General features: G+C 40.6%; 1 protein-coding gene across 1 annotated transcript; it reads left to right on the plus strand.

The window, feature by feature from the left end:
- The first annotated feature begins 22,023 nt into the window (after window positions 1-22,023).
- grm2a (glutamate receptor, metabotropic 2a) lies at window positions 22,024-53,815 on the plus strand. The gene is made up of 5 exons (XM_060919549.1): window positions 22,024-22,177; window positions 34,291-35,128; window positions 40,476-41,539; window positions 51,829-52,009; window positions 53,446-53,815. The coding sequence occupies exons 1-5, from the start codon at window positions 22,124-22,126 to the stop codon at window positions 53,511-53,513; spliced, it is 2,205 nt and encodes a 734-aa protein (XP_060775532.1). The 5' UTR covers window positions 22,024-22,123; the 3' UTR covers window positions 53,514-53,815.
- Window positions 53,816-72,089: the final 18,274 nt, after the last annotated feature.

Consider the following 72,089-nt stretch of genomic DNA (forward strand, 5'->3'; position numbering starts at 1 on the left):
GGGGTTGGAGCCATTCTCTTTCAGAGGGCCAATGATAACAAAGTCCATCCCTGCTTCTTCTTCTCTCACTGGTTGTCCCCTGCTGAATGGAACTATGACATCGGCGACAGAGAGCTGTTGGCCGTCAAGCTGACCTTGGAGGAATGGAGGCACTGGCTCGGGGGGTTGGATCTCCCCTTCCCTGTCTGGACCAACCACAAGAATTTAGAATACCTCAAGTCTGTCAAACATCTCAACTCACGCCAAACCCGATGGTCTCTCTTCTCCCGATTCCAGTTCACGCTCTCCTACCACCCAGGCTCCAAGAACGGCAAGCCTGACGCCCTGTCCAGGATATTCTCTTCCTGCCAGGAGGAGACTAGAATGCCTGAAACCATCCTCCATCCATGCTGCCTGGTGGGGGCCACCCTACTTGAGGTAGAGATGCTAGTGCAGAAGACCCTGGAGCAGGACCCCGGAGCTGGTAATCCTAGCAATATACCATGTAACCATCTGTTTGTTCCCTGTTCTGTGCGAACCCATGTGCTGCAGTGGGATCATGGCTCCAAGTTGGCTTGTCACCCGGGAGCTGCTTGAACCCTGGCACTCATTCAACAGCGCTTCTGGTGGCCATCGATCAAGGGAGACCTCCAGGAGTTTGTGGCAGCCTGCAACACGTGCCCAGAACAAGACAGCCAATCGACCCCCTGCCAGCTTGCTAAGACCCCTCCCGACCCCTCATAAACCCTGGTCACACATCGCCCTGGACTTCGTCACAGGACTCCCCAACTCAGGTGGCAACACATGCATTCTCACAGTCATTGACCGCTTCTCTAAGTCTGTCCACTTCATCCCTCTGCCCAAGCTTCCCACAGCTAAAGAAACTGCCGAACTACTCATCCTCCACATTTTCTGCATACACGGACTACTCTCTGACATCGTCTCCAATCAGGGTCCTCAATTCACTGTGCAGTTCTGGAAGGCCTTCTGCAAACTTATTGGGGCCTCCTGTAGTCTCTCGTCAGGTTTCCACCCTCAAACCAATGGCCAGGTGGAACGGGCAAATCAAGACTTGGAAGTGGCACTCAGGTGCATGGCGTCCAGGGATGCCAGTTCTTGGAGTAAGTACAGTACCTACCTTGGGTTGAATATGCTCACAACACTCTGCCTTCATCTGCCACAGGTCTCTTGCCCTTCCAGTGCTCCCTAGGCTACCAACCACCACTCTTCCCCAACCAAGAGGAGGAGGTCGCCGTACCTTCAGCCCAGACCTTCATATGCTGCTGCAGGAGGATGTGGGCATTGGCTCAGAGAAGACTCCTATGCACCGCCCTAGTATCCAAGAGGCAGGCCGACAAACGCCGCTCTAAGGTGCCCACCTACCAGGTGGGGCAGTGAGTCATGCTCTCCACGCGCCATCTGCCTCTCAGAACTGTCTCCTGCAAGCTAGCTCCTAGATACTTAGGACCATTCCTCATCAGTAAGGTAATCAATCCATGTTCCATCAGATTGGCATTACCACTCACCATGCGACGCATTCACCCCACATTTCACGTATCACAGTTAAAACCTCTGGTCTCCAGTTCTTTGTTTCTCTTATTTCGTTTCTGGTTCTGATTGGTTCCAAAGTTTATCAAGAAGTAGAACGGGTAATCAAACTTGATCAGGATAAGTGCTGATTGATTACGAAGTTTTGCTATTGTTACACTCATTCTTACAACACGATAACATCATGGCTTCGCCACTCATTCTTGTGTACCTTTGATAACACGAGATCAACTGTTCATATCGTGAGATCACAATTCGCCATTCTGGTGATTGTAATGCTTATGCGTATGCGCATGTGCAGTGCACTATTGTTACACTCATTCTTACATTCTTACAACACAATGACATGGTGGCTACTGCCTCTCTTCGACTCTATGAGGCAGTAGCCACAAAAAAGCCAAAGTTACCAATGTCAAACTAATACAGACATTGAAAGGCATTGAAGATAGGCAAAAGATATAGAACATAAAAAAGGCTTGAATAACCTTTTTATACAAGAGAAAAAGACTGCTGCACAGTTGTATGGTGGGGGGCTTATTTTTATGCACTTAAGTCTCACAGTACTGGAATGGATGGACATGTTGGAAAAAAGCATTCCATGAGGTGTGACACTTTAGAAACATTTCCAGTGGGAATTACTTTAGCTCTGTCACTGTGGGCATGAAGCACAAGGCTGTAGGTGGAGATTGTGACAGGTACAAATATCAGACTGGCTGACCGAACAAAATATTTGGTAAGTCTTGTATTTAATTAGGATTATTATACATTTTATTGATGTGAGGGCATGTCACCACAAAATGAGTGCAAAAATGCTTAATGTATTACCATCTTAACAGAAAATCAAGTTAGGAGAAAATCAGCTGGAAACATTGTGATGTGTAAATTGAAATGAATACATAGCAAACATTTATTTGGCTTACAAAGTCATATTTATAGGTTGTTTTACAGTTTAATTGTTTGGTGATGGATACATTATAGATTAATGAATGTATTTATGGCAAAATTAGAAAAAAAGCAATATGTAGGTCATTTTTTGACATACTATCATTTCAAATAGTTATATCTCAAAGTGAACTTTTGCGACACTGGACTAATTTTATTGGAAGACGGCCCATATGATGTCATATGCATAATTATTACATTACAGGCATTTAACAGACACTCTTATCCAGAGCAATGTACAGCATATCCTGGGGAGCAGGAGCCTTGCTCAAGGGCACTTCAGCCATTTCTGCTGGTCCAAGGAATCAAACCCATGATCTTTTGGTCCCAAAGCTGTTTCTCTAACCATTAGCCCATGGCTTCCCCCATGTAGCAATTGATTATGTATCAACTGATCTACAATTTACAACTAGGTTAGGCTTTTTTTTTTTAAACTTTATTTTGCAGTTTTTCTTTAACAAACAACAACTTACAAAAATAAACAATAAACTCACACAGAAAAAATAAAAATAAAGTATCCCCACCCCCACCCTCAACCCCAAGACTCTTAAACAGAAATGAAATTAAATAAACAGAAAAATACAGGGACAAATACGATGTATCATTGAAAGGAAAAATTTTCTACAAATTCTACAAAGGGACTCCAGGTCAGGATGAAGTTTTTGCGGGCCTTACATATCTTGTATCTCAGTTTCTCTAATTGTAGAAAAGATAGTACATCCCTTAACCACTGCAGAAATGATGGGGCTGAATTTGATTTCCAATTACAAAGTATGAGTCTACGTGCAAGCAGGGAAGCAAATGCTAACACATTTGTTTGTAAGTTTGAGACTTTGCAGCCTGGAGGTGGTACACCAAAGATGGCCGTGCGGTAATCAGGAGGTATAGTCTGACCACAGATTTTAGAAAAAATATCAAATATCTGTCTCCAATAGTTGTTAAGGGAGGTGCATGACCAGAACATATGTCCTGCTGTGGCTGGTACATAATTACATCTCGGACAACCCAAATCTGTAATGGGAAAGAGTTTAGACAATTTATCTCTTGAATAGTGCAGACGATGGAGTACTTTAAATTGAGTAAAACAATGTCGTATACACAATGACGAGGTATGTATACATTTTAGACAATGTTGCCACGTATCTTCAGAAAGCTCAACCCCCAAATCTTTTTCCCATGCCATTTTAGTTTTATCCCATGATATTGGTTTCAAGCCTCTTATCATATTGTAAATTACAGATACACGTTTCTTCTCATAGGGATGCAGTGCTAAAATTTCATCTAAAAGGTTCTTAGGTGGTGTGGAAGGAAATGAGGGGAACTTTTCTCTGGTAAAGCTACGTATCTGAAGAAACCTAAAAAAATGCGATCTGGGTATATTATGGTCCTTTTCAAGTGTTTCAAATGAAATAAACATGTTATCAGGGTACAAATCACCGAAGAATATCAACCCATTTCTATGCCAATATTGAAATGCATTGTCGAACCTAGATGGAAGAAAGAAATGGTTATTTGCTACTGGAAAGTAACTGCTATACTGCTCCAAATCAAAATGTCTTCTAAACTGTAACCATATCCTTAGTGAAGCTTTGACAACTGGGTTTGTGAACTGTATATTACTGTTGTGTGGTAGCAATGTTGTGAGTGTTGGTAGAGGATTAGATAATAGTTCCATGTGGACCCAGTCTGGACCCTGCTTATTCTCATAAGTGTAAATCCAATGGGTAAGTTTTACTATGTTTGCTGCCCAATAGTACCAGAGAAAATTGGGTAATCCTAACCCACCAGCATCTTTAGGAACCTCCAGGTATTTTTTTCCCATTCTAGGATTAGATTTGTTCCATATAAATGAAGAGATTAGTCTATCTAACTGTTTAAATGTTTTCAGAGGGGTAAATACGGGGATCATCTGAAACAAATACAGAAATCTAGGTAGAACTATCATTTTAACTATATTAATACGATCTGCCAGCGAAGTCGGTAATGTTGACCATTTCCCAAGATCCTGTTTTGTTTGTTCTAATAATGGCCTGAAATTTTGTTTCTCCAAATTTTCCATCTTGTGGGTGATTTTAATTCCTAGATATGTAAACATATTGTGTTCTATTTTAAATGGAAATTTGGAATATTCTCCTTTTGTACCATTGACTGGAAAGAGCAGGCTCTTTTTATAATTCAATTTATAACCTGAGAGGTGACTAAAGTTTTCTAGCATCAGCAATAGCTTTGGTATCGACGCTGTCGGGTTGGATATATACAAAAGCAGATCATCTGCATATAGCGCCACCTTATGGACTTTACCGCCACGAGAGATACCTGTAATATCTTCCTCTGCTCTAAGGGCTATAGCAAGGGGTTCGACGGCCAGATCAAACAAATATGGGGAGAGGCTGCAACCCTGCCTGCAAGATCTGTAAAGAGGGAAATAGTCAGAGATGTTGTTATTGGTCCGTACAGCTGTAGTAGGTGCATCATATATTATTTTAATCCATGTCAAGAATGATGATCCGAAGCCAAATTTTTCTAAGACAGCAAACAGGTACCGCCATTCAACACGGTCAAAAGCTTTTTCGGCATCCAAAGAGATCACCACTTCTGTGATCCCCCCAGATGCCACATGTGGGGTATACAGGACATTGAACAATCTACGCATGTTATAAAATGATTGTCTACCTGGAATGAAACCTGTTTGATCTGGATCAATGACTGTTGAAATTACACTATCTATACGGGTGGCTAATATTTTTGTGAGAATTTTATAGTCGCAGTTTAAAAGGCTTATTGGGCGGTATGAGCCACATAATAAGGGGTCTTTGTCCTTTTTGTGCAGCACTGAAATTATGGCCCGAGTCATGGTTTGTGGCAATCTCCGTTGTTCAAAAATGCACCGGTACAACTGGCTAAGTATTGGTACAAGCTTATCAGCAAATTCTTTGTATATCTCGATTGAAAACCCATCAGGCCCCCCAGCCTTACCACTCTGCATTGATTTTATTGCTTGCATTATTTCATCCGTTGTGATCTCTCTATCTATCTGTAAACTGTCCTCTGGGGTGATCACTGCAATGGTCAGTCCCTCTAAAAATTTAGTGATATCTGTCGGGTCGTCTGGTGGTTCTGGCCTGTAGAGAGTCATATAGAATTGTTTAAAATCATCATTTATTGCAATCGGGTTAGTGGTTTTCTCTCCCAGTTTTGTTAGGATCTCAGGAATTGTGTTAACAGCTGCGGACTGTCTAACTTGGTGGGCTAAAAGCTTTCCAGCTTTCTCCCCGTGTTCATAAAATTTTTGTTTTGATTTAAAAAATAACCGTTCAATTTGCTGAATACAGAGGTTATCGAATTCAGTTTTTAACAGTAACTTTTCTCTGTAGAGCTCAGGCGTTGGGGAGTCAGCGTATTTACGATCCGTCTCTGCTATATCGTGAGACAGGTCGCTTAAGCGTTGTTTGCGCTTCTTTCTCTCATATGCTGTATAAGAGATTATCTGGCCCCTAATATAGGCCTTGAAAGCCTCCCATACAGTAGTTAATGGTATTTCTGGTGTAAGATTGAATTCCAAAAAACTATCAATTTGTTGAGAGATGAATTTCTTAAAAGAGTCCTTAGATAACAACAGAGGATCAAACCGCCACGTACGGCATGGTCTGGTACACTCTGGAAAACATATGTCCAGTTGCACTGGGCCATGGTCAGAAATAACAATACTATTATACTGGCTATCCTTGACCATAGGTAAAGTTCTACTATCTACAAGGAAAAAGTCGATCCTGGAAAAAGAGTGGTGAACTGGGGAGAAGAAGGAATATTGTCTAGTAGTTGGGTTGTCTCTCCTCCAGGGGTCAAAAAGTGCATGTGTGTCTATAAATGACTGGATATCCGCTCCAGAGTTTGAAATCTTGCTATTAGGTCTGGGGTTTGATTTGTCTAGTTTTGGGTGTAAAACACAGTTAAAATCACCCCCCAGTATCAACTGGTTATTACTGAGGTCTGGTAGTGCTGCTATGAAATTAGTAAAAAAAAAGTGGGTCGTCCCAATTGGGTCCATATACATTGGCTAATGTTACTTGGGTGCTATACAGTTTGCCGGTCACTATAACATATCTACCCCTGGGATCACACACAGTCTGTGATGGGATGAATGGGATGCCTTTTCTAATCAAAATAGCTGTACCATGCACTCTATCCTCATTTTTTGAACAAAATAATTGCCCTATCCAAGCTTTCTTTAGCTTTGTGTATTCACTTGCTCGTAAATGAGTCTCCTGTAAAAACATGACATCACTTCCTAATGTTTTTAAATGTGCAAAGACCCTACTTCGCTTGACTGGGTTATGGAGTCCCTTTATATTCCAACTCAAAAAGTGAATATGGCCTGACTTTTGAATATCAGATATTGTGCTTCTAGACTAAATAAATAAGATAAAAAGGCGCGAAAAAGTCCCTGTCTAACTACAAAACTAAAACTGAGTCTTAAATCCCTATGCTGATCTACTGAACCTGTCGAGATCGCACACCCCTCTTCTAGTATTGTGCTGCAGTTAACCTTCTAACCTATCCTCCTAACAGGCCCCAACCGGGGCAAACCATGGTATATATAAATTGTATAAAACTTAGGATGAAAATTATTTACACATAGCCAACAACAGAAAACAAACCAAAGTGCTTTTATATGACCCACCTCTCCCCTTTAAATTGTTTTTCATGTACCTTTCACACTTGGACCCAACAGTTCGTTATTAACATCTAGTCTCCATTGTCCATTTGGTTAAATCAACCTACAGTGTCCTTGGGCTTCAAGTTCTCTTTAATATATTCCACCGCTGTCGCTGGATCCTCAAACCGCCTCTCCCGACCAGCTGAGTCGGTAATGCGGAGCACCGCTGGGAACCGGACACCGAACTTGACATTCTGGCAGCTCCGGAGTAAACGCTTAGCCTCGGCGAAGGCTGCTCTCTTCCTCGCCACCATCACCGTGTAGTCTGGAAAAATGCTCACTTTCTTGTCGTGTAGGGTCAGCGGCGCCAAACGAGCCGCTGTACGGAAAACCTCATCCCGTTCCCGTAGGTAGTGAAATCTGATCACAATGACTCTGGGAGGGCCCCCTTCGTTAGCACGTCGGGCGCCGCGATATGCTGCATCCAGGGTTGGGATGAAGTTTAAACTCAACAGCTCCTGCAATAGTTCAGTGATACTCGCAGTTGGCCGCCGCCCCTCGCTCGATTCAAAACCTTCTTTTATTCCGATTAAACGCGCACTGAATCGGCACTGTCCCCCGTCGATTTCTTCCATTTTTTGGCGGAGTGAGGTGACTTCCGCTTTTAACATGGCTACCTCGTTTTCAGTGGTAGCCGTCCTGTCCGAGTATGTATTCAGGCCGGACTCCAACTCGTTGAGACGGACCTCCTGCTTCGCCGTATCCTCCCGGAGCGCGTCTATTTTAGTGTTCAAGTCAGCTATGCTTGAGTCTATTCGTGCCAAAATCTTGTTTTCGCTGCTTGCAATAGCAGCCATGACGGCAGATAGGTCTATAGTTTCCTCGTCTGAAGATTCCTCATATACGGACGAGGTTTCAGCGGTGTCCGAGGCTTTAGCGAAGGCCTCCTTCTTGCAGCGTTTTCCCTTAGGCATTTTGTCGTCTAGTTGTATGTTGCGAAAAAATGAAGCTATTTATATGATGCACTGCTATTACTCAATTATCAGGGATAAACATGGTCTGTCTAAAGTTGTTTTATAAAACTATTATTTTTAAAAAAGGTTCGCCCCGGTCGGGAGCCCCGTACAAACACGTCCTCACATATCACTGCTTGCTAGCGCCCCCCCTTTTTTTTTTCATTTGTAAAGGACAAAATAATTCGGTCATGTGTATTCAGTTAGTATTTGGGGGTAAGTCTCATATTTATATTGAAATGGCGAGACATGAATTGTGAACATTCACAAAACTACAGTAGCTCAACTCCATCTATGCACCTACATTATATGGTCAAACATATGTGGACTCCTGACCATTATAACCATGTGAAGGTTATTTCCAAAGTGTTGAAACGAAGCTGGAAACACACAATTGTGTAGAATTTTTTTTTTACACTTATAACTTTAAGATTTCACCCCATTGGAAGTGTTACTGTTCCAGCATGACACTGCTCCTGTGCACAAAGTGCAGTCCATGAAGGCATAGTTTGCCAAGGCTGCAGTGGAAGAACTTGAGTGACCTGCACAGAGCCCTGCATTCAACTCCAGTGAACACCTTTGGGATGAAATAAAATGCTGAGTGCACATCAGGCCTCCTTACCCAACATCACTGCCTGATGTCACTTATGCTCTTGCTGCCTATTGGGCAAAACTCCACAGCTGCAAAAGAGTGAAGGTTATTATAACAGCAAGAATTGGGACAAACTCTGGAATGGGGATGTTCAACAAGCACACATGAGTGTGATGGTCAGGTGTCCACAAACTTTTGGCCATATAGTGTATTATTTGAATTTCCTTCTATTAGTCTGTTCTGCTATTTATTTATTTATTTACAGTTACAAAGTTGTTAATTATTTCATTGCTTGAAGTGAAGACTGAGGTTTTTTTTTTTTTAATTGCACATTTACGTTTGTGACCGATGTGTTTCTGCATTGTGTTTTAGACAGGCATGCTGTGACACCGGGACCTCTTTGGAGATGATCTCCATTTATTATGAGCCTGACATAATGAACAAAAAGGACAAAGCACCATGTAAATAGTGCTGCCCGCTCCAGGTCCTCTCCAACAGGAGAATTGTACAAAGGGTGGCATACGTAATAAAACATTTTACAATAGTTAAACTATATATTCAACAAAACATACCTGACATAATGAACAAAAAAGGCAAAGCACCTCCATGTAAATAGTGCTGCCTGCTCCAGCTCCTATACAAATAATAAAATAAAAATGTTGGTGGACCGGAAGTTAATTTTAAGCTAGCAACATTTAACACTTAAAGCAAGACGGCCTTTTGATTTCATAAAATCGGTGAAATTTAGTTCCCTCCGAAATTTGGTCATTGTGATGTATGTTTATTTCTGTAATATCTCACAAAATATCAGGCCATTCTGTGGCTGGGAAGTTATTTAATTTGAGGGGATTCCCGAGCAAATAATGTGCATGAAATCGCTCGCTTCGTGCAGTCAAGCAGACAGAGGAAGTCCGTGTGCGCATGCGCAGGTTTACCTTGACCGTGTACTGACAGTTACATTATTTTCTCGCTAAACGAACAGCTGATCACACCGAGGTGTGCGCTGACTGCTGATATTTATTAGTTTTGTCCTGCGTTTCCTTTCCTTCGCAGCATAACGTCTGTTCTTCTTGCTTTCCATTACTGTAGTCGGTCTTTCACGTTTCATTTGTGTCCTCCATTTTTCTCTCCTGTTTCAAATTTGTATCCCACAATGCCTTGCATGAATGGGGAAAGCCCACCATGCGATGCATGGTGTAATATCTTGAATTGGATCATGGTGAAGCAGGAAAAAATAGTGGATAATTTAGGGTCACATGGCCCTAAATTCATTAATTGTTCTATTTAAAAAAAAAACTATTAGAATTGGAAGTCTGTGATTCAAGTTCAGTAGCTTTTGGTCCACTAAATAAAAATAACTGGGTGTCAGGGAAAATTCTTTTTATGACCTACACTTGAAAAATCTGAAAGGCAGTATAGCTTTAAAAATAATAGTTTTAAATACAATTCTGCAGACATATACATAACCTTAGGTAGGGACAGACATAATGATAATGCTGGGACCAAAATATATAAAATAAAGGAGAAACATGATGGGTTATGATTGTTAACTGACTGAACAATGACACTCACCTCTCCAACAGGAGAATTATACAAAGGTCAGAGGTGAGGACACAGAGGGCATTTATACAAAAAAAAAAAACACAAAAGAAGAAATTAAAGAGGAAGGGCTTTGAACTACACACACACACACACACACACACACACACACACACACACACACACACACACACACACACAGACTCTACACATGAGATCTGGAGGTATTTTCTTATCAGGTAGTGACTGTAACTAATATTTTGTGTTATTATAAACACAGAGGTTGACCCGGTTGCACGTTTCATACGTTCATACTGTGTGGAAGGTTACATTGTCTGGACATCTACTGAGAAAGACCACTAGGCACTAGGAAGCCATGTCTTATTAACTCTGAACACTAAAGTAACACAGCCTGCTCTGAAAGGCACCATGGTGTTATTCCCACAGTGACTGGATGGCATTCAGACTCTCCTGTAATTAGCTATGCTTGAGTTATGAGTCTCCTCTTGTTGACCACGAGTTTCAGTATTCCTCACTTGTGCGTGTGTGTGTGTGTGAGTGTGTGTGCAAGGCAGGGTTTATAATGTTAGCAAAGGCTCCATTCTGTTGCTCCATCTGCAGCGGTGTAGGGGATCTGTGCCAAATCCTGATAGAAGTTCTTCTTCTGAACAAAAGCTTGAGCACTATCATTCCACTAAGATGTATGGCTGATAGTTTTCTTGTCACCCTAGTCATTTTCATTGATCTGCTAATAGTCAGGATGGCAGGACTATAATCCGGTAAATGTTTCACTGTGGGCGGCACGGTGGTGTAGTGGTTAGCACTGTCGCCTCACAGCAAGAAGGTCCGGGTTCAAGCCCTGTGGCTGACAAGGGCCTTTCTGTGCAGAGTTTACATGTTCTCCCCGTGGGTTTCCTCCGGGTGCTCCGGTTTCCCCCACAGTCCAAAGACATGCAGGTTAGGTTAACTGGTGACTCTAAATTGAGTGTGAATGGTTATCTGTGTCAGCCCTGTGATGACCTGGCGACTTGTCCAGGGTGTACCCCGCCTTTCGCCCGTAGTCAGCTGGGATAGGCTCCAGCTTGCCTGTGACCCTGTAGAACAGGATAAAGCGGCTAGAGATGATGAGATGAGATGTTTCACTGTCACTCTGGGGACATCAGTTTTAGTGCGACCAACATTTTTTGCTCATTAATTTAAAAAAAAAAATTGAGAGGTCAAGAACTCTTATTTAGTAATATATCCATCACCAAAACATACTGTGTAGTTGATATTTGATCTTAAACAAGATGTTTTCTGCATGCTCTTATTAGGGTCAAATTCTCCATGGAATATAATGTGAGATTTATCATTCTTTTGATTTGCCAACTACTGACAGGCTCAGACACTCCTTTTTCTGTAATTGTGATTCCTTCTGTTTTCCACTCCTTTTTCGACAGACTGTTCAGCGTACCCTCTGAGATGTAACAGATGTTATCTGTTTGTCTTAAAAGCATGTGTCCTAAAAAGAACCTTTTATCTACAGCCTTTTTAAAAACCATTTGAAATCACTAAAGCTCGCCAAGCAGAATAATGCATGAGGAAAACACTTCATGCTTTAACTTATACAAATTACACAAATAAACAATGTAGTTATTAAAGTTTATTCAAAGTGCATATCCATTTTACACCTCATTTTATATGCTATCAAAAAAGCATTTAATTGTGCTGAGGTGACTGAAAGCTTTGGTAAACATTTTAAACTTGAATAGCTAAGATTGGCATCATTTATTACTATTTTTATTGTCAGTGCCACAATGTCATAGAAGCTGATGTGTATCTTTCAGAAGAGAGAAAGAGTCTATAGCTACATTTCTTCTGGACTGGATTTTGAGCCAGTTGGTTGCTACGCTGGTGTAAGGTCAATGTAGGTGTAAAAAAAAAAAAGTGGGGAAGGGGGTAATATTCCAAAAAATAAATAAAAACAAAAAACTCAGAATTTCCAAGATTAAAGTTGAACATTTATAAGAAAAACCTTGAACATTCTCTGAGATCATAAAGTCATAAATTTGCAACAAAAACAACAACAACAAAACCCTCTCATTCTTCTTGGCTTCCTGGCTGCAGTGCATTTTGGGAAATATGAAAGTCTCTAAGTTCTCATCTCATTATCTCTAGCCGCTTTATCCTTCTACAGGGTCGCAGGCAAGCTGGAGCCTATCCCAGCTGACTACGGGCGAAAGGCGGGGTACACCCTGGACAAGTCGCCAGGTCATCACAGGGCTGACACATAGACACAGACAACCATTCACACTCACATTCACACCTACGGTCAATTTAGAGTCACCAGTTAACCTAACCTGCATGTCTTTGGACTGTGGGGGAAACCGGAGCACCCGGAGGAAACCCACGCGGACACGGGGAGAACATGCAAACTCCACACAGAGAGGCCCTCGCCGGCCCCGGGGCTCGAACCCAGGACCTTCTTGCTGTGAGGCGACAGCGCTAACCACTACACCACCGTGCCGCCCAGTCTCTAAGTTTTTTATTATTTTACATTGTATGATCAAGGAGGACAGACTGCATTTCCTCTACCTCTCGGCTCAGTCATGGCATCTGTGGTGTGATGACATTGAGCCAACCTTGCAAAGTGAAGTGATCTGGTTCCAGACACTATTTTTCCAAAGTTATTTTTTTCTTGTAAATTTGAGACTTTTTGATTTTTTTCCGTCAGAATATTACCCCTCCCTCAGAGCAATATTCTTTAAAACCTACATTGGGCCAAATATGCCATTATAGGTTCATGATTTGCAGTTGGGGCGGCGTAGTGGTTAGTGCTGTCGCCTCACAGCAAGAAGGTCCGGGTTCGAGCCCCGTGGCCGGCGAAGGCCTTTCTGTGCGGAGTTTGCATGTTGTCCGTGTGGGTTTCCTCCGGGTGCTCCGGTTTCCCCCACGGTCCAAAGACATGCAGGTTAGGTTAACTGGTGACTCTAAATTGACTGTAGGTGTGAATGTGAGTGTGAATGGTTGTCTGTGTCTATGTGTCAGCCCTGTGATGACCTGGCGACTTTTCCAGGGTGTACCCCGCCTTTTGCCCGTAGTCAGCTGGGATAGGCTCCAGCTTGCCTGCGACCCTGTGGAACAGGATAAAGCAGCTACAGATAATGAGATGAAATATATATTATCTGTAGCCACTTATGCTGTACAGGGTCACAGGCAAGCTGGAGCGCGGTCGCCTCACAGCAAGAAGGTCTGGGTTCGAGCCCCATGGCTGGCGAGGGCCTTTCTGTGCAGAGTTTGCATGTTCTCCCCGTGTCCATGTGGGTTTCCTCCGGGTGCTCCGGTTTCCCCCACAGTCCAAAGATATGCAGGTTAGGTTAACTGGTGGCTCTAAATTGACCGTAGGTGTGAGTGTGAATGGTTGTCTGTGTCTATGTGTCAGCCCTGTGATGACCTGGCGACTTGTCCAGGGTGTACCCCGCCTTTCACCCGTAGTCAGCTGGGATAGGCTCCAGCTTGCCTGTGACCTTGTAGAACAGGATAAAGCAGCTAGAGATGATGAGATGAGATGAGATTTTTTTTCTTGGTTTTGGTTCCTTCGCCCCCAGGATGGCTGTGGTATCAAGACTCATCTGAGTTGTTTATTATCCCCTGCCTAAATGAAGTTTGGCGGGGGATATAGAAATGGGTTCCGTCCATCCATCCATCGGTCTGTCCCTCTGGTCACGTTTTTGTTTCCGGGTCATATCTTTAATACTACTGAAGATATCTTCATGAAACTTTGTTTACATATCAAGCAACATGTGAAATGGTGCCTTTTGGTATTTTGGATCTTTGAAAAAAAATTTTGTGAGAAATTTTAATTTTTATCTCACCTGGACCAAAGGTCCGGTGGGCTTATGCCATTGGCTTCTGAGGCCAATGTAAAGAGATAGGGTTGGTTTCCTGCAGCAGAACTTGAAAAATGTGACAAATAATATCTTGAAACTTGGTATATAGTTGGTATATAAGGCGGGGGATATAGATGACTTTGTCTTCTTGTTTTTTTAAAGACTAGACTTGTGAGCAAAGAAATTGCTTGTACAATTTTGAGTGAAACTAAATCGTATTGGTAATTGCTCTTAAGTGGGATTTTGGTAATGTGTTTGCTATGTATTTAGACATACAGGCTTTGAATCCTTACAGTGCATTTGTATTCCATCCATTCATCCATCCGTCCATTATCCGTAACTGCTTATCCTGTGCAGGGTCGTGGGCAAGCTGGAGCCTACCCCAGCTGACGATGGGTGAGAGGCGGGGTACACCCTGGACAAGTCACCAAATCATCACATAGCATTTGTATTCCTTTACCTTAAAACATTACATTGGTTCAAATTAATTTGTCTTTCTAATAGTTAGCAAATCATGCTGGTAGTATGTAATTGGGATTAATTTAATTTGCTTGAAAATAGTTGGGATTAGTTGAACTTTTCATGTAAATTGTTACCGCATTTTTTAATTAGAGTCAATGAATTATTTTGTATGCTTGTGTTCCAGCACGCAAAATAATATCAGATATAAAAATACAGTATATATGGGGGGAAAAAGAGAGAAAGAGGGAGGTAGGAAGGTTGAGCTGTCAGGCAGTTAAACTTTTCCCACCCCAGAGAGTGAAATCCTGGATCACTCATCAGAATTGAAACTTGCAGTGAAAGAGGGCTTTCTAATGAATCAGTGTAATTCCCATGCTCTCTTCCATACAGCCATCATCTTCATTACTTGTGGTGCTGTAATTAACGTCATTAGCAGGGCTTTTGCCACAATAATTATATTATATACAGTCAGGGGCGCCGCCAGAAATTTTGGGCCCCATGAAAGATTAGAATTTTGGGCCCCCCAACTTTGCCCACCCTCGTCACAATTGCACTATTGTCATTATTTGACTTTTGATAGCCCATGGACCTTGAGTTTGTGACTTTGTTATTACATTTTATGTATTAACCTACCAGGGACTAGATGAAAACTGGTCAGTGACTAATTCTGGTGCATTTACAATCACAAATGAAAATTCAAGATTTTGCCACATGCCTTCTTGTGCTAGGACAATTGGTAGTGAAATGTGTGATGTGACTGCTAATAAATCATAGAAAAAGTTTTCTACCCAGCATCAAAATACCTATGGAAATCCCATGGATTGTTGTGTGTTAGGTAGAAAGCTGTGTGTACTGTTCTGCAAAAAGGGAATATGTTCAAAGCAAAGTGTGTCTAGACAGAAATTTGAGCGTAAGCAGAGTTAGACTATTGGTTGCCCCTCCATGGACCGTTATTAGCAACACTTTAATCTAGCAAACTGTATATGGCGCTCGCTCATTAAAAACTTAAATCCTAAAGCATTTATGGGTTGTATTGCTGCTTACCTCCTTCTCCAAAGGGGGGTTCAGTGGTTTGGTAGGGCGGAGGTCCCCCTGAGGCTGAATCTGTGCATATTTAGGGCACCCCATTAGTTATGAAACTGGTTATTAGCACCAGCATAACGTAATATTTCATCTTGTTTATCACACAAGTCAGTTCAGTTATTAAAATGGAAAAAATGTCACTGTACAAACTGTAAAAGTGCTCTCTTGATAGGCTAATCCAACCACGTTCATACTGTTCATTTACCATTCGCTAATATTTTGAACACACATGTGAGCGATAGCTACCTTTCTTTGGGAAAAACTGAGTGACCAGTTGCCTGCCTCTCCGGTCCCTCTCAGCTTTCAGCTGCCTTTCTTTATGTTTTTGACAGCCACTCTTCATATTTAGCGATCATAGACTGTACGCACTCCACTGCTGGCTGGCTGGCTGCTGCACCGCGACACAGCAGCAAGTAGCGTTGCACTGATCAGCACACAGATTTAACGCACGGCGCTTCTACCAGAACTGGACCGTACCATTTCACAAAAGGGGGAGGGTTAAATGACAATATGTTGAAGAACTCAAGAAATAGACAACCTTGTTCAATTAGCTCATTTTACCAGATGGAATATTGCATTGTTCAGGGGCATCAGAAGCATTTTTAATGTGGGGGGGACACACTGGCGGGGGGTCCTCCTCCAGAAAAATTTTAATTAATTAGATGCCATTTCCTGCATTCTGGTGTATTTTAACAGGTTGTTAAACACCTAATTTTACCTACAAAAGTCACTTAATTCAATGACTATTTTAGAGACTCAACAATAAGTCCTCATTCAACTAGTCCATATATTCATCAGCCTGTTTTTAAACCCACCGCTACGCCTAAGATAATGAGATGAATGTGACACAGTTTATCACCAACAATGACTTTATGGGTGCATTTTACTTTTTATTTTGTGTTTCCTTTTTAGTTTTAGATGTAACACAACATGCCACTGGGCCAAGCAATAGTGACACTCAACTGTATGTTTAAAAATAAGAATATTCATAATTTCACACAATGACCAGGCATGACATGGCATCATGCAAACTTCATAACACAAAATCACACAACGGTGACACATAAAAAATAACTTCACACAATGAACAGGTGCAATTTTGTTAACCACCAACAGTGACTTTAGTGGGTGCATTTTACTTTTTTCCGATTTAGCAATACTCATAACAAAAATGACGTGGCATCATGCAGTCTTCATAACACAAAATTACACTGGGTCAAGCAATGACACATAAAAGAGAACTTCACACAATGAACAAGTGCAGTTTTGTCAACCTACATGCAATGGTGGTACTACAGTAGCATTTACAGATTAGTATAACAAATAGATTTATGGATATAACTCCTTATATTGGTGCCACCACAATTTCTACCACTTCATAACTTTTATCCCCCTTTCCTTCACAATCCACCTGGAATAACATCCATCTCTCTCCATCGCTTTCCTCTCTACTATTCCTTCCCCATACACTGATTTCCCATCTTACTTTCCAGAAAACTGGCAAAGACCAGACAAAACAAGGAATCAATAAATATCATCAGAGCAGACTTGACCTCATTCTTGGCATTACAGTAAGGCAGGCCTACTGGGTTTGAATTAAATGATAGCTAACGTTAAGCTAGCTGATACATCTCCTAACATTGACTAGCCAGCTAACTGCACTAACATTTCCATTGGGACAAAAAACCCTGTCCTGTGGGGAAATTTTGACTGACTTTCCGCTTCTTTGTAAAGAATGTCCTTATGTCCATCATGTCTGGGGAGGAGCAAATACTGCAAACAATTCATCATCAACCAAGAATACCCCATTAGGCTAAGCTTATTTCACTGTTTAGTTGAATATTAATTTAACGTGGCCTAGGGTTAATTTTGAGGGCAGATAACAAAAGAATAAGGTTTTAGCAAAAGCTAGACATTGTGAGGTTGCAATGTGACTGACGTCACCTCCTCCACTTTCCAGCAGCTGCACCAACATTTCTCTGCTCACGCTGAGATTCACTTCACTCGCCCGAGCGCGGTGAGTTGTTGTAGGTAACGCCCGGAAAACCCGGAGTGGATTTTCAGTGGTCTGTGCATTCTCTTATCGATCAAGTGGAATGGATTCTTTCACGAAGCAATAGAAACGGCGCTGGGTGAACTAATATTTTATGTTAAATGTGGGGGGGTCCAAACGAAGAATTATGAAATGTGAGGGGGACATGTCCCCTTCACATTCAATAGTGGCGACGTCCATGGCATTGTTGTTATTTCAAAAGTCTTATTAAAATAATTAAAAGCATATTATCAGCCCCTTAAAGGGCCCCATGGCAGTGCTGGGCCCCTAGAATTGTTCTAACCTTTCCCCCCCTGGCGGCGCCCATGTATACAGTGCTCAGCGTAAATGAGTACACCGCCTTTGAAAAGTAACATTTTAAACAATATCTCAATGAACACAAAGAATTTCCAAAATGTTGAAAAGACAAAGTTTAATATAACATCTGTTTAACTTATAACATGAAAGTAAGGTTAATAATATAACTTAGATTACACATTTTTTCAGTTTTACTCAAATTAGGGTGGTGCAAAAATGAGTACACCCCACAACAAAAACTACTACATCTAGTACTTTGTATGGCCTCCATGATTTTTAATGACAGCAACAAGTCTTCTAGGCATGGAATGAACAAGTTGGCGACATTTTGCAACATCAGTCTTTTTCCATTCTTCAACAATGACCTCTTTTAGTGACTGGATGCTGGATGGAGAGTGATGCTCAACTTGTCTCTTCAGAATTCCCTGAAGAAAATAATTTCTTTACACCACAAAGGTGAAGGCTACAAGAAGCTCAGCAAAGCTTTACTTATCAGTCAGAATACTGTAGTAAAAGTGGTACAAAAATTTAAGAAAGATGGAACTGCAACCATCTCACAGAGACGTCCAGGTCGTCCACGGAAGTTAACACCTCGACAGGAGCGTCTTCTGATGAGAAGGGTTGAAGAAAATCGGCATGCAAGTTCACTGCAGTTATCTAAAGAAGTAGAAAGCCAAACTGGGGTGACTATTTCCCGTGACACGATACGGCGTATACTGCAGAGGAATGGCATGCATGGATGCCGTCCACGAAAGAAGCCTCTCCTAAAGCCCAGGCACAAAAAAGCCCACCTAGAGTTTGCCAGGGCCCGTGCTGACAAAGATGAAGACTACTGGGACTCTATACTCTGGAGTGATGAGACCAAGATAAATGTTTTTGGAACTGATGGCTTCAAAACTGTATGGTGTCGCAAAGGTGAGGAATACAAAGAAAAATGCATGGTGCCTACAGTGAAACATGGTGGTGGCAGCGTCCTTATGTGGGGCTGCATGAGTGCTGCTGGTGTCGGGGAGCTGCATTTTATTGATGGCATCATGAATTCACAGATGTATTGCTCTATACTGAAAGAGAAGATGCTACCATCACTCCATGCCCTTGGTTGTCATGCACTTTTCCAACATGACAGTGATCCTAAACGCACATCTAAGGTCACTGTTGGATTTCTGAAGAAGAACAGGGTGAAAGTGATTCAGTGGCCAAGTATGTCTCCTGATCTGAATCCAGTCGAACACCTATGGGGAATTCTGAAGAGAAGTTGAGCATCACTCTCCATCCAGCATCCAGTCACTAAAAGAGGTCATTGTTGAAGAATGGAAAAAGATTGATGTTGCAAAATGTCGCCAACTTGTTCATTCCATGCCTAGAAGACTTGGTGCTGTCATTAAAAATCATGGAGGCCATACAAAGTACTAGATGTAGTAGTTTTTGTTGTGGAGTGTACTCATTTTTGCACCACCCTAATTTGAGTAAAACTGAAAAATGTGTAATCTAAGTTATATTATTAACCTTACTTTCACGTTATAAGTTAAACAGATGTTATATTAAACTTTGTCTTGTCAACAATTTGGAAATTGTGTTCATTGAGATATTGTTTAAAATGTTACTTTTCAAAGGGGGTGTACTCATTTACGCTGAGCACTGTACATACAAGCCAAAATTATGTGGACACCTAACAACCATATGTTGGTCTTCCCTAAACTATTGCAACAAAGTTGGAAGCACATGATTGTCACATGAATGTCTTTGTATGTTGTACGTTTTTTTCACTGGAACTTGCAGGCCCGACTTTTTCCAGCATGATAATGCCCCTGTGCACAAAGTGAGAGCCATGAAAACATGATTTGCCAAGGTTGGTGTGGAAAAAATTGAGTCTCCTGCAACCCCATTGAACACCTTTGTGTTGGATGAATTGGAATGATGGCTGCATGCATACCAGGCCTTCTTGCCCAATACCAGTGCCTGACTTCACTAATACTCTTGTGGCTGAATGGTCAAATCCCCACAGCCAAAATCTCCATGCTCCAAAATATATTGGAAAGCCCTCCCAGAAGAGTGAAATCTGTTTTAGCAGCAAAACAACTCAATATGTTGCCCATGGTTTTGGAATGGGATGTTCAGTACTGAGGTGTCCACATACCGTAGTGTATTTTGCCATGATACCTATTATCATAAATTTTGAATGTGTCATCAACAGCACTATTATTTCCATCCACCTTTTTATAGTTTAATTAAACAATATTGCACTTGCAATCATGTGGCTATACTGAATATCAACACAGCTTTGATTCTCTCTATTTGTTATATCACTGCAGAGACCACTCTGACAACTTCAGCCATCAAAGTTTCTAGGGAAGAATTATAGTAGTGGTTTCCTGTTGCCTTCTACTGGAATATTATAGAGGTTTTCTCCTGTCAACCATTCACACACACATTCACCTATGGGCAATTTAGAGTAGCCAGTTAACCTAACCGCATGTCTTTGGACTATGGGAGAAACTCATGCAGACATGGGGAGAACATGCAAACTCCACACAGAAAGGCCCCCGTTGGCCACTGGGCTCGAACCCAGAACCTTCTTGCTGTGAGACAACAGTGCTAACCACTGCACCTGTGATTAGCATGTTGATATTCAGTATAACCACGATTGCAAGTGTGATATTATTTTATACAACAGTTCTATAAACAGGAAATTAATATCATGTAAGTGACATTTTGGACACAATATGGCCAAATATTCTGTTTATTTTTGCCTGGCTAGTGGAAATTGATTCTGAAGAAGCCACACTCACTTAATAGCCTGTTGGCTAGCAAGCTCACATTGATTTGTACATTCCCATTAAAGGTGCTTCTGGTGAAAGTGGTGTCCTTCTTCCTTTTCATTTTCATTTTTTGAGCTTTCATATTTTAAGTTAAAAGATATATATTCCTGATAATTATCATTTGCCATGCCCACTGATGATGTCCGCTGACTCTACTGTAGTAACGGTTTCGAGTTTAGGTGGTGAAAACAGACAAGTGGAGTGAGACACAAAGAGAAACTTCCCTGTGTGGTGATAAGAAATATAGGCACTTTTGGAACACTGCTCAACCAGTCAAATTAATGGACTGGAGCTAACCGTTTTCTAATGTGTTTTATGTATTCCTCTCTGTGTGTGTGTGTGTGTGTGTGTGTTTCTGGTCTATTCAGACTTAGTGTGTGCAAGGATACATCCATGTCTTCACATGTGTGTCTGCTGTACAGTATGTCAAATCCTGTGGTAGAAATACTGAACTATTGCAAAAGGCAAGACAGTGACTATTCCACAGAGAGAAGAAGATGGGTTTTTCATGCTGAGAAAATCTTCAAAACCCCAGTCAGCATAATGCAGTCAGGCTGAAGCTACCTTCCTCTCTCTCATTCTTTCCTCCCCTGCAAGATTCCTCCAGTCTGACTCTTTTTTCATTTTCTTATATTTTCCCCATCTTTCACTTTTGCTTCCATTTTCTTTTCAGGTCTCTGTCTTTGTCTTTTGTGGCCTTTTCTCTCTTTGTGTAGTAGCTTTTTTGTTTTTCATTACCATCTCAGTTTTACAGTTTCCTCACAGCTTTACTGGTCTATTCACGTTTCTTACCATTGCTGTCTTTCTTCAGTATCTACAGTGTGAATAAATTCCTAGATTTTACTCTCAGTAACTTAATAGATAGGTTGATATGATGAAATTTGTTAAATTTGTTATTATATATTATGTGGGTGGCATGCTGGTGTAATGGTTAGTACTGTTGCCTCACAGCAAGAAGGTTCTGGGTTCAAACCTTGTGACTGACTGGGGCCTTTCTTTGTGGAGTTTGTGTGTTGTGCTTGTGTGAGTTTCCTCCCACAGTCCAAAAAAGACATGTGGGTTAGGTCAACTAGCTTCGCTAAATAGCCCTCAAGCATAACTATGTCATCACTTGTTTACCGCAATGCATTATGGGGAATAGCTGGGGTTAGTAGTTGAGCAATATGACGGATGTCAGATTAATTTTACATGAGAGCAATGTGAGAGGAGTGATTTTGCTGTGCTGTGTCATGGAAGACAATGAAATTGGTGATTTAAAGAGGTGGATAACATGTCGAGGGTTTACAGCAGGAAAATCGGAATCCAAATCAAGCTTGGTGAGAAGGTAAGAGTCTAGACCGAGTCTACCACGCTGTACAACAACAACATCAAATCTCAGAATGTCTTATTTCATAAAGCAATCTTAGACTTCAGTCTAAATTTGTTTCTTTTAATCTTCAGTTATTCCTTACAGTTTTCTAAGAAGCTTTGTTCTAATGAAATCTTAGCCTTGTACTTAATCTTGATCCGGCACAATGAAAGTTACAGACGCAGTAAGGGAAACTATTATGAAAAATCAACTGTTGATTTAAGTCTAAGATTGCTTCGTGATCCCGGGCCCAGATGAACAGTATCAAAACATTTATAAAAAATGAAGGATTAGTTAAATAAAACTTGATAATCAGGAAACATTACAAAAAACCCCTTTGGAAACCTGCGGATCTGCCATGTCATGTTCAGTATAAATGCATTTTCTTCAATAAATGCCACTAGTGAGGCACACTGAACATTATACATAACGGAAAGAGAACCCTTGGTGGTTTGGGAGTTTTATCGGTCCAACAGGCTCGTTTGGCTGCCGAGTGCTTCGGCACGTTGAGAGGCAAAGGCTGAAGAATGGTTCTTTGTTTTACAGGCTTTGGATTATCACTAGTTTCAGATGATGAACAGTGTTGATTGTTATAATCATCTATAACTGAAGGCCATTCTGCAGACCATGGGAATAATTGCTGGGTCACAGTTTAAGTACAGTACGTCTTTTTCCCCACCAGAGAAATGTAAGCTACAAACACTTGGCCATTTTGATTCAGTTCGAAGGTTTTCATTCTTCTCGACTGACAGCTGATAAAAGCTCAAATTAGGTGTTCTGTTTGTTGTGGAGATACAGTCAGGCACACAGCAATTCACTTTAGGCATGGTTAAAACGGGTTAGACACAACAAGGCAGTGTTTAACAAAGAAGAACGTAAACAATACAATGGAGCTGACCCTGGGTATCGCCCATAATGCATTGCAGTAAACAAGCGATGACGTAGTTATGGGTTAGATCTGTTGCCCATAGGTGTGAGTGTGAATGGTTGTTCGTCTCTGTGATAGACTGGTGACCTGCCCAGGGTCCTCGTGCCTGACATCAGTTGGGATTGGCTCCAGCTTCCCTGTGACCCTGACAGATAAGTGGCAGAGATAATGGATAGATGCATACTGTATGTTGTGTATGTTTATATGTTCAAACAGGATTTAAATAGCGGATGGTTTGTAAAGAGTGAATGAGAAACTTTTTTTTTTTAGGCCACACCAATTTAATTAGTTGGTTCTCTGATTTTTTCAGGAAAAATATGAAGTGAGCGAGCGAAATTACAATAAAATTAAAAAATACTCTGATGGTAAAATTAGCGGTGGAAATAGAGGGCAGTCATACGCGTGTGTCTCACGCTCACTACATAACAGTCGGCAGCCCTGCTCAAGAGGGATGCTGCCCAGAAAAAATGAACAAGGGAATAAACTCAGTAGGTCTACAGTAAATTTGTGTCATGTATTGTCCTTGTCAGCAGGGCTAGCTCTGGCTGCATGTCTTTTATCAGGCAAACCAGTAAACAGATAGGCTAAATAAACAATTGAATTACAGTCAATTGAACATCTACAATGCACAGAAAAAAAGATTTGACCAGGAGTAGGCTACTTTTGATGGCTAAATACTTCGAATGATTTTTTGTTTGCCCCTCACATCAATCAATGAAATATATAAATCAAACCCACGTCCACAGAGTTGTTGTCCAAGTTGGCATATCGCAGGGTAACAAGCTCACAGCATCTTGAGTACAACTGTGCAAAGTTTTCCCCCTCTTAAATTTCGACACAGCTGTCAAAGATTTTATGCTTCTGTTCGCTGAATATCCTAACAATCACAAACACAGGCTTTGCAGGATTCCCCTCCACAGGCATGTTTCTTCCACAAGTCTTTATCTAAAGTGAAAGGGGCGATTTGACTGGTTTTCGACGTCACGTGACCTCAACCTTCAGTCTTCAGTATTTTGAACCATCAGCCACGATGTTTTTCTGTTGGTGGGAGTTTGATTTCGATTTTTTTTTTTCATTTTGCATTTTCTTCAAGCGGCGATTCCGAGAACCAACTAATCGAATTGGGGTGGCCTTACCTTTGAATAAATGAAATATTAGGAAGTTCTCATCTCATCTCATTATCTCTAGCCGCTTTATCCTGTTCTACAGGGTCGCAGGCAAGCTGGAGCCTATCTCAGCTGACTACAGGCGAAAGGCGGGGTACACCCTGGACAAGTCGCCAGGTCATCACAGGGCTGACACATAGACAACCATTTACATTCACACCTACGGTCAATTTAGAGTCACCAGCTAACCTAACCTGCATGTCTTTGGACTGTGGGGGAAACCAGAGCACCCAGAGGAAACCCACGCGGACACGGGGAGAACATGCAAACTCCGCACAGAAAGGCCCTCGCCAGCCACGGGGCTCGAACCCGGACCTTCTTGCTGTGAGGCGACAGCACTAACCACTACACCACCATGCCACCCCTATATTAGGAAGTTATTAATTTAAAAAATGCATGTATAGCTGGGTGGTTGGTTGGACAAAATGATGAACAGGTTGTTGATAAAATGGAGAAATGGATGTAAAAAAAAGCTGAACTGATTCATTTATATAGTTGGATTAACTGATTTATAAATTATTTAACACATTTGATCTTAATTACAGAAGTGAAATTAATATTTTATATCAAAGACATTGAAATGAGAAGAGCAGGTGTTACTCATCACTCCCAATATCTGTGTAATCATATAACTGTCACTAATCATATTAGCTACAGTCTGCCTGCCAAGATTTGTCTTTATGTATCCATGCATAACCTTTTGTTGTAATTTCATTTGTTTAAATTTTTATTCATCACTGAAAGTAATTTCAAATGAGAATGCTTGGAATGACTCAAGTGTTTACAGTAATTTTGTCAGTATTGTATATCTCTAACTAAAATGTCAGTGCAGTGGAGGCACAGTATGAGACAGAGTGCCACTCCTCGGCAGTTGAGTAAAAGAAAATTAGACAAGAAGGCACTACAACCTCCAATAACATGCTGTTTTACCTAGTTACTGTTTACCAGTTCTCTGTAGGAAAGGATTTTATTGTTCTTAATAGAAAAGTATGCTGCTCCATATGTGTGCAAAATAAGATACATGCCATTTTCATGTATTCTAATACCAGATTCATCTCCCTTGGTTCAAGAGTCATCGTCTTTTCTGGAAAAGACCACTCAACTTTAATCCTGTAAATCCACATAACCGTACTGCTGTACTAATTTCCTTATGTCAGTGAATTTCAGAGTGTACAAAAGGACATGAGTTCCATATTTAAAGTGTTTAAATCGGTTAGTGCCAAGCAGCTCTGTGGGGAAGCAGCCAGGACCATATCAGGATTAATCACTTGTTTGAAATGCTCCTAGGGCGGCACGGTGGTGTAGTGGTTAGCGCTGCCACCTCACAGCAAGAAGGTCCGGGTTCGAGCCCTGTGGCCGGCGAGGGCCTTTCTGTGCGGAGTTTGCATGTTCTCCCCGTGTCCGCGTGGGTTTCCTCCGGGTGCTCCGGTTTCCCCCACAGTCCAAAGGCATGCAGGTTAGGTTAGGTTAACTGGCGACTCTAAATTGACCGTAGGTGTGAATGTGAGTATGAATGGTTGTCTGTGTCTACAGGGAGTGCAGAATTATTAGGCAAGTTGTATTTTTGAGGATTAGTTTTATTATTGAAAAACAACTATGTTCTTGATGAACCCAAAAGACTCATAAATATCAAAGCTGAGTATTTTTGGAAGTTGGAGTAGGGCTTTCTTAGTTTTAGATATCTTAGGAGGATATCTGTGTGTGCAGGTGACTATAACTGTGCATAATTATTAGGCAACTTAACAAAAAACAAACATATACCCATTTCACTCATTTATTTTCACCAGGGAAACCAATATAACAACTCAACATTCACTAATATACATTGCTGGCATTCAAAAAAAAAACCCAAAAACAAATCAGTGACTAATATAGCCGCCTTTCTTTACAAGGACACTCAAAAGCCTGCCATCCATGGATTCGGTCAGTGTTTTGATCTGTTTGCGATCAACATTGCGTGCAGCAGCAACCACAGCCTCCCAGACACTGTTCAGAGATGTGTACTGTTTCCCCTCCTTGTAGATCTCACATTTGATGAGGGACCACAGGTTTTCTATGGGGTTCAGATCAGGTGAACAAGGAGGCCACGTCATTAATCTTTCTTCCTTTAGACCCTTTCTGGCCAGCCATGCTGTGGAGTACTTGGATGCGTGTGATGGAGCATTGTCCTGCATGAAAATCATGTTTTTCTTGAAGGATGCTGACTTCTTCCTGTACCACTGCTTGAAGAAGGTGTCTTCCAAAAACTGACAATAGGACTGGGAGTTGAGCTTGACGCCATCCTCAACCCGAAAAGGTCCCACAAGCTCATCTTTGATGATACCAGCCCATACCAGTACCCCACCTCCACCTTGCTGGCGTCTGAGTCGGACTGGAGCTCTCTGCCCTTTGCTGATCCAGCCACGAGCCCATCCATCTGGCCCATCAAGACTCACTCTCATTTCATCTGTCCATAAGACCTTAGAAAAATCAGTCTTGTGATACTTCTTGGCCCAGTCTTGACGTTTCATCTTGTGTGTCTTGTTCAGTGGTGGTCGTTTTTCAGCCTTTGTTACCTTGGCCGTGTCCCTGAGTATTGCACACCTTGTGCTTTTTGACACTCCAGTGATGTTGCAGCTCTGAAATATGGCAAAACTGGTGGCGAGTGGCATCTTGGCAGCTTCACGCTTGACTTTCCTCAGTTCACGGGCAGTTAGTTTGCGCCTTTTTTTTTCAACGCGCTTCTTGCGACCCTGTTGACTATTTTGAATGAAGCGCTTGATTGTTCGATGGTCACGCTTCAAAAGCTGGGCAATTTTAAGAGTGCTCCATCCCTTTGCAATATATGTCACTATTTTTGACTTTTCTGAGTCCGTCAAATCCCTCTTCTGACCCATTTTGCCAAAGGAAAGGAGGTTGCCTAATAATTTTGCACACCTGATATAGGGTGTTGATGTCATTAGACCACACCCCTTTTCATTACAGAGATGCACATCACCTGGTATGCTTAATTGGTAGGAGGCTTTCAAGCCTATGCAGCTTGGAGTAGGCCAACATGCATAGAGAGGGTAATGTGGTCAACATACTCATTTGCCTAATAATTCTGCACTCCCTGTATGTGTCAGCCCTGTGATGACCTGGTGACTTGTCCAGGGTAGGGTGACCAGATTTCCCTAGTCTGAAACCGGGACACTTTTGCGAGCAACCATGCTCGTGCACGCACACCTTTTTTTTAACGTAAACGTGACACTCAGAGAGGTGCTCTTATTATTTTGTTGAAGCTCACATTTATCAACATCTCACATGAAATAAAACAAACAGGCATGTTGCTATCTAGTAGCATAGTGGTATACAGATCAGTTAAATTATGGTCAGACAACAGATTTTGTAATGGCTGAGAATAGGCCAGGCTATGTCCATAGGCCAAATTTAAACTGATTTATTTCACCTCTTTGTGAGAACACCAAGAAGAATGCATATGCACATGTAGGCTATATCTCTAAAATTGTATGCACTATAGCATGAACTTAAAAAGTAGATATGTGACCTCAACATAGCCTAGGTCAGAATCAACCTTACTAACCATTCCCCACAACTGAATGAATAAAGCAAGAAGATGTGTACAAAAGTGAACACTTTAATGGAAGGTGCTGTTTAATGGAAGGAAGCTGTTCAACACAGCAATATGGCCAAACTGTCAGAATGGTATGTTAAACAGAAACAAAAAAGAGACAAGTGATTTGAGAATATATACCTACGGAAGCCGAGAGAGGCCCTTAATATAATCCTTTTTTTTATTCACCTTGTTATCCCGAGATAACGAAATAATTAATTCAGGATCTCGAGAAAACAACACAACTAATTCGAGATCTCGAGAAAACAAAACCGTTATTCCGAGATCTCGAGAAAACAAAACAATTATTCCGTGATCTCGAGGAAACAAAACAATTATTTCATGATCTCGAGTAAACAGCTGAGAAATGGTTCATTCAGGTGCGCCAAGAGACTTGTGATATGCTGACTTTGGGGCTATTTCTCATTCTGTATAGACGCAACTTTGGTCATTAGAATGTCTGGAATAATCGATCACCTAATAAGGCAATATTTTGATCAGGGGTTGACACAGGGAGAGATTGCATTAAGTCTTTTAATAAGGGATAATTTCAAAATTAGTCCACGGCACCTCCGCAGAAGACTGGCCCGGCTTCGTCTCTACCGACGGAGATACAGTGATCCAGCTGAGATCATGAAATAACGGTTTTGTTTTCTCGAGATCTCGAATTAGTTGTGTTGTTTTCTCGAGATCCTGAATTAATTATGTCGTTATCTCGGGATAACAAGGTGAATAAAAAAAAGATTATATGAAGGGCCTCTCTCGGCTTCCGTAAATATACACTCAAACAAAACAGCAGTAAAGGAGGAGAGGGGCGACAGCCCGAGGAAAGCCCCCACAGGAGCACACAGCATTTGCAACATAGGCTACCCAACTCAGTACAAGAAAAAAGCACTTATAGTGTGTGCAGTAGGCTTCGTGCGCATTGTTCTGCACCTCTCGGAGGAAGGGGTAGGTGCCCTGTAAATCTTTGGAAAAGGTACATTTTCTTTTCGGCATAATTGCTGCGGCATTACTGCTGCTAGCTGCTAGACAAAGAACATTCACGCCAGTTCATCTCATCTCATCTCATCTCATTATCTCTAGCCGCTTTATCCTTCTACAGGGTCGCAGGCAAGCTGGAGCCTATCCCAGCTGACTACGGGTGAAAGGCGGGGTACACCCTGGACAAGTCGCCAGGTTTACGCCAGTTAATGTTTATTTTATTGTTGCATGGCAACACGTTCTGTTGTCTGGAATAATGTGGCTAAATAAACACCCATGCCACAGGGCCAGGGGGCAGTAACCAGGAAAGTTTGCGATTCCTGTCAATTCATCAAAATAGTAAATGCAAACATTTCTCCGCTAATGATTCCCACGCTGCTCAGTCGCAAACGTCGCGAGTGGCGAAAACCGGGACATATCCATGTCCCGACAGACTTTTGTCGGGACTCGGGACACACAACCCCAAATCAGGACTGTCCCGGTAAAACCGGGACGTCTGGTCACCCTAGTCCAGGGTGTACCCCGCCTTTCGCCCGTAGTCAGCTGGGATAGGCTCCAGCTTGCCTGCGACCCTGTAGAAGGATAAAGCGGCTAGAGATAATGAGATGAGATGAGATGTATTATACGTTTGCCAATTTTAAACTTTCTGTTTCATATTTCTACTTCAGTTGTGGTTAGTATAGCTGTGGACTGGGGAGTAGCAGAAAAGCATTCTTCCTTTGTTGTGAAATCACGGGTTGTAATCCAAAAATGATGCCACACCCATCCATGGCAGGGAGGCAAGGGAGCAAAATTGCTTGTGCTCTATGGGTGTGAAGGATGGTCTAATTTCTTGCTAGTGACACTAGCAAATCTTGGGCATCTGTAAGCCTGTGTATGTGGAAGAGGGTGTTACAAGTGTCTGATGCTGTCTTGTACTTGTAATGCAATATGAACAGCAGTTGAAAAAGATACCGTATGTTTGACTGGCTTCACATGTCTCAGAGAAAGCATGTGTTAGCCTTCACTCATCCCAGTTGGTAGCTGGCGTATGGTAGGGGAGAGCTGGAATTGAGTCCCATTCATCAATATTGGTATACATTATGTTAGAGAAGTTTTCATCCTGTTGCTTAATACAGGTTTTTACCAATTAGGGCACTCTTGGAGAGGCTGAGAGTGATTTGCTAGTGTCACTAGCAAGAAATTAGACCATCATGGTGGATCTAGAACCTATCCTGGGAACACTGGGAGTGAGGTAGGAACACATCCTGGATGGAATACCAGTCTGTTGCAGGGCACTGTGCACACACATTCACAGACTCATTCATGCACAGGGAAAGTTGAGAGTAGCCAATCCCTCTATTAGCATGGAAACTGGAGATCCTAGAAGAAGCCAATGCATACACGCAAAACTCCACATGGACAGAAGCCTGAGCTCAAGATTAAAGCAGGGACTCTGGATTAGGATCATAATCAGTTTTATTCAAAGGTCCTTGTCTTGTACATGGAATTTTTCTCAAAAATCCTTCTATTAAAAGTTACATGACAACACATCTCTTGTTCTTAATTTACCCAGCTGAATACCAAAACTAACTCAACTGATATCTTTGAATATGTTAATTTCTGCCTAGTATAATGTGTGTATTTGTTCACAGACTTCTCATCTCATCTCATTATCTCTAGCCGCTTTATCCTGGTCTACAGGGTCGCAGGCAAGCTGGAGCCTATCCCAGCTGACTACGGGCGAAAGGTGGGGTACACCCTGGACAAATCGCCAGGTCATCACAGGGCTGACACATAGACACAGACAACCATTCACATTCACACCTACAGTCAATTTAGAGTCACCAGTTAACCTAACCTGCATGTCTTTGGACTGTGGGGGAAACCGGAGCACCCGGAGGAAACCCACGTGGACATGGGGAGAACATGCAAACTCCGCACAGAAAGGCCCTCGCCGACCACGGGGCTTGAACCCGGACCTTCTTGCTATGAGGCGACAGCGCTAACCACTACACCACCGTGCCGCCCTTGTTCACAGACTTTTTCTTGTAAATGCAATTATTTTAGAAAACCATAATCTTGCTGTAATAAAAATAAATATTCAAATTGTGATGACAATATAATATGCGGTGGCACAGTGGTGTAGTGGTTAGCGCTGTCGCCTCACAGCAAGAAGGTCCGGGTTCGAGCCCTGTGGCCAGCGAGGGCCTTTCTGTGTGGAGTTTGCATGTTCTCCCCGTGTCCGCGTGGGTTTCCTCCGGGTGCTCCGGTTTCCCCCACAGTCCAAAGACATGCAGGTTAGGTTAACTGGTGACTCTAAATTGACCGTAGGTGTGAATGTGAGTGTGAATGGTTGTCTGTGTCTATGTGTCAGCCCTGTCATGACCTGGCGACTTGTCCAGGGTGTACCTCGCCTTTCGCCCGTAGTCAGCTGGGATAGGCTCCAGCTTGCCTGCGACCCTGTAGAACAGGATAAAGCGGCTAGAGATAATGAGATGAGATGAGATGAATATAATATGCATCTGGGATCGTTTACAGAACTTCCAGTTTATGTGGAGGATTTTGACAGATTGCGTATATGAAATGTTTGTTAAAAAAGTTGAATGAAGTACTATATTACAAAAAAAAAGACATACAGTATAAGCAGTCTTGTATGTCTCAGTCTGGCATCATGCAAATGTGCTTATGAGTTTGGAAACAACACAAAGCAAACTGACTCATTTGAACTTTCCAGACAGCTGTCTCGAAACTTAGCTTATTCAGAAAGAGGAAATCAGAACTGCTTAAACAGGCATGACTTTTTTTTTTAATAATAATGCCGTATAACAAATTTTTCCTATATTAACCTCTCAGTCTACCTTTCTCGCTGTTTCTATAGCAACATGTGCAATAAATGTATGCATGCTGAACTTTCTATGCTAAGAAACCCTCTCAAACATAATAACCAGATAGTATTTTATAAAGCTTTCACATGACTGTATTGGCAGTACATCCTATAGCAAGGGTTTCTTTAAATATGTTAAATCAGCACAACTCTTTAATTAATGTTATACTTCAAGGGCAGGAACAGCTGAAACACAACAAATGTAAAACCAAAATCTTATTTATTATTATAAAAAATTATAGGAATTTTTCTCATCTCATTATCTCTAGCTGCTTTATCCTGTTCTACAGGGTCGCAGGCAAGCTGGAGCCTATTCCAGCTGACTATGGGCGAGAGGCGGGGTACACCCTGGACGAGTCGCCAGGTCATCACAGGGCTGACACATAGACACAGACAACCATTCACAGTCACATTCACACCTACGGTCAATTTAGAGTCACCAGTTAACCTAACCTGCATGTCTTTGGACTGTGGGGGAAACCGGAGCACCCGGAGGAAACCCACGCGGACACGGGGAGAACATGCAAACTCCGCACAGAAAGGCCCTCGCCGGCCACGGGGCTCGAATCTGGACCTTCTTGCTGTGAGGTGACAGCGCTAACCACTACACCACCGTGCCGCCCGATAGGAATTTTTGTAATTAGTAAATTATAGTTATAGAACAAACAGCAAATGACCAGCAGTATTACTTGTGCAATGTGGTGGCATTGTGGTGCACTGCAGTGAGTAGCACTACATAAATAAATAAATAAATAAATAAATAGGGTGGCATGGTGGTGTCGTGGTTAGCACTGTCGCCTCACAGCAAGAAGGTTCGGCGAGGGCCTTTCTGTGTGGAGTTTGCATGTTCTCCCCGTGTCTGCGTGGGTTTCCTCCGGGTGCTCCGGTTTCATCCACAGTCCAATGACATGCAGGTTAGGCTAACTGGTGGCTCTAAATTGACCGTAGGTGTGAATGTGAGTGTGAATGGTTGTTTGTCTCTATGTGTCAGCCCTGTGATGACCTGGCGACTTGTCCAGGGTGTACCCCGCCTCTTGCCCATAGTCAGCTGGGATAGGCTCCAGCTTGCAAACGACCCTGCACAGGATAAGTGGTTATAGATATTACATGATGGTGTGAAGGTATTAAGTTTATCTTCAAGTGGTGAATGAATATATCATGAGTGAGCGAAGCGAACTGTTTCACATGCTATGTCTAGGGCGACATGGTGGTGCAGTGGTTAGCACTGTCACCTCACAGCAAGAAGCTTCTGGATTCAAACCTTGCAGCCTGGGGCTTTTCTGTGTGGAGTCTGCATGTTCTCCCAGTGCCTGTGTGTGTTTCCTCCCCCAGTCCAAATGCGGATTAGGTCAAATTGCCCAGAGGTGTTGGTGTGAGTGTAAATGGTTGTTTGTGTCTGTGCTAGCCCTGTGAGAGATTGGTGAATTGCCCAGGGTGTACCCTGCTTCTGACACGGAGTCAACTGGGATTGGATACAGCTTGCCACACGACCCTGACAGATAAGTGGTATAGATAATGGATGGATGAATGAAGCTTGTTGGTAGGGTCGCCAGGTTTCAGGTTTCAGGAAAATTCACAACTCCACAACATCTCAAAAAAATCACTTGAAACTAGCCCAGAAAGTAATTTTTTGGGACATTGCACAAGGGAGCTGCATCTTTCCTTGTCTTTGTTTTGGAAAAAAAAAAACATTAACAGTAGTGTGCACACATTTAAGATTTATTAGTCGAATGGCCACTCCAGCTAACCTAGACAGACCAGGCACTGTGTACAGGGCAACAAATCTTTGTTGGGGTCTCCATCAAATAGTTATTTAATTAATTTTAAAGGCATTAACTTGTACATTCTTAACAGTCATCATTGTTATTAAAAAGAAAATTGGATGTTACATTGAAAATGACTTAATTTTGACTTGCAGCAGCACTGAAAAACTAAACTATCTAAAATAAAGGCAAATTAACTGGCTTTTGTTGTCACCTATAAATAATAGTTCACTGATCTGAGAAAGATTATATGCTAAAAGCTTATTATTTCGAAACATTGTTAACTTGCTTACTAAGTCACATTGGATGAAAGGTAGAAAGCTTGCCAGAATGTTCCAGTCCCTCAGCAGTTGAATAAAGTTATGTTCTCCAAATTGCTGTTTGTTTTCAAAATGACTTCTTTTTTCTTTTCCTCGAGTGTTTTTCTTTTTTTTTTTTCTGGGGGACATTTGTAGAATCCACATAAAAAAAAAGTGTAGGCCACACCCACTTCTGGTTAAATCTGAATATGAAAACAGATGCACATATTTGGAAAGGATTTGTGTTTTGCACTATAAAATGGAATTAAAGTCCTGAAAGTCAGTATGTGAGCGCTTTAATTTGTTGTTTTTGCAAGCTATACTGTATGACCTACATCGACTGTGGAATATTTTCTGGAATAAAAAAAAATCTCCAATCTGATCAATAATTTATTAATTATAATTGTAATTATAATTACTCAGCATAATACTGCTCAAAGACTCTCTTCTGCACATTTCTATCTCATGGATCATTCTCTGTTTTTTTGCAGGTGGCCAACCTTTTGCGACTTTTCCAGATCCCACAGATTAGCTATGCCTCAACAAGTGCTAAGCTCAGTGATAAGTCCCGCTATGACTACTTTGCTCGTACTGTTCCCCCAGACTTCTATCAAGCCAAGGCCATGGCTGAGATCCTACGCTACTTCAACTGGACTTACGTCTCCACGGTAGCCTCAGAGGGTGACTATGGAGAAACTGGCATTGATGCTTTTCAGCAGGAGGCCAGGGCCTTGCAAATCTGTATTGCTACATCTGCAAAGGTTAGCCGCTCAATGGACCGCTACAGTTATGAAGGAGTGATCAGGTCTCTGTTACAAAAGTCCAATGCTAAAGTGGTGATCCTCTTTACTAGAAGTGAGGATGCCAGGGAGCTTCTAGTTGCAGCAAACCGCATGAATGTGTCCTTTATCTGGGTGGCCAGTGATGGCTGGGGGGCACAGGAGAGTGTGGTGAAAGGAAGTGAGTCAGTAGCAGAAGGAGCTTTCACCATTGAACTTGCTTCATATCCAATCCAAAAATTTGCTGAGTACTTCACAAATCTAAATCCTTTCAACAACACTCGCAACCCCTGGTTTCGAGAATTCTGGGAGCATCGGTTCCAATGCAGCTTGCACGATATTAACTGTGGGAAGCATTCGCTCCGAGATAGCAAGTTTGAGCAAGAATCCAAGATCATGTTTGTAGTGAATGCTGTGTTTGCAATGGCCCATGCACTGCACAACATGAGACAAGCAGCATGTCTAAACAACACTAAAATCTGCAGTGCCATGAAACCAGTAAATGGAAAGAAGTTGTATAAAGATTATATCTTGAAGACAAAGTTTGATGGTGAGTACTATGATGGTAAGATTTGAAGTTTTTCATTTCCCAGGGGATGTCAAATTGTAATTTCAGGAAATATTACCATTACGTTATCATTATGTTGTGAATATAAAGTACAAATTTAATAGTGTTGTTTTTGTACTCAATCATACATATTTGAAGTGAAAGACTGAGGTTAAAATTCAGAATGTCAGTGTGGCAAACAGTGTGTGTGCTTTGAGGAAGACTCTGATACTGATAATGGACTTACATAGCAGCATTTCCGTGAGTTCAATAGTGCTGGAATCATCCTTTCTTACAGCTGAATTATGAAGGACACGGCTCAACATGGCCAAGTCAAAGGCAAACAAAGGCACTGATGGTAGCCGCCACATTACTCGTGCTCAGATATTCACACTTATGACAATTTAGAGTAGCCAGTCAATCTAACTGCATGTCTTTGAACTGTGGGGGAAACCGGAGCACCCGGAGGAAACCCACACAGACACGGGAAGAACATACAAACTCCACACAGAAAGGCCCCCATCAGCCACTGGGCTCGAACCCAGAACCTTCTTGCTGTGAGGTGACCATGCTAACCACTACACCACCATGCCAAGACTCGTGAGGCAGGCCGATTTTTAACAGAACATCGGTTCATTTTTATTTTAATCACAGCGTTTTCAGCACACGTACAAACTGTACCACAAAAACAAAAATAAACACAACTTAAAGGGTCAGAACCTGTTCGTGGTTTTTGCCTCGTTCAAGTTTAGTTCAAGTTCATTGTTAAAGCTCACACTCCGTGCACATGCATGGGTACGTCTCTCGCTTATTGGGAAAATCACCAAGATGGCGCCGTGGATGGCTGCTTCGGTGTGTTGGTGCGCATTGTTTTGTCTTTTTTTTTTTGTCTTATAGCAGGTTCCTGAAAGTACAAAAAAAGCACTCCTAAGCTGGTGGTAATATGACACAGATGAGAATCATCATGCATTACCTGCTGGTGCAAACCGCCTCCTCTCCATCTCCAACCGACACTTGACCAGGAACTCACTGCTACAGTCAGCTTCAGTTTGCTGGTATTTATATGTAATTTAGGTAATCAGAGTTAGTAAAGCAAGCCATGGCATGGAGACACCAGGATAGACAAAATCGAGTCAATCATATGGTACATTGTTAAGAAAGAAGATTGCACTGATGAGTTTGGCATAAAGAACCGAGCTAACACAGGATACAACAATCAGAGATGTTTGGGGGGAAAAAACCAACATTTGAACCACTGGTGAACTTCATTAAAGAAAATGAAGAAAAATCAGGTTATAGCACTGTTGGCAGATGAGAGAGCCTGTACTAAAGAGATTAAAATGTGTGAAGAAAAAATGGATCTCTTCATGTTGCAAAACTTGCCACCTGTGAAACACATGGCTGCTAATGACAGCAGCAGGATCTTTGAAGTGTGCCAAAAAATCTTAACAGCTCAGAGCCACCCAGCTGCCCCAAAACTCAGGATAAGGACTCACAACAATTTTTTTTGTCAGAAGCAGAAAGCAGAATGTTCTTGGTTATTTGAGCCAGTTAACTGACAGAAACCTCTTAGGGGATACAAAGCCTAAAATAAGCAGCATATAAAAATAGTCTGATGATATCTACAGGCTGCATACTTTAACGAGTCACTGATTACAAATTACTGTGGTGCTTGAAAGTTTGTGAACCCTTTAGAATTTTCTATATTTCTACATAAATATGACCTAAAACATCAGCAGATTTTGATAATGGATGGATAGAGCCAATATTACATATCTGTGAGTAGCAAAAGTATGTGAACCTCTAGGATTAGCAGTTAATTTGAAGGTGAAATTAGAGTCAGGTGTTTTCAATCAATGGGATGACAATCAGGTGTGAGTGGGCACCCTGTTTTATTTAAAGAACAGGGATCTATCAAAGTCTGATCTTCACAACACATGTTTGTGGAAGTGTATCATGGCATGAACAAGGAGATTTCTGAGGACCTCAGAAAAAGCATTGTTGATGCTCATCAGGCTGGAAAAGGTTACAAAACCATCTCTAAAGAGTTTGGACTCCACTAATCCACAGTCAGACAGATAGTGTACAAATGGAGGAAATTCAAGACCATTGTTACCCTCCCCAGGAGTGGTCGACCAACAAAGATCACTCCAAGAGCAAGGCGTGTAATAGTCGGCGAGGTCACAAAGGACCCCAGAGTAACTTCTAAGTAACTAAAGGCCTCTCTCACATTGGCTAATGTTAATGTTCATGAGTCCACCATCAGGAGAACACTGAACAACAATGCTGTGCATGGCAGGGTTGCAAGGAGAAAGCCACTGCTCTCCAAAAAGAACATTGCTGCTCATTTGCAGTTTGCTAAAGATCACATGGACAAGCCAGAAGGCTTTTGGTAAAATGTTTTGTGGATGGATGAGACCAAAATAGAACTTTTTGGTTGAAATGAGAAGCGTTATATTTGGAGAAAGGAAAACACTGCGTTCCAGCATAAGAACCTTATCCCATCTGTGAAACATGGTGGTGGTAGTATCATGGTTTGGGCCTGTTTTGCTGCATCTGGGCAAGGACAGCTTGCCATCATTGATGGAGCAATGAATTCTGAATTATACCAGCGAATTCTACAGGAAAATGTCAGGACATCTGTCCATGAACTGAATCTCAAGAGAAGGTGGGTCATGCAGCAAGACAACGATCCTAAGCACACAAGTCATTCTACCAAAGAATGGTTAAAGAAGAATAAAGTTAATGTTTTGGAATGGCCAAGTCAAAGTCCTGACCTTAATCTAATCGAAATGTTGTGGAAGGACCTGAAGCAAGCAGTTCACGTGAGGAAACCCAACAACTTCCCAGAGTTGAAGCTGTTCTGTACGGAGGAATGGGCTAAAATTCCTCCAAGCCAGTGTGCAGGACTGATCAACAGTTACCGGAAACATTTAGTTGCAGTTACTGCTGCACAAGGGGGTCACACCAGATACTGAAAGCAAAGGTTCACATACTCTTGCCACTCACAGATATGTAATATTGGATCATTTTCCTCAATAAATAAATGACCAAGTATAATATTTTGTCTCATTTGTTTAACTGGGTTCTCTTTATCTACTTTTAGGACTTGTGTGAAAACCTGATGATGTTTTTGGTCATACAGTATTTATGCAGAAATATAGAAAATTCTAAAGGGTTCACAAACTTTCAAGCACCACTGTATATGAAGAATATTTTGATGTAAAACGATACTGATTTTTCCTGATATATTCACTATTTGGTCAAATATTTGTAGCCATCTTATAGATGTACTTTTTTCCCCTCCAGCTTGTGTTGTATTTTAACTTCTACTGTATTGTTATGGGGTGGCACAGTGGTGTAGTGGTTAGCACTCTCACCTCACAGTAAGAAGGTTCTGGGTTCGAACCCAGCAGCTGATGCAGGGCCTTTCTGTGTAGAGCTTGCATGTTCTCCCCGTGTCTGCATGGGTTTCCTCCGGGTGCTCCGGTTTCCCCCACAGTCCAAAGACATGCAGGTTAGGCTAATTGGTGGCTCTAAATTGACCGTAGCTGTGAATTTGAGGGTGAATGGTTGCCTCTATGTGTCGGTCCTGGATGACCTGGTGACTTGTCCAGAGTGTACCCTGCCTCTCGCCCATAGTCAACTGGGATAGACTCCAGCTTGCCCGTGACCCTGCACAGGATAAGCGATTATGGATAAAGGATGGATGGATGGATATCTTGTTTTTTTATTTAAAATATCTAATCGTAAAATTTAATATTTTGTTTACCGGACTATGTGCAATAGTTATATGCAGCAATTATTTCAACTTAAGCCAATGGAACAAAATTTCATTCAAATGTGCATTCTGAATATACAGATGAATTACAAATCAATCAATCTATCTATCTATCTATCTATCTATCTATCTATCTATCTATCTATCTATCATGACCATCACACCCATATGTAGTTGTTCCCAAAATCGTGCCACAATGTTCGAAGCATACAGTTGTATAGGATGTGTTTGTATGATGTAGCATTACAGTTTCCCTTCACTGGAACTAAGGGGCATAGCTCATATTTGTTCCAGCATGAGAGTGCCCCTGTGCCCAAAGCATGATCCAAGGTTGGAGTGGAAGAACTCAAGTGGCCTGCATGGTGAACTGGGCACGAGGCTGGAATTCACTCTGAATGGGACACCAGCTCATCACAGTGCACCATGTACACACACATTCACACACACAGGCAATTTAGAGTAGCCAGTTCAGCTGCCTACATGTTTTTGGGAAGTGGGAGGAACCCATAGAACCTGGAAGACACTCACCATGGACTCTGGTGCTATGAGCTGGCAGTACTACCGTACCTACGGTATGCTACCTACCATGCTGCCCTTTCTGATTCACCAACCCTAAGTTAAATACCTTCAAATTAATGATGACATTCTATATTTTACTACCTTCATATTGTTGTCATTTTATGTTAAAGCCAGTGATTTGGCCTTGCCTATGATGTTGCATAAGCAGTAGTTAAATATGATGCAATAGCTTGTGATACATGTCTTGTAGAGAGGGAATTGGCAATGACAAGATTGGGTCAAAATGGAGTCAAATTACGTAAAAATGTGCCCTTGTTCTGTGCTACATCTATAGTATCACCTTAGTGCTTATTCTCTGATATAAAATTTAATGATGCAGGTTTGTAACGAAGACCTAGAGCTATACATTGCTGTGCAGTTAACCTGTTTTTATCTTATTCTACTGATGCTGTAAAAGGCTCTGTCTATAAAACAGAGTGGTTCTATCCAGCTGGTTGCTCTTTTAAAGCAGCTTAACCTGAAGGATCAGTGGACCTGTCAAGTCTTTTCTTCTGAGGAAAACCATTGTCGTGAAATGAATTGAAGGCATGAATCATACTCACTGCTTTGATAAGGCAGTCATTTTGATTGTGCATCTTATCAGCCAAAAACTATCATCCTTCAACAAATGGGAAATCAGTATTTGTATAAAGATGTTTGGGATGTTGAGGAAAAACTGTTACTGTCATAAAACTATGATTTTTTTTTCCCCATCCAAAGTGAAACATTTTTGGTGTTCTTTCAAGAACTGGAAAATTACCTGAAAAGAAACATGACAGTCTTGTGAAACCACCTCCTGGCCTCAATTATGTAAATGCACAGTTTGCACCTGTGTCCAGTGCATCTGCAACCCCCAAAAGTGAGGCTTTGTCGATTGTAAGTGCAGTGAGTGGATATTATATAAGGATTCCAAAAGCTTTGATATAATAGATTTGAAGCTCTCTCTTAAGCCTTTCCATATTGCTTTGACGTTTGCCATATTGGCTTACCTTTTGTCTTTTGTCTCTACAGCTCCATTCCGTCCAGCTGACACAGAGAACATTGTTCAATTTGATGCTTATGGAGACAGTCTGGGTCGGTACAACATCTTCCACTACCACATAGAGAATGGCACATATGTTTACCGTAAAGTGGGCTTTTGGGCCCAGAGTTTGATCCTAGATACAAGTCTGATCCCTTGGGATAACCAAATGATACCTACCTCTCAGTGTAGTGACCCCTGCAGGACGAATGAGATTAAGAGCATGCAGCCCGGTGATGTCTGCTGTTGGATCTGCATCCCCTGCCAGCCCTACCAGTATCTCCTGGATGAGTTCACTTGTGCAGAATGTAGCTTTGGTCAGTGGCCACTGGCCAACCTAACTGGCTGCTATGACTTGCCAGAGGAGTACATCCACTGGGAGGATGCCTGGGCTATTGGACCGGTCACCATTGCCTGTTTGGGGATCCTGTGCACACTCTTTGTGATTGGTCTCTTCTTAAAGAACAATGAGACACCTGTAATTAAAGCTAGTGGACGAGAACTTTCCTATATTTTACTCCTGGGTGTGCTCCTCTGTTACTGCATAACTTTCATCTACATTGCCAAACCTTCAGTAGTAGTGTGTACATTACGTCGTCTTGGGCTTGGTACCTCCTTTGCTGTTTGCTACTCAGCACTTCTGACCAAAACCAACCGTATTGCCCGTATCTTCAATGGTGTCAAAGATGGTGCACAAAGGCCAAGGTTTATTAGTCCAGCATCACAAGTAGCTATTTGTGCTGCCCTCATTTCCTGTCAGCTGTTAGTGGTGATGGTCTGGCTCTTGGTAGAGACACCGGGTGTAAGGAAAGAGGTCAGTCCTGAGAGAAGAGATATAGTCAGGTTGAAATGCAACAGCAAGGACTCCAGCATGCTAATTTCACTGACCTATAACTGTGTCCTCATTATCCTCTGCACGTTCTATGCCTTCAAGACCAGAAAGTGCCCAGAGAACTTCAATGAGGCAAAGTTTATTGGTTTCACTATGTACACTACCTGCATCATCTGGCTGGCTTTCCAGCCCATCTTCTATGTCACAGCCAGTGACTACAGGGTAAGCAGATTTAACACAGTTGATGTATTTTTTCCACTTTGGTGTTTTGGATTTACAGCAAAAAAGAAATGAACAGAACTACAGTCTTGATCTTAAACTAATCTTAATGCAAACAAAAGCTTTCCTTAGGTCAAGAGTGTAAATAGAATTGACATATTGTCTACATTTCCAACTGCTTACATAAAACCAGCAATCAGGCAGAAACAGTTATTTTTAGTTTACATTTGAATAACATTCATACACACTGCCAGTCAAACAATGGTACACACCTGCTCCTTTCCTTAATTTTTCCTTTTTTTCTATGATTTTAGAATAATATTGAAGACATCCCCACTATGGAAATACAGTGTCTTGCAATAGTATTCATCCCCCTTGGTGTTTGTCCTGCTTTGTCGCATTACAAGCTGGAATTAAAATGGATTTTGGGGGGGTTAGCACCCTTTGATTTACACAACATGCCTACCACTTTAAAGGTGCAAATTGTTTGTTTGCTTGTTTGTTTGTTTTTTATTGTGACACAAACAATAATTAAGATGAAAAATCAGAAATCTGGAGTGTGCATAGGTATTCACCCCCTTTTGTATGAAACCCCTAAATAAGAGCTGGTCCAACCAATTCACTTCATAAGTCACATAATTAGTTGATTAAGAACCACCTGTGTGCAATCAAAGTGTCACATGATCTGTCACATGATGTCTGTATAAATCAACCTGTTCTGGATGGACCCTGACCCTGCAACACTATTAAGCAAGCAACTTGAAAACCAAGGAGCCTCCAAACAGGTCAGAGACAAAGTTGTGGAGAAGTATAGATCAGGGTTGGGTTATAAAAAATATCCCAAACTCTGAATATCCCACAGAGCTCCATTAAATCCATTATAGCAAAATGGAAAGAATATGGCACCACTACAAACCTGAAAAGAGAAGGCTGCCCACCAAAAAACACAGACTGGGCAAGGAGGGCATTAATCAGAGATGCAACAAAGACACCAAAGATAATACTGAAGGAGCTGCAAAGATCCACAGCAGAGATGGGAGTATCTGTCCATGGGACCACTTTAAGCCGTACACTTCACAGAGCGGGGCTTTATGGAAGAGTGGCCAGAGAAAAAGCCATTGCTTAATAAAACACATTTGCCATTTGCCCAAAAGCATGTGGCAGACTACCCAAACACATGGAAGAATATTCTCTGGTCAAATGAGACTAAAATTGATCTTTTTAGCCATCATGGGAAATGCCATGTGTGGCGCAAACTCTACACCCTGAGAACACCATTCCTACAGTGAAGCATGGTGGTGGCAGCATCATGCTGTGGGGATGTTTTTCATCTGCAGGGACAGGAAAGCTGGTCAGGACTGAAGGAAAGATGGATGGCACTAAATACAGGGCAATTCTGAAGGAAAAACCTCTGTCTGACTCACAGGTTGAGACTGGGACGAAGGTTCACGTTCCAGCAAGACAAACTCTTTGACCTTGGAGTTTTCGTGTTTGAGAGAGTTTCCATGATGTATTATTTGGTGACCCCGATGTGATTTGGAAGAAGTCTCTTGCTGACTGCACTTGGGTGTCTGAACTGCACTGCATAAACGGCAGCCACTAAAAAAGGTAAGCAAATTTTTTGCTACTAATTTGGTTAACAAAGTTTCTGCAGCTGTGGTTTTGGATCCAAGTGTGGTGGTAAGAGAACTAAATTCTCCAAATGTGAACAGCTTAGAAAAGTGGAAAGAAAGATGGATGCCAGTAAATACAGGGCAATTCTGGAGGAAAACATGTTTGAATCAGCCAGACGTTTGAGACTGGGATGAAGGTTCACATTCCAGCAGGGCACTGACCCTAAACATACTGCTAAAGCTACACTGGAGTGGTTTAAAGGGAAACATTTAAATGTCTTGGAATGGCCTAGTCAAAGCCCAGACCTCAATCCAATTGAGAATCTGTGGCATAATTTGAAGATTGCTGTACAACGCAACCCATGTAACTTGAAGGAGTTGGAGTAGTTTTGCCTTGAGGAACGGGCAAAAATCCCAGTGGCTAGATGTGCTAAGCTAATAGAGACATACCCCATGAGACTTGCAGCTGTAATTGCAGCAAAAGGTGGCTTTACAAAGTATTGACTTTGAGGGGGGTGAATACCTATGCACATTCCAGATTTCTATTTTTTCATCTTAATTATTGTTGTGTCACAGTAAAACAATAATTTTCACCTTTAAAGTGGAGGCATGTTGTGTAAATCAAATGGTGCTAACTCCCCCAAAATCCATTTTAATTCCATCTTGTAATGTAACAAAACAGGACAAACACCAAGGGGGATGAATACTTTTGCAAGACACTGTATGCAGTGACCATGAAAAGTGTTCAACACATCTATTTTATATTTAAAATTCTTAGCAGTATTCCTAATTAAGCTTTGCACACTCTTGGCATCTTCTCAAACAGATGACCCAGAAGGCTCAAATAGGTCAAGCACTTTTTGGCTGATTCTCTGAAGTTCATTTATTCCTCTTCAGTAACTACTTTTATCATGGTCAAGTTTGTACTGAATTTAGAGCCTATTCCCAGGAACACTAGGTATGAGGAGGGACTACACCCTGGATGAGATTGGTCTTTTGCAGAGAACCACACACACACACCCTCATTCATACCTACAGGCAATTTGGTGTAGCCAGTTTTTAAGTGCTTGTTTTAAGGAAAACTATCTATTAAATATGCATTTTAATTCAGAAATAATTTTTTAAAATTATCTTCCAGTAACTTCACTGTTTACATTTGTCTGATAAATAAAATTCAGGCATAAGCCTTTATCAAAATATCTTTAAGAAAATAAAGAATATAGGTTACTCTTTAAATTAAGAAAGTAACTCACACTTGTATTGATTGAGACTTTTAAATTATAAACCAAATAGGCAAAATGAGCAACACCTGCATTCACCTTGGCGTCACACCTGAGTCTGTAACTACAATTCCCACGATCCTCAGCCTGCAGTCTTTCACATGCCCATCAGTCTCAAGACCAAACACACATCCCCTGTTCTGAAGCTTCAGATTACCTGTTCACAATCACTCACACTTCTATAAATAACCTGGAGAACCAGACAGAAGCTTCATGCTGACATGAGAGGGTTTGAAGCCTGTGCTCTTGGCCTGGTTGCCTCTTTGTTTTGATGGTTGCCTGATTCTATCATTAGCCTTGTCAGTTATAGCTTAACGAACAGGTTTTTTTCCCCCAGTTGTAAATCATGAAAATTCAGTTCGAAAACAGAATTAATATTTTAAATATTAATATTTTTAATGTATATGGATGCTATTTGTAGTCATAGTGTGAATGAGTAATAATCAGTGCAGGTGATTTCTTTAACATTTAAATATCAATTAATACGTGCTAAAAGGATGTATTATTTATTTACTTGATCTTATCTCTGAAGTTTATTATTTGTTTGTTAATTACACTACAGTGCTCTTCTTGGTTCACAAATCTGGGGTAGGTTTCCCGATAATGTTGCCCTTTAGGGCTAAAGAGAGAGTTGAGAGACTCTTAAGCAACGGACAGTGTCTCTGAATGTGGTTTTCCCAAACTCACTCGTAAGAAGGAGTCTGAAGAGCGTCTTTGCAACGCGCGTCCCCGAGATGGGCATTAATAGTTGCTAAATCCAGTCGATAAGGTCACATGGCATTTGTTTTTAACCAAAATCTAATGAAATATAAAGTGTTTAAAATAAGAATATATAGTATCATCTGGAAACATTACATAGATAACGTGGTAATTAATTAATGAAACTATTTTGTTTTGGGGCATTTTTTTTTATTCCAAGCTTGTTTTTAATTGAATGAACAAACGTTCACACGAAAGAATGAGCAAATTATAAGCTAAATAATTAAGTAAATGTGTTCCCTATGCTTGCTCGTTTCACTGTTTCCCCCCCCCCCATCATGCAGTCAGGATTATTACCTTGCCCAGGACAGAGTCCACCAGGGGGCGAGGTATTGTTTTCGGTAGGGTTTTTTTGGTTTTGTTTGTTTATTTATTTTTTTTGTAAATGATATTACAGGAAAACGGCTGGACCAATCTTCATGAAACTTTCAGGATAGATGGGCATTGGTCTCAAATAGAACCTCCAACATTTTGAGGGTCATCTGGTCAAGGTCACCAAAAAGGTCAAAGTCATTTTTCGTGATATCTTCCTTCATATTCATTCAGATGTGTTCTGACTGGCTGAGAGCAGTACGGTGTGTTCTGATTGGCTGAGAGCATCAGAATGAGAATCAGAACCATATTTATTGGCCAAGTATGTTTACACACAAGGTCAAAATCAAGGTCAAGGTTACCAAAAAGGTCAAAATCGTTTATCGCGATATCTTCCATCATATTCATCATAAGTGCTACCGGGCGAGGTTTGTTTTGTCTGGCAACACTTGTTACACACTGTTATCCACAATGCCAAGTGGGCAGTTTTCTCCTTTATAAGTGGGCGCACGCAGAGAGAGAGAGAGGTTTTGATCTGTGTGTAGTGTGTACCAAGGAGGTTGGATTGACCTCTTTATATATAAATTGACCTCCTTTTATTTATATATATATATATATATATATAAGGTCAATTCAGCCTCCTTGGGTACACACTACACAGATCAAAACCTCTCGCTCTCTCGCATGCGTGTGCACACACAATGTTAGAGGTGCAGAAATCTGTCTCATGACACTAAATTAGTGAATCACTCGCCTCATGGAGTTAAATTTGATTAAAATGTGGCGATATCAATGTGACATTACGATATCCATATGTAATTCCATAACATTGAAATATATTCATAATGTTTTGCATATATTTATTTAATAATTAACTCCATGTACTTGCAATATACAAGAAAAATAATTGAACACTGGCAGCAGATTCAACACCAGTTTTTCCTGTTGACTGTGAAAGTCCCTCAGGGGCACATGCACGGTCTGTATTCGGCTGTGAGCGAGTCGCTCTTTGTTTTGAACGAGTGGTCCGGGTCTCTCATAAATTCCGAGCAAACTAAAGGACTACTTGGGCTACGATGTTGTTCGGGAAAACCACATTAGCTTGACAATGGCTCTTAAGAGATAATTTAAGACTCTCTTGGCCTTAAGAGGTTTTCAGGATACCCACCCCTGACTGATTAGAAAGTGTTGATTAATTTTCTGTAACACCATAGCTCTAGTAATAGTGCCTCCTCATGCATTATAAGATGACCATACAAGTAACCTCAGTATTGTGTAATCTATGCTACCTATAGATTTATTTATTAATGGCCTAAGAAGCGATGCTATATATTTGTTGCCTGTATCTTTCTGAAGCCGACAATACACAGATCTTATGTGGCTACTATGGCCTGGATTTATAAAATCTTACATTTTGATTGAATTTGCAAGCAGAAAGCATATCCATTAATGCAAACGTGCCTTTTCTTTATATCCCAATCCCCCATCTGCAGATCAGACAGGTTAAATGCGGGCTTTTTTTTTTTTTTAGCCTTAACTCTGAGGCTGGCTTTAATTTAGCTACGCTAAAACAGTTCCTCAACATGTGGATCAGTTAAATGTTTTTACATTGCATTAAGGCTCATCATACAGCAACCAAAACAGCAATATTAATCTCTTGAACTATTGTTAATGAGCTCTTTTGTTCAGTTCCCTGGCAAGAGTTTTTTTTTTTTTTTTTTTTTTTTTAAATATTTTCCATTTCTTTCAAGAAAAAAACATTCAGTTACAGCAGCTGTACTTTGAGAATTGCTTTCATATGACTCAAATCACACAGCATACAAAGCCAGCGTGGCTTATCTTATCAATTGAAATAATACAGTACCTTTTGCAACGTATTCTGCATTTTTATGTATGTGATTCAGCGAGATTGCCTTGCTGCCAAGTCTTTGAAAAGTTGTCGATATCAAGACAAATAATTACAATAAAATTATTCTCCTTTTAGCAGGTGGCAGATAACTTTATAGAGCTTTTTGACCATGATTATACTTTTGTGTATAGAGACTGAAAAGGAAGGGGGCATGATTTCAGGAGTAAACATGGCCCTCATGAGGATGTACGTGAATGAAAATGTAGGAAATTTTGCCTCTGTGAAAGATTAATGCACTGTAAGTTAATCTGTCATGGGGCTAAAACGTCTACTTTTACAAATTTTGCATAATGAGAGAGAGAGAGAGAAATTCAGACGGAACTAAGCAATAAGGAAACATTGCATGGCTGGGCTCACCCACAGTGCATTTGTTCAGTGAGGTCAGAGATTTTTAACGAGGATTTTCATTTCATGCTAGCCTATCATTATGGGGAATTTTTGCATATTGTCTAAAAATAGGTTGGTTGTTCAATAAGCCAGTAAAGTGAATTGAATTGAATTTAATTAAAGGTCTGCATAAAGGTGTAATAGGTAGGGTCAGATGAGAGAAGCAATCATTTATTTCCCCTGTAAATGTATCTCTAAATCACAAAAAAGTCAGATATTTTCAGAAGGAGGAACAAGGCTTTTTCCACGTGCAGGTATATGGGTTGCATTATTTAAAGCCTACTGATTTATTGTTATGCAATACTTGTCTTCATGAAATACTCCGGAATCTAATTTAGCAAACAAAAAGCACAGAAAGCCATGCTCTTTGTGAATCTTTTGTAGTGTGCAGGCAAGAAAAAAAAAATCTGTAAAAGTCTGATCCAGTAGTACCTTATGGAATTAAAGTTGTAATAATAATAATAATAATTTCTTGGTGCAAATATATTCAGAAGACTGAGATTTTTTCAGATTTGGGGTATGTGCATTAGTGAGGAATTAATATGGAAATTATCATTATTCAGATCTCAGATTTAACTGCATATTACATTGAAAGCTGCATGACTTGCGTACAAATTTGACCTTGAATATAATCAATTTTTCTTGTCTGATATCAGCTCGATTAAAGAGCAGTGTTACGCAAGTCCAATGTTTGTTGTAACCACAATACTGTATAACACAGTGAAATGTAAATACACTTAGGCTACTTAGTGAACCATAGCAATTTTTTTAATTAATGACAATTTTTATTAATTTGACAACTCAAAAGATTAAATTAAAATCATAACGAAAATGCTTACATCCTGTGCACACATTATAATGTCAGAAACAAGGCTCTTGACCATCAAATTGCATGTCACATACATTTACATGTTGCTGAATAATGAGGGTATAAACCAAATTGTTAAATTAAATCTATTAGCAGCGTACTCGACTAACAATATAATAAATGTTTATTAGAATGCCTATTGAAACAGATTTTTTTTTATTTCTGAAAGAATCCAGCAGTCATTAGATCCAGATATTGTTGTAAGATGTTTATTTGAATATCATTGTAATAGCCTTTCTTTTTAGTTTAATTCTAAATTGTCTCTTGCTTTTATGTGACATCATATTACTTTTGACTGCAAAGGAAAAAATAGGTACCCTATGGGTCCATGTGGCTACTGCTTATAAATAAAATTGTTTTCTGATACCATGTCCATACAGTAAATATAGCATATATACATGTGATCAATTCTACTCGCCTCATCTTGCAAGCATCACCAAGCTGTGAGCAGCATCAGGGCTTGTAGTACTGTATTTTGGTTACCGATTTTGTTTACTGTGTTTTGTTTAAAATACAGTGCTGTGAAATATATCTATTTTCAAAATAGTAGGAAAACACTTGTTCATGAATTGTCTTAAAGTGTAGTGTAAAGACTCAAATAAAAAATAAAATAAAAAAAGTCAACCGAATAGCAGAAGTTTGATATCGGCTTTTCAATATATCTGCCAAAAAGCTAAAAAAAAAATTAAACCTTTCACTTGACCTTTCAGAAGGACCAAACAAAAGCTGTGATAATCAAAAGGAACATTTTCTTAAAATAAACACCACTTACTTGATATTGAATCAGTAGTCTTGGCGAACCATGAGGTGAATTTCGTTTATCTTTTTATTTGCCGATTATCTTCCGATACTACAAAGCTACAGTGGTGCTTGAAAGTTTGTGAACCCTTTAGAATTTTCTATATTTCTGCATAAATATGACCTAAAACATCATCAGATTTTCACACAATTCCTAAAAGTAGATAAAGAGAACCCAGGTAAACAAATGAGACAAAAATATTATACTTGGTCACTTATTTATTGAGGAAAATGATCCAATATTCCATATCTGTGAGTGGCAAAAGTATGTGAACCTTTGCTTTCAGTATCTGGTGTGACCCCCTTGTGCAGCAATAACTGCAACTAAACATTTGCGGTAACTGTTGATCAGTCCTGCACACCGGCTTGGAGGAATTTTAGCCCATTCCTCCGTACAGAACAGCTTCAACTCTGGCATGTTGGTGGGTTTCCTCACATGAACTGCTCGCTTCAGGTCCTTCCACAATATTTCCATTGGATTAAGGTCAGGACTTTGACTTGGCCATTCCAAAACATTAACTTTATTCTTCTTTAACCATTCTTTGATAGAATGACTTGTGTGCTTAGGGTCGTTGTCTTGCTGCATGACCCACCTTCTCTTGAGATTCAGTTCATGGACAGATGTCCTGACATTTTCCTTTAGAATTCGCTGGTATAATTCAGAATTCATTGTTCCATCAATGATGGCAAGCCATCCTGGCCCAGATGCAGCAAAACAGGCCCAAACCATGATACTACCACCACCATGTTTCACAGATGGGATAAGGTTCTTATGCTGGAATGCAGTGTTTTCCTTTCTCCAAACATAACACTTCTCATTTAAACCAAAAACTTCTATTTTGGTCTCATCCGTCCACAAAACATTTTTCCAATAGCCTTCTGGCTTGTCCACGTGATCTTTAGCAAACTGCAGACGAGCAGCAATGTTCTTTTTGGAGAGCAGTGTCTTTCTCCTTGCAACCCTGCCATGCACACCATTGTTGTTCAGTGTTCTCCTGATGGTGGACTCATGAACATTAACATTAGCCAATGTGAGAGAGGCCTTCAGTTGCTTAGAAGTTAGCCTGGGGTCCTTTGTGACCTCACCGACTATTACACACCTTGCTCTTGGAGTGATCTTTGTTGGTCGACCACTCCTGGGGAGGGTAACAATGGTCTTGAATTTCCTCCATTTGTACACAATCTGTCTGACTGTGGATTGGTGGAGTCCAAACTCTTTAGAGATGGTTTTGTAACCTCTTCCAGCCTGATGAGCATCAACAATGCTTTTTCTGAGGTCCTCAGAAATTTCCTTCATTCATGCCATGATACACTTCCGCAAATGTGTGTTGTGAAGATCAGACTTTGATAGATCCCTGTTCTTTAAATAAAACAGGGTGCCCACTCACACCTAATTGTCATCCCATTAATTGAAAACTCCTGACTCTAATTTCACCTTCAAATTAACTGCTAAGCCTAGAGGTTCACATACTTTTGCCACTCACAGATATGTAATATTGGATCATTTTCTTCAATAAATAAATGACCAAGTATAGTATTTTTGTCTCATTTGTTTAACTTGGTTCTCTTTATCTACTTTTAGGACTTGTGTGAAAATCTGATGATGTTTTAGGTCATATTTATGCAGAAATATAGAAAATTCTAAAGGGTTCACAAACTTTCAAGCACCACTGTATAACAAGGTTTCTCTTATTTAGTTTCTGGTTGTGATTGGTTCCGAAGTTTATCAAGAAGTAGAACGGGTAATCAAACTTGATCAGGACAAGTGCTGGTTGGTTACGAAGTTTTGCTATCGTTATACTCATTCTTACAACATGATGACATTGTGGCTTTGCCACTCATTCTTGTGTACCTTTGATAACGCAAGATCAACTGTTCATATCGCAAGATCACGATTCGCCATTCTGGTGATTGTAATACTTATGCACATGTGCAGTGCGCTATTGTTACACTCATTCTTACAACACGATGACATCGAAGCGAAGCGAGGCAGTAGCCACAAAAAGCATGCAATCTGCTTCTTTAGTCAGCATTTTCTATTCCTCCAGTTGTGTTTAAAGGTGGTGATCTAAATGCTACTGAAACACTCAACTTCGGACACCTCTACTCAGGAAAAATCTGACAACCTCAGAGATGACCTATTGACTATAACCAGGAAGAATCCATATGTATTACCTCCTAAATATTGTTACTTCACACATACACATACTGAGTATATACCGTATGCTCCTTTCTGAGAGATGAAATGCATGACAATTAAGCTACTACTCTACACAGATTAGAATGAATAGGTAACAGTTCTCCCCATCACCTTCAGCTACTGCAGTAATGTAATGTTTGCTATGAATTTGTTTGTATCCTCTCAGGTTCAAACCACCACAATGTGCATCTCGGTGAGTCTGAGTGGCTCTGTGGTGCTGGGTTGCCTTTTTGCTCCTAAGATCCATATCATCCTGTTCCAGCCACAGAAAAATGTCACCACCAGTCTCAGGGTGGCCACCACTCGCTTCAGTGTGACCACGGGCCCCGGCTCCAGCTTTTCTCAAGGTACACCACTGACACAAGGGCCCAGTTCTGCAACTTAAATACAGATCACCTCAACACAATTAAAATCAAATTATGAGATCTTAAAATCATGAGCTCCTAGTCGAACTGACCATTTAGTCAGAAAAGAAATTTTACACTTCTCTCAGATCCAGCCCAGTGATGTCATGATCAGAATGAACAACTTTATCAGACAGAATCCAGTGAAGTAATAATATCCGAATAAACTCTTCTTTCAGACACAAACCTGTGATGCCATAATATCAGAATGAATATATTATTTCGTCTGACTCTAATGAAGCCATAATGTCAGAGTGAACACCTTTATCAGACAGAACCTTGTGATGTCATATCAGAATAAATTTTTATCAGTCAGAATCCAGTGATGTCATAATATAGCAGATTGAACTCTTGTATCAGACAGAACCCAGGGACGCATAATATTAGAGTAAATGTATATTAGCGTGCATCAGTTGCGCTCACTTTCATAAAATCTGATGCATTTTTGTTTGGGTGTTCCTTTTCACCAATAAAGACATCCTGTAAAATTTTTTGACCATATTCAAAAGTCTAATGGTGGCACCATGAGGTTCATTTTTTGCCAAAAAATGCTTATTTTATGTTTTCGCATAAGGTTTGAATCACAATGTTGGACTCCATTTATTGATTTCTTGTGACCCAGAGATCATGTTAAGAACCTCTGCGAGGGATTGAGAAGCATTAATGTGATTCATAATACATTTGTATTGTTTAAAAGTAGTTGAACAATGATTCAATGAACAGCTAAAACTCAAACTGTACTTGATAATATATTTAGAATATGCACTAAAAATGTGTATCTAAGATATTTGGTATACTCTATAAGGTGCCATAATGTTTCATGAAAAGTGATCGAAATTTTGTCATAAGTCATAAAATAGCAGCTTTTTCTATAACTTTGAACTCCTGGTGCCACCATTAAACTTTTGAATTTTGTCAAAATATTTCACCCAGTGTGTTTTCTTACCAAAAGGAACATAAAAACAAAAATGCATCATGATCGGAGGAACTTTTCATTTTTAGGGGGCAACTGATGCACCCTAACGTTTATCATTCAGAAACCAGTGATGTCATAATGTCCAAATTAATAGACAGAACCCAGTGATGTCATAATGGCCAAAGTAATCAGTTTATCAGACAGAACCCAGTGATGTCATAATGCCAGAATGAACATCTTTATCAGACAGAACCCAGTGATGTGATATGATATTAGACTGAGCACTTTTTTAGACCGAACACAGTGGTCTTGTACAAGCAAATCAAGAACTTTGATAGATGTCATATGTTGACCAATTCTTCTGTGATGTCATAGAGATGAGAAATAGTTTATAAATGTTGCCAATATGTGATATGACGTAACTAAAGGTTTGGTTTTTTTTATAACTGCTTTGTATCTTCAGCATCCAACATTGTGCCAACAGTGTGTAACGGAAGAGAAGTAGTGGACTCAACAACATCATCTCTCTAAAAGATGAGCTCTATATATCTGCCAAATGTGGTATACAGATTAATTTTATCACTCGTCAGTAAAATGTGTTTGCTGATATTAAGGAAGGCCCTCACAGTAAGGAGTGGCACTTATTTCATTTTCAACGTGCTGTGAAAATATCCTCTCTCTCTCTCTCTCTCTCTCTCTCTCTCTCTGAGACTAGTTAGAAATAATAATGGGATGCCAGCGAAAACTCTGTATACCACGAATTTTGATAGACCATATGATAAAGTATTTGAAACATGGAGTAAAATGATGGTGAATCTGTTCAATGTATCATATATCAGATGTTTTTAACTGTAGAATTTTGGTGATTGAGGTTTGTTGTTCCTTGTAAGTAATGTAAATAAAATGTGTTTTTTTATGAATATTAAAATTCAAGGTTGATTTCTTTGTACATAAATTAAAGGTCAGGTCAGTGATTTTTGTCTTGTTTAAACATTTCCTTATGCTGTCACATTTCATAAGCTGCCAAAAAAAAATCTGGTCTCTCTGGTCTCTGAGGTATTCCAATCTGTGTAAATAGGAGCAAGAAAAAACAAGCTATGTGGACCACCAACATTCAGCTAATCAGGACAAGTAGGCATCTCTCTTTGCCTGTCAGTCAGTCTGCCTGCCGCTTCAGAAAGCTCCACCTCTTGTGTATATTTTAGAGGCATAGCTTTGGGGAGAATGCTACATCTTTGTCAAATCTGAATCGGTCCCATACCTTAAGATAATCAAGGATCTTTCTGATATTGGAACATATAAAATTTTGCAACTGTGTGGCTTTCTGATTAGCCTTACTAACAGATGGTTTTTCTTACAGCCATACAGCTGTTTAGTCCCAATCCTGTGATTTCTCCTCACACCGTGCATGTGGAAATGCTCTTACTTTCACTATTAAACATAATCATGAGTTCTACTGATGATTTAAAAAAAAAAAAGATTTGACCTCACCAAGTGTTTAAGTGATCTCTAATCCTGGTTAGTCAAGATTTTTTTTTTTTTTTTCTGATCACATTTCTTCTGTGAAGTTGATGGTTCATCACTATCCTTTCAGTTTTTAATAATGCACTGGACAGTTCTTAACCCAATTCTAGTCATTTCAGTAATCTCCTTTAGTTGTTTTTGTTGCTTGACGCAGGCCAATAATTTGACCTTTTGAAACAGTAACATCCTTTCCACAACCACAGGACATTTCTTCTGACATGGTTGTTAAAGAAATGAGAAGCTACTCACTGCATCAGTTAGGATTAAAAGAATTGCTGCTAGTTGAAGCATATTAATCACTGCAGTAATTATCCAATCAAAGGTTAAGTATTTGCTTATTTAAATCTAAACTGCGATTTAAAAAAAAATTTTTTTTGGGGGGGGGAGCCGGTGTATGCACCCCCAAGTAACACACACAAACATATATATACTGCCATCTAGTGGACCCAGCGCATCACTGAAAATGGGTGAGCCATTAGGAGATTCCTTGAATATAGTGTGAACATCTTTGCTGACAGAGTAAAGTAGTGGCGTGTGAAACGTTTTCAGTGTTCAGAATTATTATAGTAGTAATATATTGTACAGTCTCTACAATTATTGGCACCACTTATAAAGATTAGTAAAAGGGGCTAGAAAGAAATCCACCTCTTGGTGAAGTAGCTTCATCTCACACTGAAGAAAGAGAAAAATCCAACCTTCAGTTGAAATAAATTTATTCAAAGAAAAACAAATCCCTCATCAAGAAATACAATCCCAATTCCAAAAAAGTTGGGATGCTGTATAAATTGGAAATTAAAACAGAATGTGATAATTTGCAAATCATGGAAACCCTATATTTCATTGAAAATAGTACAAAGACAACATATCAAATGTTGAAAGTGAGAAATTTGTATTTATTTATTTAAATATGCTTGTTTTAGAATTTGATTTTAGCAACACATTTCAGAAAAGTTGGGACGGGGCAACAAAAGACTGAAAAAGTTGTGTAATGCTAAGAAACAAACAAACAAAAAATCTTATTTGGTTAATTGGCAACAGGTCAGTAACATGATTGGGTATAAAAAAAGAGCATCCCAGAGAGTTTGAGTCTCTCAGAAGTAAAGATGGGGAGGGGTTCACCGCTCTGTGAAAGACTGCGTGGGCAAACAGTGCAGCAATTTAAGAATAACATTCCTCAATGTAAAATTGCAAAGAATCTGGGGATCACATCATCTATGGTATATACTGTATATCGTTAAAAGATTCAGAGAATCTGGAGAAATCTGTATGCAAGAGACAAGGCTGAAAACTGACATTGGATGCCTGTGATCTTCAGGCCCTCAGGCGACACTGCATTAAAAGCAGACATGTGCCTGTAGTGGAAATCACCATATGGGCTCAGGAACATGTCAGAAACCCATTGTCTGTGAAAACAGTTCATGCATTGTGCATCCACAAATGCAAGTTAAAACCAGATACAGTATAAACAATATCCAGAAACACCGCCACCTTCTCTGGGCCCGAGCTCTTTTACAATGGATCAAGGTGAAGTGGAAAATTCTGACAAATCAAAAGTAGAAATTATTTTTAGAAATCATGGACACCATGTCCTCCAGGCTAAAGAGGAGAGGGACCATCCGGCTTATCAGTGCACAGTTCAAAAGCTGTGATGGTATGAGGGTGCATTTAGTGCACATGACATGGGTAGTTTGTACATCTGGGAAGGCATCATTAATGCTGAATGATACATGTTTTAGAGCAATATGCTGCCATCCAGACAAAATCTTTTTCAGGGAAGGCCTTCCTTCTTTCAGCAAGACAATGCCAAACTGCTTTCTGTACATATTAAAATTGCATGGCTCCATAGTAAGAGTCTGAGTGCTAAACTGGCCTACCTGCAGTCCAGACCTGTCTCCCATTTAAAACATTTAGCATATTATGAAGTACAATATATGACAAAGGAGACCCCAAACTGCTGAGCAACTGAAATTGCATATCAGACAAGAATGGGACAACATTTCTCTTTCAAAACTACAGCAATTGGTCTCCTCAGTTCCCAAACGTTTACAGAGTGTTGTTAAAGTAAAGGTGATGCAACACAGTGGTAAACATGCTCCTGTCCCAACTTTTTTGAAACGTGTTGCTGACACTAAATTTAAAATAAGCATATATTTAAAAAAAAAAAAATTCTCAGTTTCAACATTTGATATGTGGCCTTTGTCCTATTTTCAATGAAATACAGGGTTTCCATGATTTGCAGATGATCACATTTTGTTTTTATTTACACAGTGTCCCAACTTTTTTGGAATTGGGGTTGTAATTATTTTCAACAAAAACACGTGCCAGTATTACTGGCACCCCTACATTTAATATTTTGTACAACCAACGAGCCATTTTTTTAAATTGATTTGGACCATATGCTTTGGATCATTGTCCTGCTGGAAGATCTAACGATGAGCCAGTTTTAGTTTCCTGGCAGAGGCAGCCAGATTGTGATTTAAAATGTTCTGGTATTTCATGGAGTCCATGATGCCATGTACCCTAACAAGGTTCCCAGGGCCTTCAGAGGAAAAACATCACAGAACGGCCACCATATTTAACATCTGAAACAGGGTTTCATTCTAGTCATCCTTCTTACACCAAACCCACCTTGAGTGTTCATTGCCAAAAAGCTCCATTTTTGTTACATCAGACCATAGAACATGCGAATGTGATTCTCATCATATAATACAGTATGTAAGAGAAATGCATAACAAAGCATGCTGAAAATAACGGAAAACAGAAAAAAAGTAATAGATGAGAGCAGAGGCAAGATAGCACCCTATTACTGTGTTATCTAATATTGAGATGTGGTGAGGTGTACATCTCCCATATGATATGGTAAGTCATAAGTGTTTAAAAAACAAAACAAATGCTTTGTACATATTTTGCCTTTTTAAAATTAACTCAAAACTGATTGCCTCTGCCAAGAAGTTATGATTTGCCTATAGACGGATCTATCATCATGATAATAACCCCAAACTTATTCCAAAAGAATGCAGATATGGTTCCAGGATGCAGTCAGTGTATTTGTGATGATCATCACAGTCTCTGGCTTTGAACCCTTTTAAAAACCTGTGGTCTGCATTGAAGAGGGATGTCCACATGCACATATACAAACTAAAGAACAATCAGGTGTTTTAAAAGTATTGCATGGAGGAGTGGTCTAAGTTCACTCAAGAAGTGTCTTCAACTATTTGTTACACATTACAGGAAAAGGCTCAGTGTTCAGTGTGGGAGTTAATTGTGAGAGGGCTGACCATTCCGAAACCAGAGTTTTGTAGAATAAAAAAAATCGCATCATATGAGAAAACAGTTTAACTAAGTAAATAAAGCAATGCAGCCTTTTTTTTAGAAGAAGAAGAAGCCAAGAAGCCTTTATTTGTCACACATACACTCAAGCACAGACTTATACCACAATGCAGGCTTTTTTTTTTTAGAAGAAGAAGCCAAGAAGCTTTTATTTGTCACACATACCACTCAAGCACACAGTGAAATTTAACCTCTAAAGCAGTGAAAACACATGCACACACAAGTGAGCAATGAGCACACACACATACCCAGAGCAGTGGGCACATCTCAATACAGCTCTCAGGGAGCAGTTGAGGGTTAGGTGCCTTGCTCAAGGGCAATTCAGCCCAACCTCAGGCCATGGCTGAACCTAACCACGTCTTTGGACTGTGGAGGAAACCGGAGCGCTCGGAGGAAACCCACACAGAAAGGCCCCCGTCAGCCACTGGGCTCAAACCCAGAACCTTCTTGCTGTGAGGCGACAGTGCTAACCACTACACCACTGTGCCACTAACCTCACGTTTGAATAGACAGTGTTATATGCAGTAATTTTTGCTATGGTTGCATCTTAGAGGAAGTTATTTGACTTTTTTCTTGTCAGTCTTAATTAAAGGTTCTCCATTAACAGTGGCCCGTAGAAAATTCCATAAACAATTTGTAATTCAGAATTAATCCCAGGAACACTGGACACCAAGTGAGATTGCACACTGGATGGGACACCAGTACATTTCAGAATACCATACACACACTTTCACACACTCATTCACACCTAGGGACAATTGAGTGTCGCTAATCCACCAACTGGAATGTTTTTTAGGAGGTAAGTGGAAACTGGCGAACCCACAAAAAAAAAGACACACACACGGGAGGAACATGCAAACCTCTACAGACAATAAATTGATCTCAGGATCAAACCAGGAACCATAGAGCTGCATTTCCCTAATTTGTAATGAACTTTATTTAAATTTTTTTTTATTTTAGTGCCGTCTAAACCTTCAGCCAATGATAAACAAGTATTTTATGAGAATTGTGAAATAAATTTAATTATGGCCACTATTACGACAATTATAGTACTGGTAACATGATGTTTATATTACAGGGTGTAAACTCATGAAGGAACATGACATCTACTATATATTTGTCATCAATATAAATATGTTTATGGAAGTCTTATGACTCAGGTTTCAAAGGTAGATTGGAAATTGGAAAACACCCCTTACTTGTAGTTTGTTGTTTATACTGTGCAAAAATGGAGGAGTGCAAAAACTAGATAGTGATGCATAACTTAACCCCTCGTGCTCCTAAAACCATTGACAGACCCAGACTTACATTCCTCACTAACATAACTGTGCCTTTCCTGTTAGTTTGCCTGTAGTTACTGAATAACTTGTTTTAAGTTGAATATCTCATCCCCTTAGAGACAGGTTGAGAAGCTTGGCCATTCGGGAGAGCCTCAGAGTAGAACCGCTGCTACTCCACATCGATGCCCCACTGGGAGGAGACCCCAGGGCAGACCCAGGACACACTGGAGAGATTACATCTCTCGGCTGGCCTGGGAACGCCTCGGTATTCCCCTGGAAGAGCTGGTGGGGGTGGCTGGGGAGAGGGAAGTCTGGGCTGCTCTGCTTAGGCTGCTACCCCTGCTACCAGACCCGGATAAGTGGCAGAAAATGGATGATTGGATGGATGGATGGCTCTTAATACTAACTTGAGACTTTAAGGGGTTAAATAAATTATAGTAGATTTCCTGTTCCTCTTTTTTTCACCTTCAGATAAACAAAAATCATGCCATGTGTGTTTCGGTAGCGTATTTTTAGTTGCACCAGTATTGGTAAGCTAATATTCATTGTTATTGGCCTAGCTTGTTTATAAAACTGCCAGACGCATTATGCAAACCCAGAGCCTTGTACTTATTTAAAAAATGCACTGCAATTAGAAACATATATAGTTAGGTCCATAAATATTTGGACAGAGACAACATTTTTCTAATTTTGGTTCTGTACATTACCACAATGAATTTTGAACAAAACAATTCAGATGCAGCTGAAGTTCAGACTTTCAGCTTTAATTCAGTGGGTTGAACAAAATGATTGCATAAAAATGTGAGGAACTAAAGCATTTTTTAAACACAATCCCTTCATTTCAGGGGCTCAAAAGTAATTGGACAAATTAAATAATTGTAAATAAAATGTTCATTTCTAATACTTGGTTGAAAACCTTTTGTTGGCAATGACTGCCTGAAGTCTTGAACTCATGGACATCACCAGACGCTGTGTTTCCTCCTTTTTAATGCTCTGCCAGGCCTTTACTGCAGCGGTTTTCAGTTGCTGTTTGTTTGTGGGCCTTTCTGTCTGAAGTTTAGTCTTTAACAAGTGAAATGCATGCTCAATTGGGTTGAGATCAGGTGACTGACTTGGCCATTCAAGAATATTCCACCTCTTTGCTTTAATAAACTCCTGGGTTGCTTTGGCTTTATGTTTTGGGTCATTGTCCATCTGTATTATGAAACGCCGACCAATCAGTTTGGCTGCATTTGGCTGGATTTGAGCACACAGTATGTCTCTGAATACCTCAGAATTCATCCGGCTGCTTCTGTCCTGTGTCACATCATCAATAAACACTAGTGACCCAGTGCCACTGGCAGCCATGCATGCCCAAGCCATCACACTGCCTCCACCGTGTTTTACAGATGATGTGGTATGCTTTGGATCATGAGCTGTACCACGCCTTTGCCATACTTTTTTCTTTCCATCATTCTGGTAGAGGTTGATCTTGGTTTCATCTGTCCAAAGAATGTTCTTCTAGAACTGTGCTGGCTTTTTTAGATGTTTTTTAGCAAAGTCCAATCTAGCCTTTTTATTCTTGAGGCTTATGAGTGACTTGCACCGTGCAGTGAACCCTCTGTATTTACTTTCATGCAGTCTTCTCTTTATGGTAGATTTGGATATTGATACACCTACTTCCTGGAGAGTGTTGTTCACTTGGTTGGCTGTTGTGAAGGGGTTTCTCTTCACCATGGAAATTATTCTGCAACCACTATTGTCTTCTGTGGGCATCCAGGTCTTTTTGCATTGATGAGTTCACCAGTGCTTTCTTTCTTTCTCAGGATGTACCAAACTGTAGATTTTGCCACTCCTAATATTGTAGCAATTTCTCGGATGGGTTTTTTCTGTTTTCGCAGCTTAAGGATGGCTTGTTTCACCTGCATGGAGAGCTCCTTTGACTGCATGTTTTCTTCACAGCAAAATCTTCCAAATGCAAGCACCACACCTCAAATCAACTCCAGGCCTTTTATCTGCTTAATTGAGAATGACATAATGAAGGAATTGCCCACACCTGCCCATGAAATAGCCTTTGAGTCAATTGTCCAATTACTTTTGGTCCCTTTAAAAACAGGGTGGCACATGTTAAGGAGCTGAAACTCCTAAACCCTTCATCCAATTTTAATGTGGATACCCTCAAATGAAAGCTGAAAGTCTGGACTTTATGTCCATATCCATTATATAACTATAACTTGAATAGGTTTCAGTAAACAGGTAAAAAAAGAAAATTTGTGTCAGTGTCCAAATAAATATGGACCTAACTGTACATCATATGTCATACTGGAATGGGCAGACCAAAACTGTGTTTTGAGATCATAAATTTCATTCACTTTTCTCACCTATCCTTCATGGTATTTTTCTGCTTGTTACTGGTTTCTCTTCCATGTCTCAGCCAGCCATTCCCCTACACATTACAGGGGTAGGTGCCTTGCTCAAGGGCACTTCAGCCATTTCTGCTGGTCCAGGGAATCAAACCTGCAACCTTTTGTTCCCAAAACTGCTTCGTTAACCTTTAGAACATGGCTTACACATTTAGCTAGTTCCTGCTCAACCAGTTTGTCCTCCCTTACTGCCTGAATGTTGACAGTATATAATACAATTGTGGTGCCACATTCTCATTTTGCCTTTGCCTTCACACAGACACACTTCTATACTAAGGTCACAGTCTGCTCCTGTTACTGAATCCATGTCATATGAGGACATCTGCTACCTCTGCAAAGAGGACCCGAGGGACCCTGTGTCCATTCGTTGTGGGCATAACTTGTATGCCATCTGCCTCAAGACTTACTGGGACCATGCTGACCACACGGGCCAGTACTTGTGCCTGCAGTGTCGAGTCAACTACAGCAAGAGGCCTACCTCAAGCTGCATGTCCTCTCACTGCTCTTCAGGACAGAGGTTTTCGGAGTCCTTGCCTCCAGTTTCTCCATCTTCAGACTATAACTATGCTGGCCCTGGGGATGTGGCATGCGAAAGCTGCATTGGGAAGAAGCTCAGAGCTGTTAAGTCATGCCTGATGTGCCTGGCATCAAACTGCAAGAAGCACCTGAAACCTCAGTATGAGTCGGGGACCTTCAAGAGGCACAAGTTGCTGGATGAGATTGGGCATTTAGATGGCACATCAGAAAGGCCTGGAGCGTTACTGCCACACAGACCAGATGTGTACCTGTGTGCTGTGCACTGTGAAGGAGCACAAGGGCCATGACATGGTATTGGCCAAACAGGAGTGAAAAAAATATTTTTGATAATCCAAACTAAAAGTGTTAGGATTGAATGTTGGCATAAACTCACTGGAGGCAGCCATGTTTGTTGTTTATGTCAGCATGACCTTCGACCTGTGCGTGTGCAGTGTACCATGCTATCGCCTGCCTCGCTATGCATAATTATGATATGTAGATCTACACACAGGGCGGCACGGTGGTGTAGTGGTTAGCGCTGTCGCCTCACAGCAAGAAGGTCTGGGTTTGAGCCCTGTGGCCAGCGAGGGCCTTTCTGTGCGGAGTTTGCATGTTCTCCCCGTGTCCGCGTGGGTTTCCAACGGGTGCTCCGGTTTCCCCCACAGTCCAAAGACATGCAGGTTAGGTTAACTGGTGACTCTAAATTGACCGTAGGTGTGAATGTGACTGTGAATGGTTGTCTGTGTCTATGTGTCAGCCCTGTGATGACCTGGCGACTTGTCCAGGGTGTACCCCGCCTTTCGCCCGTAGTCAGCTGGGATAGGCTCCAGCTTGCCTGCGACCCTGTAGAACAGGATAAAGTGGCTAGAGATAATGAGATGAGATGAGATCTACACACACAGGAATGTTCGCAGAGCCACAGCTGTGACTCGAGTCGGCCATATCACTTGAAATTGTGATGTCAATTCATGGTATATCCAGGATATACCATGACTGACTCACACCATATCCATTTTTTTTTATTTTTGATGTCACAAGATACGTTGCTTATTCAGTGGTGGAGCTATTTTATGTCACATGAGCCATCCTTGGCCAATCCTTGCACGGGAATTTTTTGATGAGGGGATATAATAGATCTTATATCATTGTGTATATCTAATCTCTTTGTGATATTAGAACTTGCAGTGCAAAAAATAATGTGAAGAAGCAATAGTCGAATACATAGTAGAAAAGCAACATTGCTAGTGCACTGAACGATTTGCAGTAAAGTATATTCATGTATGTGTCTGTGTGTGTACAACCCTGATTCCAAAAAAGTTGGGACAAAGTACAAATTATAAATAAAAACGGAATGCAATAATTTACAAATCTCAAAAACTGATATTGTATTCACAATAGAACATAGACAACATATCAAATGTCGAAAGTGAGACTTTTTGAAATTTCATGCCAAATATTGGCTCATTTGAAATTTCATGATAGCAACACATCTCAAAAAAGTTGGGACAGGGGCAATAAGAGGCTGGAAAAGTTAAAGATACAAAAATGGAACAGCTGGAGGACCAAATTGCAACTCATTAGGTCAATTGGCAATAGGTCATTAACATGACTGGGTATAAAAAGAGCATCTTGGAGTGGCAGCGGTTCTCAGAAGTAAAGATGGGAAGAGGATCACCAATCCCCCTAATTCTGCGCTGACAAATAGTGGAGCAATATCAGAAAGGAGTTCGACAGTGTAAAATTGCAAAGAGTTTGAACATATCATCATCTACAGTGCATAATATCATCAAAAGATTCAGAGAATCTGGAAGAATCTCTGTGTGTAAGGGTCAAGGCCGGAAAACCATACTGGGTGCCCGTGATCTTCGGACCCTTAGACGGCACTGCATCACATACAGGCATGGTTCTATATTGGAAATCACAAAATGGGCTCAGGAATATTTCCAAAGAACATTATCTGTGAACACAATTCACCGTGCCATCCGCCGTTGCCAGCTAAAACTCTATAGTTCAAAGAAGAAGCCGTATCTAAACATGATCCAGAAGCGCAGGCGTCTTCTCTGGGCCAAGGCTCATTTAAAATGGACTGTGGCAAAGTGGAAAACTGTTCTGTGGTCAGACGAATCAAAATTTGAAGTTCTTTATGGAAATCAGGGACGCCGTGTCATTCGGACTAAAGAGGAGAAGGACGACCCAAGTTGTTATCAGCGCTCAGTTCAGAAGCCTGCATCTCTGATGGTATGGGGTTGCATTAGTGCGTGTGGCATGGGCAGCTTACACATCTGGAAAGACACCATCAATGCTGAAAGGTATATCCAGGTTCTAGAGCAACATATGCTCCCATCCAGACGACGTCTCTTTCAGGGAAGACCTTGCATTTTCCAACATGACAATGCCAAACCACATACTGCATCAATTACAGCATCATGGCTGCGTAGAAGAAGGGTCCGGGTACTGAACTGGCCAGCCTGCAGTCCAGATCTTTCACCCATAGAAAACATTTGGCGCATCATAAAACGGAAAATACGACAAAAAAGACCTAAGACAGTTGAGCAACTAGAATCCTACATTAGACAAGAATGGGTTAACATTCCTATCCCTAAACTTGAGCAACTTGTCTCCTCAGTCCCCAGATGTTTACAGACTGTTGTAAAGAGAAAAGGGGATGTCTCACAGTGGTAAACATGGCCTTGTCCCAACTTTTTTGAGATGTGTTGTTGTCTTGAAATTTAAAATCACCTAATTTTTCTCTTTAAATGATACATTTTCTCAGTTTAAACATTTGATATGTCATCTATGTTCTATTCTGAATAAAATATGGAATTTTGAAACTTCCACATCATTGCATTCCGTTTTTATTTACAATTTGTACTTTGTCCCAACTTTTTTGGAATCGGGGTTGTATGTGTGTGTATGTGTGTGTGTGTGTGTGGGGGGGGGGGTGTTAGTGGGTATGTCTGTGTTAGTTTGTATGTACAAATGAAAAGACAATAAAAAAAAACAATCTAAAATATCTGTCCATTGATGCCTATTAGAGGCATGTTTTATATATGAAGGTTTTATAACATTATGCCCCACACAAAAGACTTGGACTCTTCCAGTGAAATCACTGATAGCCTGTATAAATAGCTAAATGAGCGAACTTCCCAATAAAACTTATAAGGCATCCTGAAGGTGAATAAATGAATGAAGGATGCCATCTATTGGCTGAATACATGAAGCTGATAGATGGACTAATAGCATGTCTGGATTAGACATGTGTTGGCACTACCTTAGTGATCAAAATACCTCATCTTCTTCTTTCAGCTGCTCCCATTAGGGGTCACCACAGTAGATCATCCTTCCCAATTTATGATCCGTATATTTGATTTGGCCTTGATCTTTTACACCGGATCCCCTTCCTGACAAAACCCTCCTCAATCTATCCAGGCTTGGGACTGGCATCAAGGCTTTTTTAATTTGTCATTTCAACCATATACATTTGGTACAGTACACAGTTAAAATGAAACAACGTTTCTCTAGGACCATGGTACTACATTAAACATCACAGGACTACAAATCTACAAATACAACATAAAGTGCAGACAACAAGGATAGTGCAAAAATGATTACTAGCACAAACAACAGTATATTGCCAACCTGCTACTGTTAATGTGTGGAAAGTTGAGTGTGCATATTGAGGTAGTATATGGAAAGGGAATAAATAAATGTAAACTTTGTGTATGTGATAGGCATTGTAAAGTGATAATGCATTATTCAAGTCAAGTCTATTTGTATAGCGCTTTTAACAATAGACATTGTCGCAAAGCAGCTTTACAGAATTTGAATGAATTAAAACATGAGCTAATTTTATCCTTAATCTATCCCCAATGAGCAAGTCTGTGGCGACAGTGGCAAGGAAAAACTCCCTCAGACGACATGAGGAAGAAACCTCGAGAGGAACCAGACTCAAAAGGGAACCCACCCTCATTTGGGCAACAACAGACAACATGACTATAACATTAACAGTTTTAACATGAAGTCAGTTTCGTTGATGTTATAAACTCTTCATTGATGGAAACGAGTACAAAACTGTTCATGACAACTGCAGTCCTAAAGTTATCAAGTCAACTGTAGTCCTCAGCCATAAAAGCATTACTGTAAGTGTCCAGAGCATCTTCCAAGTGTGACTTTCAACTGTCCATATGGGGCCGTCCTCCACAGGAGCAATGTGATGAGACTCCAACCAGATATAGGGCATCAGGATGGATCAGGTAGGTCCAAGGAGCAGAAGAGGTCAGCATTTCGATCTCAGGATTGACATGTAACTCAGAGGAACAGATGGGGGGAGAGATAAAATGCAGGTTGTTAGGTACATTATTGTTCACTGTGCAAAGATTGCAGTGTGAGTGATGTGTTCAACAGTCCGTGTTGAGGCATCTGATGGCATGTGGGGAGAAACTGTTACAGAGTCTGGCTGTGAAGGCCTGGATGCTTTGGTACCTTTTTCCAGATAGCAGGAGGGTGAAGAGATTGTGTGAGGGGTCAGCCACAAAGCTAGTAGCTTTCCCGATGCAGCATATAGTGTAAATGTCCATGATGGAGGGAAGAGATACTCCAATGATCTTCTCAGCTGTCCTCACTATACAATGCAGGGTCTTGTGATCCAAGACAGTGCAGTTCCCAAACCAGCTGCTCAGAATGCTCTCAACAGTCCCTCTGTAGAATATTGAGAGGATCGGTGAGGGGTTTTCCTCAACCTCCATAGGAAGTAGAGACACTGCTAGGCTTTCTTGACTATGGAGCTGAGGGACCAGGTGAAGTTCTCTGCCAGATGATCACCAAGGAATTTGGTGCTCTTGATGTTTTCCACAAGTGAGCCATTGATGTACAGTGGAGAGTGGTCACTCTGTGTTGAGTTGTTGACTCTGCACCAATCTGATAGCCATTGCACCTCCTATCTGTATGCCAACTCATTGTTCTTACTGATACGTGCAACCCCATTGGGTGGGTATTTTTTTTACTAAATCTGCATGTCTTTGACCTGTTTGAGGAAACCCACACAGACATGGGAAGAACACATAAACTCCTCGTCAGCCATGATGTTTGAACCCGGAACCAAGGGAGTAACTTTGATTTTGACATTGGTGGGGACACAAAAGTGATCCAAGGCAGAGATAGCCAGCCATGTAAGTTAGTGAGAAATAGGTAGCTAATCAGAGAATGATATCTATGTTAGAGGGGGGATTATTAGCAGTGTCATACATTTAACCCTTTGTGTGCCATATAATCATTGCTCAGGTTAGGACATCAGTTTTATTGATCGTGATTACACAGTAGCGGCTGAATATTGGTAGGGACACGTCCCTAGCGTCCCTACCCAAAATTACGCCCTAGCCCGGAACCTTCTGCTGTGCGGCAACAGTGTTAACCACTGCACTACTATACCAGCCTTGCTCAAAATAACTGCAAAGCAACAATTAGGCAGATTTAAATCAACAGAGAGCTGTACTGGAGCAGTGGTGTGCAGGGATTGCCTTTAATGCTCAACTATTTATATTTCATCATCACCTGAAAATGACCATGTGGCTATTTAGCATGGTGACAGATGCACAGTGTCTTGTGTACAGTGTATTCATCCCCCTTGGTGTTTGTCCTGTTTTGTTGCATTACAAGCTGGAATTAAAATGGATTTTTGGAGGGTTAGCACCATTTGATTTACACAACATGCCTACCACTTTAAAGGTGCAAATTATTGTTTTATTGTGACACAAACAATAATCAAGATGAAAAAACAGAAATCTGGAGTGTGCATAGGTATTAACATACATGTCAACCTTTGGTCAATCAAACCTGTATAACCAACCTCCAAAATCTGTATTTCCCTTATAAAATCCGTATAAGATGCAAATTAAAATAATTTACCTAAAATTTGAATGATAATTAACAATGATATATCCCAGTTACTTTTTATTCAATATTAATAAACAATAAACCTTCAGAATGAATACAAAGCTCCAATGTTTGACAAAAACACAAAGTGTCACTCTAATGTTCTGAATTGTACTCCATGACAGCTTTTTTTAGCACTCTGCACCAATACCTCACTAGGCTGCATGTCACAGCAAGTGTCTGTGTTGATCTTGCCGGAGTGCCCATTCAGAATCTTTTCAGTCGCTAGTGAAAGTCGCTCAGGTGGAAATACACGTTTCAAACAAAATACTTCCCGGTTGGCGGGATTCTCGCAATGCGGTGTGCGCATGATCAAAAGTGGAACGAAGTCTCGCTACCACAAGATAACGCACGATTTCATAAGACTCTTTACTGGCTGTTTGTGCTTTCTGTGGTGTACAGTACGTTTGTAAATGTTATGCGCTCTCTTATCATCGTGGGAATTGATTATAGCGCTAAATAAATATTGAAGGTCTTTTTAAAGAATCCGTATAACTTTATTTATACGCCCGTATACTACGTTTATTGAATCAAATCCGTATAAAATACGGACATTCCGTATAGGTTGACATGTATGTATTAACCCCCCACAGTCAATACATTGTAGAGCCACCTTTTACTGCAATTACAACTGCAAGTCTCTTGGGGTATGTCTCTATTAGCTTAGCACATCTAGCCACTGGGATTTTTGCCCATTCCTCAAGGCAAAACTGCTCCAACTCCTTCAAGTTAGATGGGTTCCATTAGTGTCCAGCAATCTTCAAGTTATGCCATAGATTCTCAATTGGATTGAGGTCTGGGCTTTGACTAGGCCATTCCAAGACATTTAAATGTTTCCCTTTAAACCACTCCAGTGTAGCTTTAGCAGTATGTTTAGGGTCATTGTCTTGCTGGAACGTGAACCTTCGTCCCAGTCTCAACCTGTTTGAGTCAGACAGAGGTTTTTCCTTCAGAATTGCCCTGTATTTAGTGCCATCCATCTTTCCTTCAGTCCTGACCAGCTTTCCTGTCCCTGCAGATGAAAAACATCCCTACAGTATGATGCTGCCACCACCATGCTTCACTGTAGGGATGGTGTTCTCAGGGTGTGGGTTTGCACCACACATGGCATTTCCCATGATGGCTAAAAAGATCAGTTTTAGTCTCATCTGACCAGAGAATCTTCCTCCATGTGTTTTGGGAGTCTGCCACATGCTGTTGGGCAAACTCCAAACGTGTTTTCTTAAGCAATAGTTTTTGTTTTTTTTTTCTGGCCACTCTTCCATAAAGCCCCACTCTGTGGAGTATATGGCTTAAAGTGGTCCTATGGACAGATACTCCCATCTCCGCTATGGATCTTTGCAGCTCCTTCAGTGTTATCTTTGGTGTCTTTGTTGCATCTCTGATTAATGCCCTACTTGCCCGGTCTATGAGTTTTGGTGGGCGGCCTTCTCTTGTCAGGTTTGTAGTGGTGCCATATTCTTTCCATTTTGCTATAATGGATTTAATGGTGCTCCGTGGGATATTCAGAGTTTGGGATATTTTTTATAACCCAACCCTGATCTATACTTCTCCACAACTTTGTCTCTGACCTGTTTGGAGTTGCTTGCTTAGTAGTGTTGCAGAGTCAGGGTCCTTCCAGAACAGGCTGATTTATACAGACATCATGTGACAGATCATGTGACACTTTGATTGCACACAGGTGGATCTTAATCAACTAATTATGTGACTTATGAAGTGAATTGGTTGGACCAGCTCTTATTTAGGGGTTTCATACGAAAGGGGATGAATACCTATGCACACTCCAGATTTGTTTTTTTTTTTATCTTAATTACTGTTTGTATCACAATAAAACAACAATTTTCACCTTTAAAGTGGTAGGCAAGTTGTGTAAATCAAATGGTGCTAACCCCCCCAAAATATCCATTTTAATTCCAGCTTGTAATGCAACAAAACAGGACAAACACCAAGGGGGATGAATACTTTTGCAAGAAACTGTAAACTCAGGAATAATTTCTTCATAATTACCACCACCAACTTTATTGGAGGAAGTTATGTTTTTGCCTCCGTTTGTTTGACTGTTTGTTTGTTTCTCTGTTCCCAACGTAACTCAAAAAGTAGTGAATAGATTTTGATGAAATTTTGAGGAACAATTGATTACATTTTGATGCAAATCCAGATATGTATGTGGAGCCAGGATTTTTTTTTTTTTGTCTCTTCCCGACGTAACTCAAAAAGTAGTGAACGGATTTTGATGAAATTTGGTGTACAGCTTTAGTACTATTCTAGGTTCAAGTGACTTTGATTTTGATGTTGATAATATGTGACTTGGCAGAGGTATGCACTCTACCATGTGCCCTCCTAGTTCATGTTGTTTTCGTCTGATTTGCTATAGTTCTGAAAAGAACTGTAGATGTTTAACATTTCAACCACCTGATTAGTGATTAAAGTCATCAAACTAGAGTAAACAAGACAGCAATTTTAATGTGTTAGCCTAACACTTCTTACTCTAGATACTAGTTAGCCACTAACCTTTTCCATTTCAATAGAGAAGGTGAAGTTGACGTCATGCAGTGTTGAATTTTGGGTAATTGGCATGTTTATGTGCCATGTTGAGAGGATCCCACTGGCTTTCTGTTGGTGAGTTGGATGCTATGTTTTCATTTTCTGTCATGATTCTGAAAAATGTCACCATGGAAGTCAGTGCTGCTGCATCAAAATCTGCCATAGTAGATAACATCATCTCATTATCTCTAGCCGCTTTATTCAGGGTTGCAGGCAAGCTGGAGCCTATCCCAGCTGACTACGGGCGAAAGGCGGGGTACACCCTGGACAAGTCGCCAGGTCATCACAGGGCTGACACATAGACACAGACAACCATTCACACTCACACCTACCGTACGGTCAATTTAGAGTCACCAGTTAACCTAACCTGCATGTCTTTGGACTGTGGGGGAAACCGGAGTACCCAGAGGAAACCCACGCGGACACGGGGAGAACATGCAAAGTCCACACAGAAAGGCCCTCGCCGGCCATGGGGCTCGAACTCGGACCTTTTTGCTGTGAGGCAACAGTGCTAACCACTACACCACCATGCCGCCTCAGGGAAGCTCAACAACAAAAATCCCTCAGAACACACAGCAAAAACCAAAACCTGTGCCAACCTCCTTTTTAATCTCACAATTACTGTATTTAAAAAAAAAATGTTTCCACTTTTCTAAGCTGTTCACATTTGGAGAATTTAGTTCTCTTACCACCACACTTGGATCCAAAACCACAGCTGGAGAAACTTTGTTAACCAAATTAGTAGCAAAAAATTTTGCTTACCTTTTTTAGTGGCTGCCGTTTATGCAGTGCAGTTCAGACACCCAAGTGCAGTCAGCAAGAGACTTCTTCCAAATCACATCGGGGTCACCAAATAATATGTCGTGGAAACTCTCTCAAACACGAAAACTCCAAGGTCAAAGAGTTTGCAGAAAAGTTTAGCCTTTTATGAAATCAATAACAAAAGCTGAGTCAGTCTGTAGAGTGATCTGACTCAAAATCACAAAGCATTCATTTTTATATTGATCTAATATAGTGTTTGATACCATTTACCAATTATAATGAATTCTGATTGGATCATATATCACACCATACTAGACCTTTTTTCCACCAATATTTTCTATTGGTCCACATACAGTAAACCCTTTAAATTACAAGTTTGTATTCACCAATATTCCAGTGTGGCAATGATGTAATTTAAAAAAAAGAGAGAGAATACTTTCAGGTCTCGCGCTACCAATATTTCCAAGGCCACAATGAGCTAACTAAAATAATAATAATAATTTAAACAAGACTTTATTCTGATTTTATACATTTTTCAAAGTTCTGTAAAAATATAATGTTCTAACAAATCTGCTTGTAATTTTTTTCAGTAGAATCAACTTCCTTTACTCTTTTACTGAAAATCAACATAATTGGCTTTGAATTAATATATAATCAACATTAAATAAATCACTATATGTGTGATTACATCAATGTATGTGTGTGTGGTTACATATCCATAAAATCAACACAATTCACAAACAAAAAGTACCCAAATTTATCAAAACAGTTCATCGATTTCCTCACACCTACCCTGTGTCCGAAATCACTCCCTACTC

This window comes from Neoarius graeffei, chromosome 4 (assembly GCF_027579695.1).
Source record: "Neoarius graeffei isolate fNeoGra1 chromosome 4, fNeoGra1.pri, whole genome shotgun sequence".
Classification (NCBI taxonomy): Eukaryota; Metazoa; Chordata; class Actinopteri; order Siluriformes; family Ariidae; genus Neoarius; species Neoarius graeffei.

Coding starts and splice junctions, on each gene's coding strand:
- grm2a (XM_060919549.1), top strand. CDS start 22,124: ATGTCGAGGGTTTACAGCAGGAAAATCGGAATCCAAATCAAGCTTGGT. Junction 35,129..40,475: donor CTTGAAGACAAAGTTTGATG/GTGAGTACTATG, acceptor TTGTCTCTACAG/CTCCATTCCGTCCAGCTGAC. Junction 41,540..51,828: donor TCACAGCCAGTGACTACAGG/GTAAGCAGATTT, acceptor GTATCCTCTCAG/GTTCAAACCACCACAATGTG.